At 34.8% G+C, this 61489-nt stretch overlaps 2 protein-coding genes and 1 long non-coding RNA gene across 5 annotated transcripts; 2 read left to right on the forward strand and 1 right to left on the reverse strand.

Moving 5' to 3' along the window:
- The first annotated feature begins 4191 nt into the window (after window positions 1-4191).
- Window positions 4192-50523, forward strand: CLPX (caseinolytic mitochondrial matrix peptidase chaperone subunit X). 2 transcript variants are annotated; one of them, XR_004232395.1, is made up of 14 exons: window positions 4192-4485; window positions 16201-16361; window positions 19970-20087; window positions 25267-25421; window positions 27125-27284; window positions 30294-30335; window positions 33580-33756; window positions 34299-34463; window positions 35356-35444; window positions 36907-37071; window positions 38313-38612; window positions 44645-44777; window positions 44890-44982; window positions 45394-45474. XR_004232395.1 is itself a non-coding variant. In XM_003755649.4 (14 exons), exons 1-14 carry the CDS (start codon window positions 4413-4415, stop codon window positions 48763-48765), a joined length of 1896 nt encoding a protein of 631 aa, XP_003755697.1. In that variant the 5' UTR covers window positions 4193-4412; the 3' UTR covers window positions 48766-50523. The 2 variants fall into 2 exon arrangements, 1 of the variants encoding a protein (XP_003755697.1); XM_003755649.4 differs by lacking the exon at window positions 44645-44777 and adding an exon at window positions 48675-50523 and having other exon boundaries at window positions 4193-4485; window positions 45394-45500.
- Window positions 49932-51704, reverse strand: LOC116421839. Its single transcript, XR_004232396.1, has 2 exons — window positions 51628-51704; window positions 49932-50789 (listed from the first exon to the last, which is right to left on the reverse strand). It is a non-coding gene; the product is annotated as an uncharacterized LOC116421839 (long non-coding RNA).
- Window positions 50860-60486, forward strand: PDCD7 (programmed cell death 7). Of its 2 annotated transcripts, XM_031955368.1 has the most exons (6): window positions 50860-51732; window positions 51775-51831; window positions 52974-53112; window positions 56775-57011; window positions 57402-57489; window positions 59116-60486. In XM_031955368.1, exons 1-6 carry the CDS (start codon window positions 50974-50976, stop codon window positions 59240-59242), a joined length of 1407 nt encoding a protein of 468 aa, XP_031811228.1. In that variant the 5' UTR covers window positions 50860-50973; the 3' UTR covers window positions 59243-60486. The 2 variants fall into 2 exon arrangements, with proteins under 2 accessions (XP_031811228.1, XP_031811227.1); XM_031955367.1 differs by having other exon boundaries at window positions 50860-51831.
- The last annotated feature ends 1003 nt before the right edge of the window (window positions 60487-61489 follow it).

A 61489-nucleotide genomic window follows, 5' to 3' on the forward strand; every position in this document is an offset into this window, starting at 1 on the left:
TGATTAATTCTTTTTTTTTAATGGCAAGAACATTTTTTTTTTACTTTTTTTTTTTTTAATTTAATAGCCTTTTATTTACAGGATATATACATGGGTAACTTTACAGCATTAACAATTGCCAAACCTCTTGTTCCAATTTTTCACCTCTTACCCCCCCCACCCCCTCCCCTAGATGGCAGGATGACCAGTAGATGTTAAATATATTAAAATATAAATTAGATACACAATAAGTATACCTGACCAAAACGTTATTTTGCTGTAGAAAAAGAATCAGACTCTGAAATATTGTACAATTAGCTTGTGAAGGAAATCAAAAATGCAGGTGTGCATAAATATAGGGATTGGGAATTCAATGTAATGGTTTTTAGTCATCTCCCAGAGTTCTTTGAGTGTAGCTGGTTCAGTTCATTACTGCTCCTTTGGAAATGATTTGGTTGATCTCATTGCTGAGGAGGACCTGATCCATCAGAACTGGTCATCATACAGTATTGTTGTTGAAGTATATAATGATCTCCTGGTCCTGCTCATTTCACTCAGCATCAGTTCGTGTAAGTCTCTCCAGGCCTTTCTGAAATTATCCTGTTGGTCATTTCTTACAGAACAGTAATATTCCATAATTTTCATATACCACAATTTATTCAGCCATTCTCCAACTGATGGGCATCCATTCAGTTTCCAGTTTTTAGCCACTACAAAAAGGGCTGCCACAAACATTCGTGCACATACAGGTCCCTTTCCCTTCTTTATAATCTCTTTGGGATATAATCCCAGTAGTAACACTGCTGGATCAAAGGGTATGCACAGTTTGATAACTTTTTGAGCATAGTTCCAAACTACTCTCCAAAATGGTTGGATTCGTTCACAACTCCACCAACAATGCATCAATGTCCCAGTTTTCCCGCATCCCCTCCAACAATCATCATTATTTTTTCCTGTCATCTTAGCCAATCTGACAGGTGTGTAGTGGTATCTTAGAGTTGTCTTAATTTTGCATTTCTCTGATTAATAATGACTTGGAGCATCTTTTCATATGACTAGAAATAGTTTCAATTTCTTCATCTGAGAATTGTCTGTTCATATCCTTTGACCATTTTTCAATTGGAGAATGGCTTGATTTTTTATAAATTAGAGTTAATTCTCTATATATTTTGGAAATGAGGCCTTTATCAATGGCAAGAACATTTAAGTAACTATTGGTTAAGCTGTCATTTTGCTAATGAGACCAAATAAATTTGAAGAAAAGCACACCATCTATCTCACTTATGAATGTATCATCATTTTTCCTTTATTTTTTCTCAATTACATACAAGTAAAATGTTAACATGTGTTTTTTTAAATTTTGAGTTTCAAATTCTCTACTGTCCTTACTTTCCTCCTCCTACCATTGAGAGAGAAGGCAAGAAATTTGATATAGATTATACATGTGTGGTCATATAAATCATTTCCATATTATGTTGCAAAAGACAATGCAGGTTAAAAAAAAAAAAAACTCCAAGAATAATAATAATAAAAAAAAAACATGCATTTAGAGTTCATCAATTCTTTCTCTGGTGGTGGATAGCATTTTTCATCAAGATCTTTTGGAATTATCTTGTATCATTGTATTGTCGAGAATAGCTAAGCCATTTGGTTGATTATCATACAATATTGCTAATATTGCTATTACTGTGTACAATGTTCTCTTGGTTCTGCTCACTTCACTTTGCATCAGTTAATATAAATCTTCCACAGGTTTTTCTAAAATCAGCTTGCTCATCATTTCTTATAGCACAATAATATTCCATCACAATCATAGGCCACAAGTTGTTCAGTCATTCCCCCATTTATGGGCATCCTTTCAATTTTCAATTCTTTGTTACCACAAAAGAAGCTACTACAAATATTTTTGTACATATAGGTCCATTTAATTTTCCTTTGTACTTTTTGGTTTACAGGCCTAGTAATAGTAGTAGTATTGCTGGATCAAAGGGTAGGCACAGTTGGATTACCTTTTGGTTCTAGTTCCAAATTGCTCTCCAGAATGATTGGATCAGTTCATAACTCTTTCAATTATTGTCTCAATTTCCCACATTCCCTCCAAGATTTATCATTTTCCTTTTCTGTCATATTAGTCAATCTGATGTGTGAGATTGTATCTCAGAGTTCTGTTAGTTTATACTTCTCTAATCAATAATGTTTTAGAGTATTTAAATAATATGACTAAAGATAGCTTCAATTTCTTCTTGTTACTATTCTTTGACCATTTATCAACTGGGGAATGACTCATATTCTTATAAAACTGACTCATTTCTCTTTATGTGAAAAATTAGACTTTTTACCAGAAAAACTTGCTCTATTTTTTTTTTTTTTTTTTTTTTTTTTTTTTTTTTGCAGTTTCCTGCTTTCCTTCTACTCTTGGCTGCTTTAGTTCTGCTTCTGCAAACCCTTTTTAATTTGATGTAATCAAAATTCCCCATTTTACATTCTGTAGTGCTCTGTCTTGATCGATCATAAATTCTCCCCTCACCCATAAATCTGACAGGTAATGCATTCTATGATCCACTAATATGCGTTTCTAAATCATGTACCCATTTTGACCTTTAAGACTTAAGAAGTCTGTAGGACCTCAATTCTTCAGGAATAATTCTTGGATCCCCGTCTCGGAGACTTAACGATTATTCCTCCAATTCACATAGTCTTTGTCTGCCTCTTTCCAGGGGAGTACAGTCTGACAGAAAGGACACCTGCTGCAACCATTGAGCCTTGAGGTTGCTGGCACACTATGGCTTTCAGTTTATCCTGGCCCGCTTTTTATTTTATTTTTTATGTTTATCATTTATCTATTGAACTCACAACTAAATTTAAATGAAAAAAATGCCAATATTATCCAATGAGAAAGTTTATTAAATCATAGTTTTCTCTTTAAAGTCTATTCTAATAGAGGCATTCCATTAGAGAAGTGGATACAAAGAATTTAATGCTTCAGGAAATATATGGAAAAGGGTTAAATTAACATTTCCGTGTGATTGGACTCAATTACACAGGAGCATTTCTTTTTTCAAAAATGCAACATGAAGCAACAGTTCCAAACTAATATAATGACATTACTCACTAATTAATTTATTTTAGAAAAATTAAAGTCTAGTAGCAGCTACCTCAGAGATCCATGGTTGTAACAGGTAACTTCCCCACAAACACCTCTTAGAGATAAAGGCCATTCTGAGGTTATTTGGCAGATAACTGTTGGTGAGATCTCTTGGACCCTGGATTTAAGAACTATTTAGGAAGGAACTGAAACCACAGGATTCCTTCACGGCCTAAATCAACATGGTTGAGCTTTGTATTTGGAATAACTGGACCTTGGTTGGAGGCCTAGTTCAGCACTTATTCAAGTCACTGAATTTTTAGGGCCTCACTCATCCATATAAATTGGATTATATAACCTATAAAAAAATACAGCTCTAAAGTTATGATCCTCCAAAATTCATTACAACACCAAATTGTACCATAACCTAGCAAGTTATCGATAGAAATAAACAGCAAGCGGCCACTGCTAGATGTAATATCTTAAAATGAACAGAAATCCTTAGTTATCTTTAACCGGACAACTCAAGCCTCAGAAAAAGCAAACTGAATGTCAAAAAAAAAAAAAAAATACATTCTAGAAAGCACCGAAAAGCCTATGGCTGCATTTTTCCTCCGAACTTTGTTAAGGGCTAAAATTAAACATCGACTTATCAGCAAGACAATTCCATCTCGCGGACCGCTCTAACGGATTCCCAGGCTGCCACCAGTTTGCCTATCTTTTTCCAACAGGAAAGGATTTCCATACAATACCCACCGGAAGCTTTCAACCTAAATCCGTAGTAAATGTCTACAACTACAACTCCCAGCAGGCGGACTGAGCTCTACGTCTCCTATCCGAAAGCCCAAGGATAGGGAAGGGCGCCCACCTCCCTGAATGGCCTGGCGGGATTTGTAGTCCCGAAAATAGAGTTTTGGATACGAGAGGTCGCGTGCGCAAACCTCCGCCCCCTTTTCTTCTCCTACTCCACCTCACGTTAATCTCACGTACCCCCGCCCTCTTCCCCAGCGCGTGCCCACGCCCCCTCCCCTCCCCCCCGGCGTCCCAGGGCGCAGGCGCGCGCACGCTCCCGGGCCCGGTGGGCGGGAGGGGGGTGGGGGGGTAGGAAGGGAAGAGTGGGGTGGGGGGGGTGTGGTTAGATATCTACCCGGCGGAGCCGGCAGCTGCGGGGGCGCGAAGAGCGGTGCGGCCTAGTGACTAGGCGAGCAGGCTCTGCACTGACCCCGGGGAGGGCGAGAGCGGCCGGAGCTGAGCCGGAGAGAACGGCCGGGCAGAGAAAGCGGCTAAGGCCGGGAAGCGGCAGCGGGAGGGCGGCCGGCGGGGCAGCCCCGGCCTAGGCCCGGCGGAGATGTCCGGCTGCTGCGCTTGTACCTGCGCGGCCGCGCGACTCATCACCTCCTCGCTCGGCTCCGCGCAGAGAGGTAACAAAGTAGTCCCTCTCCCTCCTTTCCCCAACCTTGCGGCGGGAGACGACTCGCTCGCTCCGGGACTAGTTTGTCCGCCTGACAGCGGGATCTTCCCCAGTAAGGGGACTAGGCCGCCCTCTTCCTCGGGCCGCGTCGCTTGTCCCCTCGTCTCCCAAGGCGATCCGCTCCTAGGTTCCCCCTCCTGACAAATGGGGAGCTCGGCTAGCCCCCCTCATCTGAAGTGAACCCTCTGGTTTTCCATCGCAGCCTCCGAGGGAAGACCCTTGGAGATGAGGCTCTTTGGGAGCGACAGAACAAACTCGGCTCTCCGTGTCACTGGGAGAAATCGGGGAGGCTGCAAACAGCTGCTCGAGTCCCTCGGGCCCCCCACCCCCACCCCCCTGTCACTTCCCCCAACGTCCCCACATCATCGGGATTTGTTAGCAAACTTCTCCGCGGGGGGGTGTGGGGCGGGGGGGCTGTGGGTGCGTGTTTGTGTACGTGAGAGCTTGGGTTATTTCTCGCGGGGGGTGGGGGGTGGGGATTATCTGTAAGCCCGAGGCTTTCTCCCGGTCCGGACTTGCTCCCGAGCCGTCACTTTGCAACCTCTGGGACATAGGCCTCTTTGAGAGCCTCCCGGGTCACGTCCCTGTCATTGTGTTGTATTGCTCACACACAAACATAAACAGGCCTCGCAAGACTTAATGAACCTCGTGATCCCTTTGGGAAACTGATCCAAAAGCAGTTCGGCCAACTTCAGGAATGAGTTGATCGAGATCAGGAAAGATTTCCCCTTGGAATTTTCTTTTGGGGGTGGGGAGGGCGGAGAGAAGGCGATGGGAAAAGGGGGAACAGACTGTCCCCTCTGTGAATATTGTCATAGGCGCCCCTATGCGTGTTTTTCTGTGCCCCACTAGGATTAGCATGGAATTGGTTGCTATCAGCAAGTGGTTCCCCTCCCCCCCCCATCCCAATTATTTGTCACTGAAAGAGATGGGCCAGCAACTAAAAAGCTCTTCCCAAACAAGCAGATGTACCTATCCCAAAAGTGTCACACACTTAAAATAAGTGTGGCCTAGACCTACCTAATCACTTCCTGCCTAGCAAGACAAATTTGTAATCGGAGGATTATGATATTAACCTTTCCTTTGTAAAAAAAAATAAAATAAAATTCTGGAAAAGTAAAATGATCCTCCTGCGTAAGGAGTTTTAATAGGAAATTTTAGTAACAATTTCTCAATCATAGTATTCACTTTGTTTTCGGCCTGTGTTTTGCTGTGTCTAACTTTGATTACATATTATTGATCTCAACAGGTAGAACTCCTTTTCCAAGAATCAGTTTTGTAACTACAAGTAATGGAGTCGCTGGGGTTTAGATTGTCTGATACAATTTAGGAAATTCTCTGGAAAAGAATATTACGCGATTTTAAAAGAGGATGATAATAGAGGAGAGTGGAGTTTTTATTCCTGGCGCTTTAAAATTTTTTCTGAAAAAAAAAAATAGAATATTAGGGTTGTCATCTGTAGGCATTACTGTTAGTGTGTATGATAACTAGCATTTACAGCATAATAACCAGAAATTTTACATATGTTTCTTTTGATCCTCAGAACAACTTTAGGTAGGAGGTGTAGGGAGTATTATTATCCCCATTTTACAGCTGAGGAAACTGAGACAAAACAGGTTAAGTGACTTGCTCATCACACATAGCTAGCTAATGAGTACGTGATTCCGGAATTCTATTCTGGTTTTCCTGATAATACAAACCCAGCACTCTGTACACTAGGATATTAGTATATACTACCAGTAGTTTTGTGAAATACAGAATCTTAAAAGTTGTATAGTAATATAATAAAACTTAAAAATGTTTATAGTGTCCATATTACATATTTTTCAGCTATATCTGATTCTTTACAGCTCTATTTGAATTTTTGTTTTTTGACAGAGATACTGAAGTGATTTTCCATTTCCTTCTCCAGTTTATTTTACAGATGTGGAAACTGAGGCAAAGAGGATTAAGTGATTTGCTCAGGATCACTATAGCTAATAAATGTCTAAAGCCAGATTTGAACTCATGAAGATGAGTTCCAGATTCCAAGCCCATTTCTCTATCCACTGTACCAACTAGATGCCCTTATGTTATGTGCAGACTTTTTAATTTCCTGATAAAACAAAGTCTGTATTCACATCCAATAAAATAATCTTTATAGGCTTGATGCTAACCTCATTTTTCTAAAATACTTTTGGAAAGTTCTTTTTAAAATAAGGTTTGTATCTTCAGTAACTAATAGAATTGAATTTCTTGTATAAAGTGTAGTTATTAATTTAAAAAGTATTACTTTTATTATTTTGGGAGGAAGCAAAGTGAATGTGAAGTAATAGACTCAGTGAAGTACCATACTTCATGGCAGATACCTGTTGATCATTTCAGGCCTTTTTTGTGATTTCTAAAAGAAATTTGAAAAGTTAGTTAATTGGCAAATGGTAATGGCTAATGATACCACATATATATCTCCTACCAGAAAAGAATAGGCTATGTCCACAAATGTATGGCATAGGCATGCCTGGTATAATGTTGCTAACACTAACATGGTTATGTTTATAACAACCATAATGTTTCATAATATTGCTATAATGTTATTTGACTGAACACTAATTTATATTGTTCCTATAGAAGTATATTCTTAAAATGTTTTGCCTAATGTCATGTTTTTGCAAAACCAATTAGGTCAGGTATGACTATTGTTTTTCCCCTCTCATATTTTAACTTCTACAGAATTAACTATAGCTAAGTGAGATTTATAAAATTTTATTTTTAGCTGAAATGATACATATAATTTTAATGTATATTTTTTAAAATTAGTTTCAACTCTTACAAGTTAATTTACTTTCTAAAATATAATTATCCCAAACCACAAAATTCCTGATCCTGAATGCCAGTAATTTAGATTTTTTTTATATTTCTGAGTTCATTTGTATAAGGAATCTTCTCCACCAATGTAAGATGGAGTTAAATGGTACCAGTCATTTGCTCAGGATCAGCCAATGTAGTTATATCAGGAAAGATTTAAAATGAACCCAGGTCTTTTAGATTCTAGGCTAAGCTTTTTCTTTTTTGTTTATTTTCTTTACAGTAGTATTTTCCCCCCAATTACATACAAAGAAAACAATTTTTAGTATTCATTTAGTCATAAAACATATTTCAATATTAGTCATTAGAAGAAACAGACCAAAAGGGAAAGAAAACGTGGAAAAAAAGTGAAAAATTGTATGCTTTGATGTGTTTTCAGACTCCCATCAGTCTGATTTTTCTGCAGGTGGATAACATTTCATCATCAGTCCTTTGGATTTGTCTTGGAGTATTATATTGGTGAGAACAGTAGTCATTCAAAATTGATTATCCTACAGTATTTCACTTTCTAAGCACAATGTTCTCCTGGTTCTGCTCACTTTTAAAGTAAGACTTATATCTTCAGTAACTAATAGAACTGGATTTCTTGTGTAAAGTGCAGTTATTAATTTAATAAGTATTAATTTTATTATTTGGGGAAAAGCAAAATGAATATGAAGTGATGGACTCAGTGAAGTACCATAATTCATGTCAGATGTTCTATTGGTCATTTCAGGCCTTTTTTGATTTCTAAAGGAAATGGTAATGGTTAATGCCACCAAACTGACGTATATATATATATCTCCTACCAGAAAAGGGAAGGTCTTGTCCACACATGTGTGGCATAGACACCTTGCTTTAGTTCATATTAAATCTTCCACAGGTTTTTCTGAAATCAGCCTGCTTATCATTTCTTATAGCACAATATCATTCCATCACAATTATATGACACAGCTTGTACAGCTATTCCCCAGTTCATGGGCTTCCCTTCAATTTCCAATTGTCATTACAAATCTGCTATGAATATTTTTGTACACAGTTTCTCCATCTCTCCTTTTAAAAATTTTCTTTATGATACAGACATTAGTATTGTTAGCTGAAAGGTTATATAAAATTTGATTGTCCTTTGGGCATAATTCCAAATTGCTTTCCAATGTTTAGATCGATTCACAACTCCACCAATAGTGCATCAGTGTCCCAATTTTCTCACATCTCTCAACGTTTTATCATTGTTCTTTTTTCTTGTATTGGTCAGTGTGTTGGTGCGTCAGAGTTGTTTTGATTTCTGGATCTCTGATCAATGATTTAGAACATTTTAATATTAATATAGTAGCTTTAATTTCTTCATCTGAAAACAGGTAGGGCAGGCTTTAAATGGTGATTGCCAAATTCAGATTTCCTGAAACTTCTGTTGCCCTTTGTTTCATAATCAAGGTCTGTGTAGCTTCTTGGGGATTAATGTGAAGATTTAAAGTTGTCCAGATGCTTTTGCTAACACAAATTTCACAGGGTTTATAAATTTAACAAAATGGATAAATGCTAAATCACAATTTCTGTTGTAGCAAACCCCGTTTTTCTTTTCTTGACATTTGCCTATTGAAACCATTGGGCTGGTTAGTTGTAAAACGACTAACTTTTCTGAAACTTTTATTATATCATCAAGCGTTTGGTTGCCAAATGTTGAATTTTGTGGCCTTGTCAGTTGGAGAAGAAATAAGAATGTGATCTCTGGTAATTGAGAGAACCCAACAAAATAGAAATCCCAGATCTTTCAGAGTGTTTAAATAGGGAAAGAAATCTTAAAAGTTGACAACTTTGTTATTCATATTTAATCTTATGAAGAGGAGGGAATCTTATGAATATAGAATCCTGTAAAAGTAGACCAAACTATTTTGTTATGGAAACAAGAAGCATACACTCATTTATAAAATTGAGAAAGTATTATTATTTATCCTTATTGAATTTTGTTTGCAAACAACATTTATATGGAAACCAACTGCATAATCGAGCAATGTATTGAACTGTTTATATATTTAAAAGTGTTGATCATAAAAGATCTTTGTCCAATTTTGGTTTTCAGTTTGGGAAATGAAATATTTAAAAGTTTTTTTGCTCAGTATTTTAACTCAGGAATTGTTAAAGATTAAAGATTGATTTATGTTGTAAGCTGAATAACCATTGTATTCATTATGTGAAAATTTTATAATTCAATTTAACAGGAAAACAAGTGTTAAAAATTTGATTAATTACTCTTAATTATTCTCATAACAGAAAAATACTTTATTGGAGTAATTTTAAAATTGGCTGATCTTTCTCTACAAAAACAAAAGTTACATAAAGAGTAAGGTTCTGAAATACAGTGATATGTAGCACTGAATGTTTCTTCATTTGGTCTGTTTTACAAAGCTATGATTGTTTATATTGTTAATATAAACTGATTTCTTAATTTCTTATAAAAACTTGTAATGTTTATGAGTGTGAGGTTGTGTAAGACTATTTGATTTCATTAATAGAGGCTCTATCAAATGAAATATAAGATTTAACTTCCCCTGACTTTAATGAATTGGGAGTTATTTATTAAGAACTAGTCACTTAGGTATAGCAATTTGGGTGTTGGTTACAATCCAAGTTTGACTCTGGATGTAAATAGTTCTGCTTGTTACTGTTTTAACAACATACTACTTATGTGAAGAGAATAAGAAGACTTCAGTTTTGAAATAACAAGAAAAATCATTTGGTTGGTTAATAGAGTTGAATTGGTCTTGAAGTAAATGCTTTATCCCAAAGGTTCGACTTTTCTATTTACAAAACAAAGTATTTCTACTTATCAGTATCATTAGTATGATTCTCATAGCATGAGATTCTCTTGAAGGGTTATATTATACTTTTTCTTTCCCTAGTAACAAAGTAATTTCACACTTTCTGAAATGCCTTAAAAAGTACCTGAGAAGGAAGATATATATGTGTGTACTTTTTACTGGGAAATAAAATTATTTATGTTCTACGTTAATAAGCTCTCAAAGATATGTTAATTCTGCTTTAGGAGTAATTGAAAATGTTTATATAAAAGTAGGTGAAATAAAACACTTGAAATTTTTCACAAAACCTCATTTACTATTAGTGATCTATAAATTAATTTTATATGAAGCTTTCTGAATTATACTGGTTCTTTTTAGCTTGCTTATTTATTTGACCTACTTTGCTAGACTTATTATGTACTTGGTGATGAAGGGGAACAGAGGGATAGAGATGTTAATGTTTAGCTTAAAGTTTATCCAGATTGTCTAAAGTTTTTGTACAACATTAGTAGAAGCATTTATAGAGTATTTGTTTTGAGGCAAATAGGAATATAATTACATTATAATGGAAGCTCTCTAAACTTACTTGTTTGACAAATTCTTAACACTCAAAAATGACTGAGGATCTAAAAGTTTTGTCTTTTTATTAAAAAAAAATAAATATATATAGGTTATATCTATTTATATTTACCCTATTAGAATTTTAAAATTGGCATAGTTAAGTGATGCAGCTTAGCTACCACTAAGGCCTAGAGTCAGGAAGACCTGATGCAAATTCAAGCTTAAATACTTTTCATTTTTGTGACCTTGGGCAAGCCGCTTAACCTCTGTCTGCCTCAGTTTCCTTAACTATATAATAGATATAATAATAACACCTACCTTCCAGGAATAATTGTAAAGTTCTTAGTAGTGCCTGAGACAGAGTAATACTATGTAAAAATGTAGCTATTAGTAAAACATCATTGTGTTATTTTGAAAATAGTTTTGGACACAAGGAATCCCAGAAAGGGTCTCAGTGACTGCAATGCTTTTTTGACCATAATTGGAGATTAATTGTATTAGAGAAAATGAAATTAATAGAAAAGGGAGCTCTTTTTAGTTGTAAATGATTATATTAGGCATAGGACAAATAGCTGAAAATCTCTCTCCCCTCCCCCCCTTTCCATCTGTTCATCGTAGAGTGAAAATAATTTGAGAGTATCTGGGTCCCAATCTTGTGTGTGCACCATTTGTTATGATTTATCTTGGGGGAAATCATTGACTCTTTCTGACTCTTAGATTTCTCATCTGTAAAGGAAGGGCTTCCTCTTCTAGCTCAGGGGTGTCAAACTCAAATAGAAACAGGGCCACTCATTGTCCACATGTTGACCTAGAAAACTACATGTTAACATTACCTATGTTCTGTTACATATCTATTGCATTAAATATTTCCCAGTTATGTTTTTAATTTTAATTTTAAAAAATTTATTCATTTAGGTTATCCATGTACATTAATTTTTAAAATAGCTTTTTACAAAATACAAAGATAATTTTCAGCATTCACCTCTGCAAAATCTTGTGTTCCAAATTTTTCTCCCTCCCTTTTTGTCTCTTCTCTCCCCTAGAAGCAAATAATTCAATATAGGTTGTACAGTTTTAAACATATTTCCACATTTATCATGCTGCACAAGAAAAATCTGATGAAAACGGGAAAAAAAACAAGCAAAGAACAAAAAAGGTGAAAATACTAAGTTATAATCTATATTCAATGTCCATAGTCTTTTTAGATGCAGATAGCTCTTTATCACAAATCTATTAAAACTGGCCTGAATTATTTCATTGTTGAAAAGAACCACTTTCATTACAGTTGGTGATTACATAATCTTGTTACTATGTATAATGTTCTCTTGGTTCTACTCACTTCACTTAGTGTCAATTCATGTCGATCTCTCCAGGCCTTTCTGAAATCATTCTGCTAATCATTTCGTATAGAACAATAATAATCTATTACATTCACATACCATAACTTTTTTCATTCATATATCATAATTTATTCAGCCATTCCTCAATTGATGAGCATCCATTCAGTTTCCAATTCTTTGCCACTACAAAAAGGGCTGCCACAAAAATTTTTGCACATGGGGTCCTTTTCCCTTTTTATGATCTCTTTGGGACAAGCCCAATAGAGATGATTGCTGGATCAAAAAGTATACACACTGTGACAGCCCTTTGGGCATAGTTCCAAATTGCTCTCCAGAATGATAGGATGAGTTCACAACTCCAGCAATGTATTAATGTCTCAGTTTTTCTACATTCCCTCCAACATTTATCATCTTTTTCTGTCATTTTGTCATTTTAGCCAATCTGTGAGGTGTGAAGTGGTGCCTCAGATTTGTCTTTGCATTTGAAAGTGATTTAGAGCATTTTGTCATATGACTAGAAATGGCTTTAATTTCTTCTGAAAATTGTTCATATCATATTACTGTTCTGTAAGAAATGACCAACAGGATGATTTCAGAAAGGCCTAGAGAGACTTACACGAACTGATGCTGAGTGAAATGAGCCAGGACCAGGAGATCATCATATAGTATTGTTGTTGAAGTATATAATGACCAGTTCTGATGGACCAGGCCATCCTCAGCAACGAGATCAACCAAATCATTTCTAATGGAGCAGTAATGAACTGAACCAGCTATGCCCAGAAAAAGAACTCTGGGAGATGACTAAAAACCATTACATTGAACTCCCAATCCCTATATTTATGCACACCTGCATTTTTGATTTCCTTCACAAGCTAATTGTACAATATTTCAGAGTCTGATTCTTTTTGTACAGCAAAATAACGTTTTGGTCATGTATACTTATTGTGTATCTAATTTATATTTTAATATATTTAACATCTGGTCATCCTGCTATCTAGGGGAGGGGGTGGGGGGGGTAAGAGGTGAAAAATTGGAACAAGAGGTTTGGCAATTGTTAATGCTGTAAAGTTACCCATGTATATATCCTGTAAATAAAAGGCTATTAAATAAAAAAAAAAAAAAAGTTAAAAAAAAAAACAAAATAATTTATGCAATATGAAGGTTAACTTTAAAAAAAAAAAAAGAAAATTGTTCATATCTTTTGACCATTTGTCAATTGGAGAATGGCTTATATTTTTGCAAATTTAAATCAGTTCTATATATTGAAAAGTGAGGCTTTTATCAGAAATCTTTGATGTAAAACTTTTTTTCTCAGTTTTACTTCGTTTCTAAATTGGTTTTTGTTTGTACATCATTTTCTTCCTTCCTTCCTTCCTTCCTTCCTTCCTTCCTTCCTTCCTTCCTTCCTTTCCTTCCCTTCCCTTCTCTTCCCTTCCCTTCCCTTCCTTCCCTTCATTCCCTTCCTTCCCTTTCTTTCCTTTCTTTCCTTTCTTTCTTAAACATCTTTCCATAAGAGCCCTATTGGGAGAGAAAAATTGAACAAATGGGGAAAAAAACATAAGAAAAAATAAGTGAAAATAATATGTGTAGGTCCACATTCAGTCTTCATAGTATTCTTTCTGAATGCAAATGGCAGTTAATGGGGATTGCCTTGGATCTCTGAATTCCTGAGAAAAATCAAATCATTTTTGATCAGCACACAATCTTGTTGCTATGTACACTGTGGTTCTGCTTGCTTTATTCAACATCAATTCGTGTTAAATCTTTCCAAGCTTTTCTAAAAATCGGTGCTTTCATCATTTTTTAAAGAACAATGATATTCCATTACTTTCATATACCATCATTTATTTAGTCATTCTCCAATTGATAGGCATCTACTCATTTTCCTATTCTTTGCCAGTAAGGCAGACATTTTTGCTACGAACATGTAGCTCTTTTTCCCTCTTTTTTGATTTCTTTGGGATACAGACCTAGTAATGACACTGCTGGATCAATGGGTATGCACAGTTTTACAACCCTTTGGGCATAGTTTCAAATAGTTCTCCAGAATATTTGGATCATTTCTTAACTGGGGAATGACTTGTAGTCTTATAAATTTGACCCTGTTCTCTATATATTTTAGAAATGAGGTCTTTTTCAGAAACACTGTAAAAATCTTTTCCCAGCTTTGTGTTTGCCTTCTGATCTTGGTTGCATTGGTTTTGTTTGTGCAAAACCTTTTTAATTTAATATTATAAAAATTACCCATTTTGCATTTTGTGATGCTCTTTAGTTCTTATTTGGTCATAAATTCTTCCCTTCTCCAAAGATCTGGTAACAGGTAAACTATCCCTTCTTCTCCTAATTTGTTTATAACATCAGCCTTTACATTTACATCATGTACCCATTTTGACCTTATTTTGATATATGGTGTGAGATGTAGGTTTATGCTGAGTTTGTGACATGCTATTTTCTAGTGTTTCCAGTAATTTTTGTGAAATAGTTCTTATCCCAGAAGCTGGAGTTTTTGACATTTATCAAACAGTAGATTACTAAAGTCATTATTTTGTCATTTGTATCTAAACGATTCCATTGATCCAATACTCTATTTCCTAGCTAGTACTAGATGGTTTTGATGGCTGCTGCTTTATAATAGAGTTATTACATTTTATTCTGGTTCAGGCCTCTCTTGGGAACCCTGTTTGACACCTCCACACTAGGTGGCCCATTAAGAGCCCTTCCAGCTCCAACTCTGTAATATTATGATCCACTGTTCATTTCAGCAGCTCCTCCTCTTTCTCATATAGATTTCAATCAAGCACCCCTCTTTCCCTCTCTTTCATACATATAACTATAGGTGTGTGTGTGTGTATGTGTGTGAGAGAGTGATAAGCCATGGTACTAAGTGATTCATTTGCATGCTATTAAGTACAAGTTTTTGGACATAGATCAGGTTGCTGGAATGGTATAAATCTTTAAAAACTTTTAAGGAAAGTTGTTTATAGATTTATACACACTGGTGAATGAATGTATTTCCCACTCAACTCTTCTCAGGAATAATTGAAGAAAATTATTTCCTAAAGTGCTTTGATGAGGAGATTTGGGTAGGGGGGAAAAAGAGAAAAATAAAGAAGGAAACTAAGCTTGGCATTTTTAGGAAAATATGGACAAGAATTGCATATGATGAAAAGTTATGGAAGAGTAGTCCTACCTGTATGATCTCATGGATCCATAAAAATATATAATCTCTAGCCCTTAATGGGTTACAAAGTACTTTCTTCCTGGTATGCTCATTTCAGAGTAACAGACATCTTTGAAAAAATAAGTTATTTTGATTAAAACTTGTTAATAATTCAGTCAGTTTCAGACCACCAATCTTTAAAAAAAAATTAATTTGCTAGTTTTGAGTATGGTTGTAGCCTGAATACATTTTGCTTATATATCAAAAATCCATCTGTTGTAAGAAATAAATTCAAACATCCATTTTTGTATTTTGGAGGGAAAAAAGGAATCATTTGCAGGGTTTAGATCTTGGTTTGTCAAAGATGTTATCCTCTGGATTTTAGTTCTGTTTCAATATGAACTTTTAGTTATGTCCTTATATAGTTGGAAAATGAAAATTTTTATTCAATTAGCTTAAGTATAATAACAAACTATTTTAATAAATTGAGGCTTAATGTCTTAACAGGTTGTAGATTGAGTTTTCTAGATTGTGAGGAGTTGCTTCTGTTAAAAAATTATAGGAAGAGGATGTGCTGCAAAGATAGTCTTCCTTTTCAGAAATGTCATTTTTGGTGGTAGACATAATATAGGAAGCATTTTACTACATTTCAGGATTATGGCTGGCCTCTCCCTCTGCTTCCAAGTGCTGATGCCATGCTAGGTCTGGGACTTGTCAATCAGGCTGAATCCTAGCCCATTTTCTACAATAGGTCTTAACCTGAATGATGCCTATATCTCCTCCTCAGCCTCCTGTTTCAATGACTGAACACCAAGTTGATTACAGTATCCTGTACTCCCTTTAAATCCAGGCTGGCTTTGTTTTTAAAAAAAAAAAAAAAAAAAATTAATTATCTTTAGGTGATTTGTCAACTTGACGTACCACATGATACCACATGATTAACCAGTTTTTTTGTAGACTAACCAGTATATTTTTTCCCTCAGGTATTTCTTGTGGACGAAGTCACTTCCCAGTTTTAGGAAGGCTGGGGACCTTTGAAACACAGATTCTTCGAAGAACTCCTTTTAGGACTTTTTCAGAAACACCAGCATACTTTGCTTCAAAAGATGGGACTGGCAAGGATGGTTCTGGAGATGGAAATAAGGTAGTCATTGTACCTTTTTTTTTTTTTTCCCCCTGAGGCAATTGGGGTTTAAGTGACTTGCCCAGGGACCCATAGTTAGGAATGCAGATCCTCACTTAAGTGTCTGAGATTAGATTTGAACTCAGGTCCTCCTGACTTCAGGGCAGGGCTCTATCCACTGCACCACTAGCTGCCCCTATCATGGTACCTTTAATAGTGTATTTAAAATACCTCTTTTAAACATGTGAGACAATATATAGCAGTCTGGTTCCTTAGTCAGTTTTGGTTTTGTTGGTTTCTGAAACTAAATGTGATTTGCTGATAAGAAAGTAGTTTGCAAATACTCAGTATGATGTTTTATAAATATATAGTATCATCCTTTATAAGTATGAATTTATTAAAACATAACACCCCAGAATGGTACAGAATTTGAGAGCTAGGTGAAATCTGCTTGTCAGCCAGTCAGCTGTGCTATTTGCAATATTCTCGTTCTTAACATGATGTGATATCTATGCTAAAAAGCCATCTTTTAGCCTAATGCAGATACTCACTTAAGTTCATTCTATTTCCTATTTTCCAGTTATTAAGTATTCTCTAATTTGTTTATATGATATTGTATAACTTTTTACCCAGCAAACAGGATGATAACATTTCCCCCTTCATCTGGGAATATTTTTTTGCCCATGAGCATGCTTGTTTTGGGAGGAGGGAAGAATGTTTTATCAGCTTTTTTAAAAAATCACTACCACTTCTCAATACTGCCCCTAATCTTTTTTGTAACAAAGATACACAGTTAAACAGAACAAACTAATACATCTGTAATGTATGATAAACATGTGCAGCATTCTCCATCCCTAGTCTGTTATAGTCTTTGCTGAGAGAGAGTCTGAGTGTGAGAGTATGGATTAATCATCTTTTTTCCTGTACTCTAGAATGGTCATTTTGGTCTTTAGAATCCTGCTATCTTTTAATTTTTTTTTCATATTTTTGTCATTATTATGTATGTACATGTCTTTCCAAGTTTTCTTTGAATTTCTCATGTGTTTTTTCTTATGGTTCAGTAGTGTTTCCTGACCATTGTATACATAATTAGTTCAGCTTTTCCTAAATGGTGAATATCTACTTTGTTGCCTGTTTTTGTCATCACAGAGTCTTATTAATAGAACTCTTAAAATTTATTGGTATCCTTTGGTTTTTTTAACATTACCAGAATTTTCCCATTATTCATTCCTACTCTGTGTCTTCCCAAAGAATCAACCCATATAGCACTATTTTTTAGAGACCAAAAAAGAGAAAAATAATCAATAAAGTTAATCAATGAGTCAGAAAGTCTGAAAATATGTGCAATTTAACAGAATTGTGGGCTTTTTATCTCTGCAAGGGGGAGGGGTGCATAGCTTCTTGCATCTTATGTAATGTAATTCTAATTCTTTGTAATTTTGCAACCCACAATTTTATTTTTTAAATTAATGTAGTCATCACGTGTGATTTTGCTTTCTTTCAGTTCATAGATCTTTTCATTTTATATATATATATATATATATACATATATATATACATACACACATATGTATTCCATGTATTCTAATATTATTCTATTCCACAGCTTGTTTAACCATTCCTCAGTTCACAGATATCTACTTCATTTGCAATTATTTGCCATTTTTAAAAGTACTGCTATAACTATTTTGGTATATATGGTCACTTTATTCTTGTCAGTGGTGGTCTTAGGATATAAACCTAATTGTAGAATCTCTGGGTCAAAGGGTACTGACTTTGTAGGCACTTTATTTATAAAATTCCAAATTACCTTTTTTTCCCTAAAATAGTTGTACTTATAGCTCCCCTAATAACATGTGTTTAATTTTCCATAACTAATTGTACTTTTCGCAGATTGCATTTTTCCCACATGTAGCATTGTGGTAAAATACTATATTCTGTGATGCCATGTGGGGAATCAATTTGCATTCCATAAGGTATTGGCATTATCAAAGATTTAAAAAAAAAAACCTTCCATCTACCATCATAACACTTTTGGCTCAAATACACGAATCTGTAATTGCTTACCACTAGTAACTACCTCTTTCTCATGTTTATTGATCTTTTCAAAAAAAATTAATTATTTTAATTTAACAGAAGTTGATTTTCTTTTTCTTTTCCCATTCCTAACCTAGGACAGGGGAAAGAAAAACAAAACCGTTGTAACATTTACATTGGCAAAACAAATTCCCACATTGGCCTTTGTCCAAAAAAAAAAAATTTATTTTGCACCCTGAGTCTATCACTTTTCTGTCAGAGGGTAAATAATAATACATGCACTGTTTTAGTTCATATAGATTTTCCCAAGTTTCTCTGAAAACATCCCTTTAATAATTTTGAATGATTTAATAATATTCTATTAATGCATTCATATGCATATGTAGTTTTAAGCCATTCTCTCATAGTTTCTAGTTTGTCATCATAAAAAAGTGTCTTAAAATATTTTTGTATTTACATGTGTCTTTTTCTTATTTCTTTGATATGTTTGGGTTGTTATAAGCCTAGTATTCAGCTAGATGATTTGCACAGTTTAGAACAATGGAGACAAAGTTCTAAATTCTTTCCCAATGTTTATTGAATGCAATGACATACATTACATACCACAGATAGATTATACAAAATATTCACAAACTTGCTTTTTAGACAATTGGAACTTTATTTCATGACTTGTAGATGGAAAAATATTTGATATTTACAAATACAGTAATTAGAAATTATTAAAAGTAGTAGCTAAAATGTCCATATTTTTGAACCTAAGATACCACTAGTAGGCTGATATACCTCAACTTGAAGATCAAAAAGGAAAACGTGTGTGTGTGTGTGTGTGTGTGTGTATGTACACAGTTATAGATATAGATATATACACACGCATACACATTTATATCTACATCACAAAATAATAATAATGTGAATTGGAAACTTTGGGATATATAAGTAAATTGTGGTACATTACTATAATGAAATATTAGATGATATAAGAAACACTAAATACATGGTGAAAAGAAGCATGAAAAGACATGAATTGATGCAGAATATTGAAGATAAGAACCAGGAAAACAATATATACCATGAGTGCAACATAACCAAGAAGAAGGAAATGAAACAAAACACAATGTAATTATAATGACCAAGAAGTATTAAGAAATTGTACTGCTTCCTTTCTTTTAGTGGAGGGGGGTAAGGGATTCTGGATATGGAATGTTTGCACATACTGTCAAGCATAATTGGTATGATGGTAGGTTTTGCAGAGTTTTTCTTTTCTTTTCTTTTCTTTTCTTTTTTTTTTTTTTTTTAACTTTTATCACAAGGAAAGGCTTACTTGATTGAGGAGAAATATATAAAGAAATGAATGTAATTGTCAAAAATAAATGTAAATGAAATTAATTTGACCAGGCCTAATGAATAAGTCAAATTGTAAAAAACTTCATAAGTCAGGTATGTTGATAACATTCAAGAACTAGAAGTTGGGATAAAAATTATAGTTGATCTTACAATATTATTAGTATAAACATACACTATCAAGCTGTATATAAAATAATTGCGTGAAACTAACACATTCCTGTTTTTTTTTTTTTTCCCACAAACATTAGAAACCAGTGAGTGAAGGAGGCAGTAAAAAATCAGGCTCTGGGAGTTCTGGGAAAGGAGGAAACCAGTTGAGATGTCCAAAATGTGGTGATCTGTGTACACATGTGGAGACTTTTGTATGTAAGTGTTAACATAATGTTGCTTTTTAGTGTTCTTTGCTCATTTCTTCTTTTTCTCTCTTTCCTCTTAACATTTTTAAAAATTAATTGTAGTAATTTAGAAAGTAGAATTGTTTTATTCCTTATTACAGATATTATGATATTTATATTTGTCATAATAGTGGAGAGCAGAGCTGTCAAAAAAATTTCTCCTAGTTGCTCCATGCTAAATTGTAATTGGCAAAAGTTTAACAAAATAAAAAAACAACCAACTTCAATAATGTTATTTTTAAAATTTTCTCATTTAATATGTGGTCGGGAGGGAGCTGATTCTATTTGGATTTAACACCACTGATTTAAGAGAAGAAATTTTAGACCGTGATTACTAATTATTTTTGTATTTAGTATTTTTGATGTGTGGCATAAGACTTGCCTTTAAGTCAAAGATGCATTTACATAACTTCTTTCATTAAAAATTTAATTAATTAAACAAGCATTGTTGAATTCTTCCTATGTACAAGGAAGGCACTGATACATTCTGGAAAATAGAGGGGAAAAACAAAGAATAAGATACTGATTGAAGCCCTCAAGGAATTTTAATACTAATACATGAGATATAAAGCACATCTGAAATATAAAGTACTTTGTAATAAGTGACAAAAAAGTGATATAGAGAGTAGGAAAATGAAGACTTATTGAATCCATATTGTACATATCTTTTTAAACGATGTTAATTTTCCAAATCTAGAGGTGCTATTACTAATGTTATTTTCTGAAGGAAATGTCACATTTACTATCACTGCTTAAGCAAATGACAGTAATTCAAAAAGTGATTCAGTTGACACCACCCTTTGAACCACCTTCTCCCTTTAATTGTTCCAGATATAAGAAGGTTGAAGGACAGGCTTGTCAAGCTTTTGTGTCTGACTTTATTAGAATCCCACCCACCACACCATATTAAAATATACCTAGTTGCAGCATTCACTTTTTGCAATTAGTTCACCTTGCATTTTGAGACATTTAAAAACATAAAATTCTCACTTAAAGAAAAAAAAAACTATTATAATTTTACAATCTCAAAAAAACACAGGTAATAAAAAACCTCAACCTATGTATTGATGCTCCCCTTTTTCTAAACCCATGAAGGAAAAGAGACTCACAATTCATTTTTAAGGTAGTGTGATGTCAGCACAGAATGGAGTTAAAAGTCATACTCTTCATCAGTGCCCATGGATAATTTACTTAAGGTTCTTGGACTCTCTTCACCTGGATAGTGAGATGGGAAAAGTTTAGATGATCTCTAAGATCATTTAGATGACTCTTCTAGAATTAATATTACATAATTTTTCTTTTTGAGATCAGTATAAGAAGTTTTTGCTTTTGAGATGAGTGAATGAGTAACAGGAGTCTTATGATTTTAGAAGTATATTGTTATGCCCTGAAGAGACATAGAAAAGAGTCAGTATGAGTGAATTAAAAATAAGATTATTAGATTATAAATTATTCAGTTTTACTGGCATTAGTCTATGACTTTTTAGTCTTATGGTTTAACACAAACATCCTTGTCTTAAGACAAATTTCTAAACCTTACAGACCTAGCAAATAACTCTTTACTTTTAAAGAAGAAATTTGTACAAATGAATGGATATTGAATATTAAATTAGATATTTAAAAAAACTGTATTCCTAGATTTTTCCTTGACTTTTTAAAAATTGGATTCTGGACATTTCACCTACTTTTCCTTCCAGACAGCAGCTATTTATTTTTTGCTAAGTCCTGTAGAATTTACCATCTTTTAAAAAGATAGTGTTTACTTACATATTATTTAAACAAAATGTATTCCATGGATATGTATTTACCCTTTGGTAGACTAGTCAAAGGAAAAACTGGTATTTTGTGAGTGGCTGGCTTTAAAGAATGAAAGTAAATAATTGCCATAAGAATCCCTTGCTCAAAACTAGCCCCCTTTACATCTCTACCAGTTAGACTGTATTTGGTTAGTAATAGATGTAGGATAATTGTTGCCTTTCACAGCTTAGTAAGGTATTCTTGAGAGACCTCTAAAATTCATGCCTGTGAATGAATCCATAATACCTCACATATCGTTATTCTAAATTGGAAATAAGATAATATAGGAATGGGCAACAGCATGGAAAACACAGAAAGGGGAATTGAGTTAAAATAAAGAATATTTAATACATAAAATATGTAATTTCAATCTATGAAATTGTGTAGCTGTTTCAGTTATGTAGAATGTTGTTTAAATTTCTAAGTGTTCTTTAATTATCATTGAAAATCTGTTAAGTATTTTTAAAAAGTCTGCAAAAACTTGAATTTTAGACATTCCTTTTAAATTGTTTTACTATAGGAAATTTCAGTCTTCTGAATTAAAGAAATAATTATTTTTTCTTATTCCCTCAGAAGATATTTTCTGTTCCTACCTTCCCTTTTCATCTGGTGGGAAAAAAAAAAAAAAAGCAATCCTTTTAACAGATATGCTTAGTCAATCCAAAGAAATTCGTCATTGACCATGTCTAAAAATATGGATTTCTGTCTGTACCCTGAATCTGTCACCTTTCCAGAAATTGACATAATATAGGTTATCTGCCTAATTTAACCCAGAAAATGACCTGTTGAGTTAATACTTTTTGATTCAGGTCAATTCAGTCTATTAAATGCCTGCTCTCTGGTCTCTGCAAGACATTGCTCTATTGAATCACAGAGATGAACAACAAAATCCTTGGATTCTAAGGGTTTTTATAAAATAATTTCATGGAAGGTGAAAACAAGGTGTAACTTCCTGAAAGAGTTTTTCTTTCCCTCCCTTCCTTCCTTCCTTCCTTCTTTCCTTTTCTCCTTCCTTCTCTTTCTCTCTCTCTCTCTCACTCTATGCGCACTCTCTCTCTCTTTTTCTTTCAAAACTTTTGGTTAATTTGGAACTTTTCCTAGTGGCCTTTGAAAGCAAGGTCATAACTGTTGGGAATCTGACAAGCATGTGCATGCAGTCTTATTCTATCTTTGATGATCACTGGTTTTTGGAGAAAAAGGGGCTTCTGAATAGGCAAGAAATTTGAGGTTTTCATAGTGTTACATATTCTTATATAAGAAAATTAGGAAATCATTTCAAGGAAATTTTAAATTTTACAAAATCTTTGAAATTCTAATTCAAAATTTTAATAAATACAAATATTTATGAAATGTTAAAACTTCACTACCACCATCCTTTAAGTATTATGGGAGTTAAAGAAAAAAAAATTTCATTTTGATATGTAAAAGTTTCAAGGATTTAGTTCTATGATGTGTAAGTACTTAGTAATGGGATACTAGGAAAACAGATCCAAGTGAAACATACAAAATCTGTTCTTTCTCTGTAATATGTGAATATATTTTAAAATCCAGTTCAGTGTCAAATTCTAGTTCAGGTAAAAATCAAGTAATCTCTTGACAGTAAACAAGAGTTGTGTCATACCGGGCATGCTTGCCCTTTGACCTAGTTTTCCATTGGGAGGGATATTTTACTCTTGTATTCTTGGGCAGGCAGGATTTTTTGGTCACATCTGAAAGTAGGAGAAACTCTAGAAGTTTTTAGTTTTTGACATTGGTTACTTCTAAACCCATTGTAAATAAGTGCTTCATTACAATCTGGCCTTTGGGAAAGCAGTTAGAAATTTGGAAAAGGATTATGTGCAGAGGGTTATATGCAAATTTGGTTGGCTTTCTTTTATTAAATGCTTACTGTGTTCTTGCCGTGGGTTTTAAAAAAGAAAAAAAGATGAATAATCCATTTTTCTAATTTGCCATTTAAAATTTATCAAATAAATAAAAAATAAGTTTTGAAAATTATCTTGAATCTAAGAATGAAAACAAATCAAAATTGCATTACAACAAACATTTGTTTTCTAAATTTGAAAGGTTTACCTTTCTCATATTTTCCTTTGAATTATTATGTGAATATTTAGGTGTATTTGCATTTTTTCACAAAATAAGCAATATAAATATTAATTTAATTTTGTGTTTGTATAGCTTTCTCAAAAGAACAATTCCTTGTAGTTTGGTTAGTATTGGAAATTGTTACATGTTATACAAAAATAGTGAAAGTAAAATTGTTGACTATCCAAGTGCCAGTGACATTGGTGAACTTTCGGCCCTAAACTACCAAAACAAGAGTTGAATGGAGAGAGAAGAGGGCAAGGAAAGAGATAAAATTATGTGGGCTTCTGAACACATTCTGAAATCATGTGGACAGATGTTGATTTAGTTATTGTTTTAGATTGATCATCTATTCCTGTTTTCCTTTAGTATAAACATAATTGTCAGGTGATTTTTGTTTTCCCAAAGTACTGTAGCCCACAGCAGAGAGCACTGTATATAAATGGCTTATAGTTTAGAACTAAGAAATCTTTTCTAGCTTTTCAGGTTTGTCTTTGTTGGATTGTAAAGCTTGATTTTTTTTTTTTTTTAAATCACATACATATAAGTTAAATACTTTGCCTAGATATCATATTGTCTTAGTCATATTTGGTATTTACATTCATATTTTTTGTTGTTACTCTATTTTATTTCATAAGTTCTCCCTCCTGTATACAAAGTGATTTTAGGTCAAAAGAATAAGAACTTTAGTAATTAAATAGTGAAATAATTGGGAATATTTAAAGTTAAATGATTTATCAATATTCATTTGACTTCTTATGCCTTTTACATATATGCCTTTTGCATTTTTACAGGTGAAATGAGCTTTATCTATATTTTTCTTCTTTCGAAATCTGACAGCTTCAGAATTTCAACAGCACCTGCAGAGTTGTAGTTTGTTATTTGTCAAAATGCCTGGTCCTAGTGACTTATTTTCAGCTTTTTATAAACTACCACCACCACAATGTGTTACATTATTCAAGCACAAATCTGTCTTCTTTTTGTTTCCTCTTAAGTGATTATATTAATTTAACCTAACATAATTCTTGGAGAAAAGATTTGCAGAGCTTTAACAAAGCTTCATATTTACTAAACCCATCTATTTTTATAGTTCATTTAGTATGTTATTTTGAACTAATAATTCTAAGCTTTTTTGCTGCTAGTGAGTGGGCTATCAGGGCACTTTTGCTCAGGGGTACAGCTTTCATTTATATTAAATCCATAAGGTAAAATAATTGCTACTTGAATAATTTCTCTTTTATTTGCCCCTGTTCACCTTTTTTCTTTCACAGCTTCCACCCGATTTGTGAAGTGTGAAAAATGTCATCATTTTTTTGTTGTGCTATCTGAAGCCGACTCAAAGAAAAGCATAATTAAAGAGCCTGAATCAGCAGCAGAAGCTGTAAAATTGGCATTCCAACAGAAACCACCTCCTCCCCCCAAAAAGGTATAGGTTTTAGTTTAATCTTTTGTAAGCATTCTTTCCTTAAAATATTCCATCCCCTCTCCCCAATAAATTCTAAGGCCATAGTGAATTCTAATCTTTAATAATGATAAAACATAGGTAAGCCTCAAAACTTTGGCATAATGATCTGAATTATTGTAAATATTTAATATTTAAATAGAGAAATTAATTGCTTTTTGTGATCATATCCGAGCTGCATTCATTTGTTACAATTTGAGTGTTTTTTGTATTTTAAAATACCAATTTAAAAAAGTATTCAAATGATTATTAAAGTAGCTTTATATCAAAAATAAATTGCATGATCCTTAATGAGCAGCAGCTATGTTTTTTGCATTGATTTTAGCCTATTGTACCTAAGTATCCTAGTATACTATGGTTATTCCCTTTTGAAACAGTGTGAATGAAATATTATATTTCACATGTCTACAAATCTGCATTTTAAACTATGTACTGAAACTACTTGTTGATCAAGGTGCCCAGGCAACCTGGTGTTCCACTTTATTTTCTTGTAGTTCTTATAGATGGTTTTGGCCATGGAATGACCTGGCTCTTTCATGGAGAGCTCAAAGCCTTTCTCGTTGACTGGGTATCTCCTACCAGATCTTAGTGGGCAGCATCCCTATTAAGAAATCTCCCTTTCTTCTTTCCACCTTTTCATTTGTAACTTTTTTTCTTAGTATGCTTCCCCTTCTACATCCTCTCCCCTTTCCCCCTTTTTTAATCTTCCACCCTCATCAGTTTTCATTAGTGAGCCTAGGGATTCCCCTATTCAGGTATGTCCTGACATATTTTCTGGATTTATAGTTGTGATGATGTGTATGAAATATGGAAAAGAATTGTATTAAATGTATATTGTAAACTTGAACTGTCCATGTAAAATAACAAAATAGGAAAAAATAACCCTTAAGATTATCTTGTGCTAATGTATGTGTAATCTAGACATTTGTTTTCAAATGAAACTTCAGAAAATATGTAGATGATCATTTTTAAAGATCCTGCTCAAAAGGCTGAAGAAATTTGCCTCTATGCCCTAAATTATTGGTATGAAAATAGAATTGAATCTTACTGTTGTCATTCCACAGAATCATAACATCTAGCTAAGTTTTTCTTCATATCTGTCAAATTCTAAATGTCTCTGATTACTAAATATGTGTAAATGGTAATTTTTTGATAGTTATAAAATTCCTTTTTATGAAAAAGTAAACCTTGGTTCCAGTCTTGTCTGTATCCTTTTGAAGAAGGTAAGAAAAGAGTTGATGTGATTAAGTTGGAAAAAGTCTTAATTAACCAACAGTGACAAAAACCTTTTTAATGCTCATTTGTGTTGTCATTAAATGTTTTTGTTTGTATTCTTCTTTGTTTCCTGTACTAAACATTGACAAAAAAACAAGTAGTAAAAGTACAAAGTACTTTTAAAAACAAAAGTTGAGCTTCTCTTCATTAAGAATTTTTGTGCCTCTGAATTAGTCAGCTTAGTCAGTATCAATTGTCTATTCTTTGCCAGGCTCTATAGTCTGTTAAGAATATAAACACAAAGAAGGATATCATTCCTACTCAATTTTATTTCTTAGCATTTTAATTCAGATTTATTTTAAATAAAATATGCTTGATACTTTATATTTATGCTGTGACTTGGTTAAATAAATTTTGATCATTTTTCATTTCTAATCATTTCTGTTCCCCAGATTTATAACTACCTCGACAAATATGTTGTTGGTCAGTCATTTGCCAAGAAGGTGCTTTCAGTTGCTGTCTACAATCATTACAAGAGAATTTATAATAATATCCCAGCCAACTTGAGGCAGCAGGCAGAAGTTGAAAAGCAGACATCATTAACTCCTAGAGGTTAGTGTTATTATTGGTAATTTTTGTAATTTAATTTCACTATATTTAGAAGATAGTAACTGGTTTTCCCTTTTATCTTTTTAAAGTGCTGTTGCTTTAGAGGCATAGAATTTTTTTGAAATTCAACTTTATGACAGCTAGTTCCTAGTTATTTTGGAAAAATTTGCATCCATGGGTCACTCAGTTGTCATTGTAAATGGTAGATTGTGATTCTTCAATAAGCTATCTTGATATTATGGACTGTAGTAGTAAAAAAAAAAAAGCTTAATATAGTAATTTTAAGTAGCAAAAAATAGTGACTGCTACAACTTTTTATTAAATTTTATTAAGTTTTTATGGATATAGTATCTGAGGATGATTTACAGAGACCAAATAAGTAACTGATTAAATGAGGCTGCATCTTGAATGTACTACGAACAAGTTCTGTATTTTAGTTAAAACTAGCGTTCTCATATATCCTGTAATTTAACTTTTGCGTCTTTAAAAAATACAAATTTTTGCAGTGGTTTTGCCAATTTTATCATTCTAATTTTTTAAATAAGGTTTTTTATTTTTTTTTATTTTTTTTACTGAGGAGGCATTTGGAGTTAAATGTCTTATGTAGGGTCACACAGCTAGGAAGTGTTAAGTGTCTGAGACCAAATTTGAACTCAGGTCCTCCTGACTGGTGCTCTAACCACTGCACCACCTACTGCCCCTAAATAAGATTTTTTTAAAATTATCAAACTAACCATCAATAAACTCAGCATACAATAATAAGAATTTTAAAAGATGGTACATCAAACAATAAATTTTTATGAATTATAGTTTGTTTAAAAACAGTATTTTATTTAATTTTATTTATGGTAATGAATGCCCTTTTTTCATGTTCCCTTTGAAGTTTTTATTTTGTGGGTCTTTTCAGATTTTTGTTCCTGTTATTCAAATAATTATAGTCATTTTTTTTTTTTTGGCTCTGTTTTTTTTTTTTCTTTTTTTTATTCTGCATCACTTCATCTTTTTTGTTTCTTTTGTTTTTATATTTGTCATATATAGTAGAAGAGATTAAGTTTACATGGCATCTCAATAAACATTTATTAAACTCCCAACTGCATAATAAATACTGGATTATATCCTGTGAATAGAGAGACAAAAATTATATAGTCCCTCTCAATCTCTTTTTATTTTGTATGCACATTGCTTTCTGTTGTAGAAAATCTCATATATAAAAGTCGTCTATTTTTTTGCTACCTATAATTCTATTTGGGGGATAGCTAAGAATTTTCTGCCTCTCTGCAATTGTCATTATTTCTCTCTTTTTTTAAACAAAATAGGCTATATCATGTAAATGTGACCCTATTTTCTGTTATCACTATCTAGTTTTCCCAGAATTTTATTGGAAAATTTTTCCTTTCCCAGTGTTTTTGTGTAAGATTTAGTAAAAATTAGTTTGTTTATAAATATTTGATTCTAGTTCAGGATTACGTAATCTATTTCATCAATTTTTCCAGATAATTTTAATAATTATTTAAATATATATGTATACTATGATGTATTTTATATAATAAATATAATATATAATAATTTCCCTTAATATTCTTCTTTTATTCCAAATAATTTATCGTCCCTTTTCTGATTCTGTGAAACAGTCCATTGGCATTATGATTACTATTCCATTAATCCACAGATTCATTTGGGTAATATTGTTCAAACAGTATACATTTAGTAACTCCCTAGTTATTTGTTTTTGCTCTATATCTCTAAAAGTTGTTTTCTAGTTGTTTTTTGTACAGATCTTTGTATATGACCTGATAGACTAATCTACCTGTCTTACCTACATATTTTATCATGAAATTTTTAAAAATGAAGCACTTAAATTTTTTTGAAGGTGAAAACTTGAAAGAAATTTTATAAATAAGCAGTTTTCTTTTAATATATTAGAAGAGGCAAGGAGGTAGGTTTTTCCCTCTTTTTCTTCCTCTTTTTTTCTTACATTATCCTGAAAAAACAACTACATACTATTTTTATGTCAAATCAGATAACATTAATTGAGCATCTATTGTATGCTAAGTTTTGGGATACAAAAGAAAACCAAAGTCCCTGCCCTCAAGGAGCTCATGCTATAATATGGGAGGTAGCATGCAAGCAGCTAAAGATAAACAAGTTATATGCAGGATAAGTGAGAATGGTCTCATAGAGAAGGCACTAAAATTAAGAAGGGCTGGGAATGGTTTCTTGCAGAAAGGGGCACTTTAGCTAAAACTTGAAAGAAGGTAAGATGTGGAGAGTGTTTCTGGCATGAGAGAGCTAGTGAGAATGTATTTTGCATGGCAGAGTGAGTATCATGTGTCAGGAACAATAAGACCCAGTGTGTTACCAGATGTGTGTGCATGGGGGTGAGTAATGTATAAGAAGTATGGAAAGGTCGGAAGGATAAGTTTATGAAGGGCTGTAGTTTATATTTGATCCTTTGAGGACATAGAGAGCCACTGGAGTTTATAGAATGGAGGAGGTGGGATGATATAGTCACACCTGAATTTAAAGATGATCAATATGTCTGCTGAGTATGGAAAGACCTGAGGCAGGGAGACCTTGTAGCAGATTGGCGCAATAATCTAGGGAGGCAGTGAGTGTCTGTAGCAAGTTTTAGAGTCACGGAAGAGAAGGGGGTACATGTGAGAGATGTTACAAGGAAAGAAATGCAGGACTTAATAACTGACAGATCCAAAGTATCAGGTCAAAAGTTTAAGGAATCAACAAGTGCAAAGTTTGCCAAATTACATCAGTGGAATAAATTTTTTGTGAGGTTACACACTGGGGAAAAAAAATCAACTGGTTAGTTAGAGGGTTGTTTTTTGTTTGTTTGGGTTTTTTGCCAGTTTGACTAGGATCACTAACTCTATGTCCAGAATTTAACGTCCTGGTCAGGGAATTTCTCTGGGGGTCCCCACAAAAGCAAGGGGTCTATTTTTATACCTAACAAGGGACCATATGTAACAGTGATTATTTGGCTCTTTATTTCTCTTTTAGAATTAGAAATAAGAAGACGGGAGGATGAGTACAGATTTACAAGTAAGTGATTTCTCAGGTCTCTGCCTTTTAAATTTTGTTTTAGTCAAATATCTCAATAGTAATGATAGCAATGTATCTGTTTGCATGTATATCATTGGGAAAACATTGCCTTCTAAATATGTTTATCTAAACATGTATGAAATATAAAAGTCTCAGGGAGTTTTTTCAGCATTATTTGTGTAGTTTGCTGTGTCTGGTGTTCGTAGCTCATTTCTATTGTGACCTTATTAGCCTGCAGAATAATGTTCTGTAGTATTTTTATGTCAGTAATTATGTCATTGCATATTAATAACTTTATTTTTGAAGTTTGTGGATTTCCTATTTGTCAGATTATAAAAAATGAAATTACTAGCTTACAGATATCTTAACTATTAATAATGATAAAAGAGCACTGTGGGGCCAGTTATGTTACTTTTTGTCAGCTCTATTCATTTTAATATATTTGCAAAACATTCTGTTTAAGGGCACTTTGGAAATTAATAGTGACCACTCCAATCAATTTCTGTTCAGTAAACATTAAATATTTACTGTTGGATTTTTAAGGTGTACAAAACTATTTTTATTCATTATCACATGATCTCATAGTAACCCCATTGGGGTTACTATGTTATCCCCATTTTAGATGATAGGAACCAAAGGCCAGAGAGATTTTGTGACTTTTCCATTTTTATATGTTTCCTCATTCTAGTCACTCTTCCGTTGGGAGTTCCCCAATTTGTCATTGTTCTTCTTAAAATGTTACTTCTAGAAATAAGCATTCTTCTTGAGTAGTTTGATTAGAAGAGTATAGTATGGTGAGATTATGGCCTTCCTTGTTCTGAAATTTCTACTGCCTATGTTAATGGAACCTTAAACATTAAACTTTTTGACTGCCATATCTCATGGTTGACTCATTTTGATCAAAAACTAGAGTAAGCTTTTTCTATCCCTTACTTGAGAAGCTGATTTTTTTTTTAAGAAGCTGATTTTTTTGAAACTCCATATGTAAGACTTTAGACTATTAAATGTCATTTTATTAGATCCTTACCATTGTTTTGGCTTTACTAGTGTTCTAGATGTATTTAGATCCCATTTTTTTTTTTTTTACCTAATAGTTAATTACCCCTTCTGTCTGGAAAAACTTCTAGATATTAGAGATTGAAGCTAAAGTTCAAATCTAGCTCTATCACTAATAACTATGACTCATTCCTCATCTGAAAAATTGATAATATTTATCCCATCTACTTCACAAGTCTGTTGTAAGGAACAAATAAAGTAATGGATACAAAGTGATTTGTAAGTTACTGTGTAAATGTCAGTTATTATTATCAGAAAGTGGCTTAAAAATCCACCTATTCCTAACCTTTCATTTTACAGATGAAAAAATTGAAATCCAGAAAAATTAATTCACTTAACTCAGGGTCACACAAGTAGTTTAGTTGTAAAGCTGGGATTAGAACTCATTTCAACTACAATGATTTCAACTCTACAATATTCTTTTTTATTACATCATGTTACTTCTAGTCATCTTAGCTTCCAAAATACCTTACCCCAGCATATTTTACTTTTCAAAGTATTTCCATTCCAAATCTATCCCATTTTAGTATTAAAATAGGCAGAATAGGCATTATTTTGCTTTTAAGATGAGTGAGCCATGATGGATTTAGATGGCATATATGCATAGTCACTTGCAGAATTGTGTGGCTGACAGTAATTAAGGTCAGGAAGTCAGGAAGCTCTGTCTGGGTTTCTGTCTTGCCTTGGACATATAGTGTCTGTATGATTCTGAACTTCCAGGGATCCAGACAAATTATATGACAGTTGGTTTTATGGAGAATTTTTTTTTAATTTTTCTTTTCTTTTTTTTTATTTTAGCTTTTTATTTACAAATATATGCATAGGTAATTTTTCAGCATTGACAGGTTGCAAATCCTTTTGTTCCAACTTTTTCTCTCCTTCCCCCCACCTCTTTTCCCAGATGGCAGGTTGACCAATACATGTTAAAAATGTTAAAGTATAAGTTAAATACAATATATGTATTCATGTATAAGCAGTTATTATGCTGTATAAAAAGAGTTGGACTTTGAAATGGTGTACAATTAGCCTGTGAAGGAAATCATAAATGCAGGTGGACAAAAATAGAAGGATTGGGAATTCTTTGTAGTGGTTCATAGTCATCTCCCAGAGTTCTTTCCCTGGGTGTAGCTGGTTCAATTCATTACTGCTCTATTGGAACTGATTTGGTTCATCTCATTGCTGAAGATGGCCAGGTCCATCAGAATTGATCATCATATAGTATTGTTGTTGAAGTATATAATGATCTCCTGGTCCTGCTCATTTCACTCAGCATCAGTTCATGTAGGTCTCTCCAGGCCTTTCTGAAATCATCCTGTTGATCATTTCTTACAGAATAATAATTCCATAACATTCATATACCACAATTTATTCAGCCATTCTCCAATTGATGGGCATCCAACTCAATTTCCAGTTTCTGGTCACTACAAAGAGGGCTGCCACAAACATTCGTGCACATACAGATCCCTTTCCCTCCTTTAAGATCTCTTTGGGATATGATCCCAGTAGAAACATTGCTGGATCAAAGGGTATGCATAGTTTGATAACTTTTTGAACATAGTTCCAAATTGCTCTCCAGAATGGCTGCATGTGTTCACAGTTCCACCAACAATGTATAGCAGTATCACAGTTTTCCCATATCCCCTCCAACATTCTGCATTATCTTTCCCTGTCATTCTAGCCAATCTGACAGGTGTGTAATGGTATATCAGAGTTGTCTTAATTTGCATTTCTCTGATTAATAATGACTTGGAGCATCTTTTCATATGGCTAGAAATAGTGTCAATTTATTCATCTAAGAATTGTATGTTCATATCCTTTGATTGTGGAGAATTCTGATCATTGAAAGAGGATCTTATCCCATATATAGGAGCAGACCCACCTCAAATCCTGAAGCTCTGTGCTCTTTGTGCAAGGCCATTTATTTGTATTTTAGTTTTTTAGTTTTTTCAATGAACCTCTAATTTTTTACTTCATTATTTAAATAGGTGTAATAGGCAAATTCAAGTGCTTCTAAAGTGCTTTCTAAAAAAGTTTAGTAGCATTAGCTGTGCTGTCTTAATGTAGCACAAAGCATTGGTGCCTGTTAGGTAAAATATCATAAGATATTTGACTTTAGATAGGTGGATGTGGATGTGTGTAACAATTTAAGTGAAATTGTCTTTGGTATTTTCAATATTTCAATTTTCAGAATTACTTCAGATTGCTGGAATTAGTCCACATGGCAATGCTCTAGGAGCATCAATGCAGCAGCAAGTGAATCAACAAATACCTCAGGAGAAAAGGGGAGGTGAAGTGCTAGATTCTGCCCATGATGACATAAAGCTTGAAAAAAGTAATATTTTGTTGCTGGGACCAACTGGGTCAGGTAAATAATGTAAATATTTTCTTACTTTTTGAAAAAACATTGCTATTATAGAGAAAAGGTTGATTTAGGATTCTTCAACACCATTTATTATATGGCTGTGGTTTTTTGGAAGTCCAAAACTTCAGTCTTATCATAAGTTATTAACTCTTCATTGGCTTCATGTGCTTGATGTTGGTCCCTTATGAGCCAGCACCTTTTCTTTGTGAGGTGATTTATAAAACAACCCAAATCTGAGAAATTAAAGGAGCTAGGAAAGGGATTGGAGAAGAGTTTGGGACTTGAACAGCAGGACCACCTGCCTCAGTGATCTGATAAGTGCTGTCAATCATTGGCATTTATAAAGCTGCTATGCACTGGACTAAGCCCTAGGAATAAAAACAGAGGTAAGAGACAGATATTGCCCTCAGAGAGCTCACAGACTAAGACTGGAGAAGCAGCATAATGACTATATTCAAAGATGAATTCACTTTTTAGTTTTGTGGTACTTCCAAAGCACGGCCGATAGGCCCAGCAGAACTCTTGGTTATTGTTTCTATTTGTAGGTAAAACGTTGCTGGCCCAAACTTTAGCTAAATGCCTTGATGTACCTTTCGCTATCTGTGACTGCACTACCTTGACTCAAGCGGGATATGTAGGTGAAGATATTGAATCTGTGATTGCCAAATTGCTACAGGATGCCAATTATAATGTAGAAAAAGCACAACAAGGTAATTTCTCTCTAGATTTCTCATATGTCCCCTAATTGGTATAATTTAGAAATAAAGTTGCTGAAGTAATTGTGTTGGGGTATTAGAATGCTGGTTTTTATTTTGGATAGAGAAATAAAGTCCTCTTAAGTGTGCTTCTTTAAGAAGTACTTTAAGTACTTTTTAAAATGCATATTTTTCACATACTCTACCATATTTAGTGCACTGCATAGAAGTTCTTCCCTAAAAGGAATTTGGTGAGGGTGACACACAGGGAGGCTGGAAGACCCAGTCACCTAGGAGCCCTTGCTCATTATTGCCACCCTCACATCCATGCCAGTGTCATAGAGCTAAAGTGGATAGTAATTTAAGAACATAAATGCTCATTGATTGATTTGTAGGTTTTTATTCTAATTAGAGACAAAAGAGAAACAGAAGCAACCTTTTGTACAAGAGCCTGTATGAACCTGCTGCTTCATGGCCCATTTTTCCTCTGTCATCATACTTCCTGTTTCCAGCCTTAAAGACAGATATAAGCAGATTACTCCTGCCTCCCCTACCTCCATTTCTCTGGAACAAGTAGATAATCCCCCTAGAAGTAAGAAAGGGCCTTTTTTTTAAAGATTCTTCTCAGGAAAAAGAACTAGAAACCTCCAGCATGAAGTACAGTTCTAGGAGGAAACGTCAATAGGGTACAGGGATCTTACATCTTAGTAAACTGTGTAAATCATAATAGCACACATGAAAAAAGATGAATGGGGTAATTAAGCAAGTATGTTTGTATCATGGGAAACAAATGCATATGTTGTGTAACAATTTTAAAACTTACTTTTGCTACTTAATATTTTAAAGATAAGGTTATTGTATGTATTTCATATTTCATATTATAAATAGAATCCTCCTTAAATTATAGGAATTGTCTTTCTGGATGAAGTAGATAAGATTGGCAGTGTGCCAGGCATTCATCAGTTACGGGATGTAGGTGGAGAAGGCGTTCAGCAAGTAAGCAGTTGAATATTTTGTTCAAGCCTACTAAAAAGGAGGGAATACATCAACTTCCTAGATATTGTACGTTTGGTTTGACATTCAGTTAGAGTCTGTATTATTCATACTATCTCCACAGTAAACTTTGTGTCACCTTGCCAAATCCCAGAGTTTATAAAGAAAGATATTTCTGAGTGCTTTTATCATATTACTTGAAAGTCTGAGTTATTTCGAAAGATAAAAAGATTAAATTTTGTTTTCTGAGTCATTTTTCCAGAGCCCTTAAATTAAGTTTCAGTGGCATTTGAAAAAGGACTTTCTCACAAATATTTCTTAGTGTTCTGATTATTATGTTTACACATGAATAAATTTCTTTTCCCTTTATGCTTAGACATGTTTTAAATAGTTTCATTTATTTTAAAGAGTTGTGTATGGTATCTTAAATGTTCCAGGGGAAAAGGGCCTTAGAAATTCTTTAATCCCACTTTCTCATGTTACAGAAAAAGGACATTGAGCCCCAATGAAGTTAACTATTTGCCCAAGTGACTCTGGTTAATGGCAGAGTCAAGTTTGGAACCCAAGTCTTTTAACTCCTGGTTCTGTGTTCCTTGCATTATCATTGCTATAATAATCAGTTTATTCAGTTTATGATTTTAGTAAAGGAATAAATGCATAAATAATAAAAATACAAAAGATACTTTTCCAGCATCCAATTTTTAATAAGACTAGTCTGAAATTTTAATGTAGGTGAGTTGCATTTTTGTTCTTATACATTGAAACAATCTAGCCAATATTTGGAAAATAGAGGCCCTTTGAAAATAATTAAAGGACATTGGAATTTTTTTCTTCCTCCGAAAGAAAATATAAAAACAAAATACTTGTAATAAGCACATAGACAAGCAGAAATTCCCATGTTCTTCATGTCTAAAAATGTCTATCTCATTATGCATATTAGTGTATCATTTTTTTAACAGGAGGTGGGAGACATTCTAATCTTCAATCTTTTGGAATTATAATTGATTATTACTTTGAACAGAGTTCTTAAGTTAAAAAAAAACTTCTTAATTATAAAGTTCCCCCTTAAGAACTGGGGAAAGGTTTAGAAGCTGTAAGCACTTCAGATACTTTATAAATTCTGGGTTGAGTAAGTAGTTCCTGTTTCCTAGTCTGAGGCAAAGAGAGAGATTTTACTTTTTAAAAAGTATTTACTAATACTAATTTTGAAGAACCTAATCACATAAGCCAAGAAATTCAAATTGGTGATTTCTTGAATAACAGGGTCTTGAATTAACTTCAGAAGAAATTAACAACAGAATGTTATCTGAATTTTACTTTGTTATGTGGCGTGAAAGTTGGGAATTTTGTTTTATCATCTCTCTGCTTTTCCTCTTTGAGAAAAGCAGTTTCAGTTTTTTCTTTTTTGCTATTCAGTGTTGTACTTTTATATGATGTCATAAACTTTTCATTTTTTTTTTTTTAGGGTTTGTTAAAACTTTTAGAAGGTACAATAGTCAATGTTCCAGAAAAGAATTCCCGAAAACTTCGTGGAGAAACAGTGCAAGTTGATACAACAAACATACTGTTTGTTGCATCTGGTGCTTTTAATGGTTTAGACAGAATAATCAGCAGGAGGAAAAATGAGAAGGTGAGCTTTCCAAAGACATAATAAGATGAGATCATTAATGTTATTAGTAAAATGAGATCTTATTTTAAACTTACTTTGCTAATTAAGCATGGCCAAAACAGAACTCATTGTTTTCTCTCCCAAAAAATCTACCCCTTCACAACTTTTCTGTTAATAGAATTACTCAATGTGTTTAAAAAAAAAAAAAAAAGTACTTTAAAAAATTGCTTTTACACGTAATTGAGGAAAATTTAAAAAAAACTTTTTTTTTGATTGCTCAAGTTCCCAGCCTCAGAGTTATCTTTGTCACTTTGACCTTCCTCATTTCATATATACAGTCAGTTGCCACATCTTGTCAGCATTATCACTAACATAGATCTTACATCCACTTAGTTATCAATTAGTTCAAGCCCTCATCCACTTTTACAGGATCGTTCTCACTGATCTCAGTTCCTTCATTCCAGTCTCCATTTCCTCATTTGTTAAGGGAGTTAATAATAACTATCTCCCAGGTTTTTTCAAATGCCTTTTCTGTATTCTTATAATAAAAAGCATATTTGTTAATTCTATAGATAATTATTATTTATATATATATATATATATATATATATATATATATATATATATATATATATATCTTTTCCTTAGCTGTTTTTCAAATAAAACCTTAAAATAAAATAAAACTTTTTAAAAATAATATCAGAAATAAAGCCATAGATCTCATTAACAACATGCAAAAATACTTTTTTGCTGCCATTATATTTTATTAGACTTTACCTTTTTAATAAATTCAGTTTAAAGGCAACATGTAAATATAAAATTATATCTCCTTACCTTCTCATGGTTTAATTCATTCATATCATTCATACAGATTATCTTTTTGCATTCAAAAACCCTTTCCCCTTTTCTAATCATTCTAATGGAATACTGTGTATGTATGGGTGAATAGGTGGGTGCTTATTTATATCATGATCTTTTTATAATTGAACTGATGCTAATTACTATTTTCCCTTTTTTTTTTAATTCGTGCATGTAAAGTAAGAAAACTTACAATTTTCTGGTGTGTTTTGTCTGGAAAAAAATGTTTTTTAAAAAAGATTTTCAGAAAGTTCTGTAATTATAACCTTGAAGAGGAATGGACACATTTCTTGTGCTGTAATATTTATCATTTTGATTTTTATCCATAACACAGAACCCTGCTGAACATATGTACTTTTTTATTCTTAGAACTTCTCTTAACCAAATATTTTTTTCTTTGGCAGTATCTTGGATTTGGAACACCAGCTAATTTAGGAAAAGGCAGGAGAGCTGCAGCAGCAGCAGATCTTGCCAACCGAAGTGGGGAATCAAATGCCCATCAAGACATTGAAGAAAAAGATCGTTTATTACGCCATGTGGAAGCCAGAGATCTCATTGAATTTGGCATGATTCCAGAGTTTGTGGGACGGTTACCTGTGGTGGTTCCCTTGCATAGCCTAGATGAAAAAACTCTTGTACAGATTCTTACTGAACCACGTAATGCAGTTGTTCCTCAGTACCAGGCATTATTCAGCATGGACAAGGTTTGATCATTTTTCCTCTTATTCAGTGTCATTATTTTAAAAATTCCCTCATGCAATTCTCTAAACTTCAAATAAATGGCACTTCCACGATTGTCAGTACCCACTAATAGATAACCGAAGGTAGAATGAAGTGAGATTCAAAAAGTTGAGTGAAAGGCACTCACAGTTGGAGATATGAAGGTAATGTTGTGCTTCTTCCTTGTTATAGAGTGATAATGGTGATAACAAATTCCAGAAATATGAAGAGGTAACTCACATCACAGTTCTCCTGGAAATATAAATGCCCATTCTAGCATGTCAGCTTTTCATCATGGGGTTATATATCCATTACTTTAAAAATAATAGTTAATAAAGAGAAGATGGTAAATAGTTAACAAACTACAGAATCCTTGTTCAAGGAAGAATAGCAGACCAAAGATCTATAGTTCTGATTTCTCCCTATGCTTATTTTAGTTCTTGTTTGAAAGGAGGTTTTATGAGTAATATTAACTGTAGTACCTATTTGTTTAAAAAGCTAAATTAAAATTTGTCAGCAGAAGGAAATTATTGAAGATAATACTAGGAATTCTTTACATTTCAAAGAACTTTTGAATTCTTTGATAAAGTAAAATCTCCTTTTTTTAGATACTACTCATTTGGAATTTGTGTTTATTAAAGGATAACTGGGCTGAAGTTTACTTTAATACTATTTCTGAAAGAAAAAATTTACTAAGCAATAAAGTAATATTTTAATGGAATGACTTTAATAAAGTGGGCGAAATCATTTCATGATTCTTTGAAATGAGGGAGTTCAAATCATTTAAGTTACTTCCTTCTTGTAAGGTGCTTTGTAAGCACTAGGGCCACAAAACTAAATAGTAATAGTCTGTCTTTACAAACAACTTATATTCTACTATGGAATTACAGCAGATAAACAGGTAAGAAAATACAAGCTACAAGATAATTTTAGGAGGAAGAGCATACCAAGAACTTGGGGAAGTGAGGGAAAATTCATGTAGGAGGTGGTATCTGACTAATTTGAAGGAAACCAAGGATTGTAAGAGATGGAGATGAGAAATAAATTCATTTATGGACAGGGCACAAGGCTATATAGAAGCAAAGAACTTGAAATATTGATTTCAGAGAACAACTTTTATAGGCAAGTTTGGAGCATAGTGTATGCAAAGGGGTAAGTAACATGAAATCTGGAAAGGCGAGTGAGAAATTAAGCTTTAAATGCTAGGGTTAAACTTTTTTTTTTAGTTCAAAACAAAGACATTTATTGAAATACTTCAGTAAAATTATTTGCAATAGAATTTTCTCTCCATAAATTTGAGCATACTCCCACAAATATATACATTGTTAATGTGGAGAGTGAGCAGGCATAGAGGTAACACTATGAAAAGGTCCACACGTGGAAAATACATGTGGAAGGATCTTCTGAATTCATCTTCTTTATGTTCCTCACTGAGCAGTATTGTTTTTTTTTGTTTTTAATATTCAGTATTTTATCATTTATTTTTGTACTTTATGTTCCAAATTTTTCTTCCTCCCTCCCTGACCTCCCCACTCTCCAAGATAGCAACTAATCTGATATAGGTTAAATAATGTGCAATTCTTGTAAATGTATTTCCATATTTGTCAAGTTGTGCAAGAAAAATCAGACCATGAGAAAAACATAAGAAAGAAAAAAAAAGTGAAAATACTATGTTTTGATCCATATTCAGTCTTTATAGTTCTCTTTCTGGATGCAGATGGCCTTTTCCATCCCAAGTATATTGTATTGTTAGAAATTTGTATTTGATCCTAGAAGCAACAATGCAGTCAGAACTGTTGCTTAAAATTATTTTCACAGCTGTGTGGAAAATAGATTGGTAAGGAAAGCAATTAGAACCGTGGACACTGATTAGGTTGTTACAGTGACTTCTCTTCTAAATCATCTTCTAGATGAAATGTTTAGCAAGATTCCCATGTGAGAGAAGAGAAAGGGACAGATGTGAGAGATGTTTTGGAGGTAGAATCGATGTCATGGCAAATTCTCAGTGGATATCAGAGAGTAAAAGAAAGGATGGCTCCAAGTTTGGAAACCTAGGTGATTGGTAAAATGGTGTTACTATCAAAAGAGATTGAGAAGTTGTGGGATTAGGGGAGAAGATGAGATCCATTTTAAGCATAATGAGTTTGAGATAATAAAGATATTCATCAGGAAATTGGTGAAGTGAGTCTGGAGTGCAGGAGAAAGATTAGGGCTAGATATACAGATTTGGTGGTCATCTATAGAAAGATGGTAATTGAAGACATGGGAGTTGAGGAATCTTCAAGAGAAAGAGTATAAAGATAGAAGATACTGATGGGATCATTACTGATAGATAGGAAATGGCTAATCTACCAAAGATGTCTGAGAATTGATCAGACAGGTAGAGAGAACCATAAGAGAGCAATGTCATGTAAGCAAAGGGGAGAAGTATGTAGGAGGAATTGGTTATCTGCGTCAAAACCTAGAACTCCAGTAGGCTGAAGATGGAGAAAAAAATCATTAGATTTAGTAATTAAAGAGAATATTGGTAACTTTAGGGACAGCTGGTTCAATCTAATGATGGATTCAGAAGCCAAATTGCAAGAGATTGAGAAGTAAATAGAAGTAAAGAAGGTAGATGACTTTTTCTAGTTTGTGGAAGGATGAAGAGACACAGGACAGCATTCAGGATGAAGGAAACTTGGATGAATTATAGAGAGCAAAGAAGACTGAAGATGAGGGAATAATTTAAAAAACAGACTGTTCAAGGAGAATGCTAGATGATGAACCAAGGCTGTGGCCTTGGGTAGAGGGTCTTGGCAATGTAGGCCACATTTTCAAGAGACTGGAACAAAGAAGGAATGATCTAAAGGTATTTTGAGCTGCAGAGGAATTAAAAAAAAAAGAAAGGAAAACAAATAAGAGGGAATTCACATCAGATGTTTTGTATTTTCCTAATAAAATACTTAGTAGGGACAGCTAGGTGGCACAGTGATTAGAGCACCAGCACTGATGTCAGGAGGACCTGAGTTCAAATCTGGGCTCAGACACTTAACATGTCCTAGCTGTGTGACCCTGGGCAAGCCAATTAAACCAATTGCTTCAGGAAAAACAAACAAACAAATAAATGAAATACTTAGTACTTTGCTGAGAGGAAAAAAATGTTGGGGATCTTTGGAACAGTTGCTGGGGAAAATATGGTAATAGAAGAATAGGATTGCCCAGTTAAGATGAAATAACAAATGTTTTGAGGTCTTCATCATCATAGTTTCCCTGGAAAATTAAGTAAACTGTGGGAAAAAATAGAAGGTATGTGGGGATGACACAAGGTTGAGGTTTGGTAACTCCTGGAACACAAAGGTAAGGTGGGAGATTCATGAATAAGGCATAATATAGAATTGAGGCTGAAGGGAGACACTGAACCCAAAACAGAGGTTATAGGCTAGGAAGATCAGGGAGGAATAGAGTGACTGTAGGTTAAAATAAAGACTAAGGATTTATGTAGAATAAGACAATATACGAGTAATTTCAAGAGTTTCAGATCATGGTAACAGAATAGTTATGGGTAATGGTGAGAATAAGAGTATGATAATCCCTGCTTGTGTCCAAGGGTAGAATAAAGGTGCAATAGTGACAGTAAAGGTTGAACTAGGGGGGTAAAGTGTTTAAGGAAACATCAGATTTTGAAGGGAGTAGAATTTGATGTGAATTTGCTAGCCATAGAGTAGCAGAAGAATCAGTTGATTAGGTTCCTACTTCTTAGGGATGCTTTTAAGGGGGTGTTATTTTTATTTTATTTTGTGGATTTTTTTTTAAATTCTAATTTTGTGTGTGTATGTGTATGTCAAATTTTCAAATACTAAGGAAGCAACCAAAGAGATTGGATTAGACATTTGAATTGGCAGATAGATACCTTAGCCCTTGCCTCATATCAAAATGATGAGATTTGATGCAACATTTGGAAAATACTCTGCATTTGGCATGTACACTTTGTCCCTCATTAGTCCTACTATCTTATCTTGAATCTAATCCTGAGCAGGTTCCTAGCTGTGAGAAACTGCATGAATTACTGATAACTGGGGCATTATTGTTTTTATCTCCTGGTAGTTTGATGGAAAATCTTAAGATAAGTAGTGCCTTCAAATATAGTTGTAAAATTTAGGACTAGAGACCTCCAAATTCAGTCTCTCAGAGAGACTGGGACCACATTTTTATTCTCTATTGTCCAGTGATTAAAAAAAAAATTAAGGAAGCAGTAAGTTAGGGACAAGTTTTGGTATCAACCTGTTTCCCTTTTTATATTAGTTGGACTAGATAATCTTTGAGGATTTTCTCATTTTTGGTAGTCTATAATTATATAATTCAGAAATATTTCATTGTGTTAGATATATTTGTTATACTAAAAATTAAAGCATGTTACAATTCATTTATAGCTATTCAGTAAAAACAAACACCCTTGAGGACTTTCCTTTTGTAAAGTTTGTCAGCCTTTAGTTAGGCTCTCCTACTACATGGAACTTAACAAAATTTAGTTCTTTTCCAAGGATGCATAAAATGACACCTTGTATTTAATTTCTAATCATAATTGTAATTACATTTCTAAAAACTGCAGAGGTGATCATTGTTCTTCTATTTGGAATTCTTATTTGAAATATTTCTTTTAACTAAATGAAGTAAGATTTTATGCAGTTAGCTTCTTTTTCTTTGACTGAGTTTCCTGTGACTGATGAGTATATTCTACATTTCACCACTTAGAGTGATTTAGAATTTTCAATTTTTATACAAGTTTGTAAAAAATGTTTCCCTTTTCTGGGATCTGATCTTCATGCCTCTGTACACCAGTATTGAGCCAGAGACCTTTGTATCTCAGTGAGGCATGACAGCCACCCATGTTCCTGTTTCTCTGAAGTCCAGAAGAGACATCAAACCCTCAGCATAACATTCTTATATGAGAATAAGATTTTCCATGTATAAAAAGTGATAAGTAAGAGGATTTCTTTTCCCTGCTTACTTTCTTACTTATAGTCCAGCCTGGCTCTACTCAAAATGTAAAGTTATTGACAAAGGCAAATTAGTTTTTTTCATAGAGTAATAAGAATATAGTTAGCTGTGTGGGTTTTTTTTAGTTACCTTGTTTTATATCAAATTGTAATGTTCCTGGAGAAGAGAAATTTCTGTCAGACCACACTAGAGATCTTTTTTTTGGGTACATGTTTAAGCTTTAAGCTTGTACATTTTTAATGATTCTAAATGATATGCTATATATCATAATAAGATAATATCTAAAGTCAGTATTTAAGTGTACATGAGGTCTACATTAAAATTTTTATGTTGCAAATAAATGTAGTGGCTAGGTTGCGGGAACTGGAGTACAACGTCAAGACATTTTACTCAAGCCGGATCCTGAGCAAGTCACTTAATCTGTACTACCTCAGTTTCTCTGATGCACTTATTTCTCAGAATTTATGTGAGGATAAAATGAAATATTTGTAAAGTTCCTCAAAAACTTTGAAGTCCTGTATAAATGCTGGTTGTTTTTTCATTCAGCAACTATTTTAATGCCTGCTTTTTTTTTTTATTTTGTAAGACTCTATGTGTTAGTGTGTTGGATACACATATGGCCTAACCCTAGGATGCATATGTGCATAAGAAAATCAAAAAGCATTTATTGAATACTTCTGTGTCAATCATTCTGCTGTGTGGGTATATGTAACAAGTACTATAAGAGTAATACCACCAAAATTGCTGTAGCATTTTAGAGAAAGGAGAAATTGCTTCTGGGGAGGATGATCGAAGAATGCTTCAATGGAAGGAATATGTGAAATGGAGATTGAATGATGGATAAAAATTTGATAGATGGGGAGGGGCCTTTTCTCATAAGGGAAAACTATCTGAGCAAAACAGGAAAGTATGTTCAGAGATTTGGTCAAAGCTTAAGAGTATGTAGAAGAGTAGTAGGAGACTAGAAAGGTAGCTTGTGGGCCAGATCACAGACAGCCTTGATTGCCCACTGAGGAGTATGTACTTTATTTCCTAGGCAATGGGGACCCATTGAAGATTTTTCAGGAGGGGAATGACATGATCAAAATGGTGTGCAGGATGGATTGCAGGGAGGAGAGACTGGAGGCAAAGAAACCAGTTTTAGGCTATTGCAGTAGTCCAGGCATAAGGTAATAAAGGCCTGGACTAGGGCGGTGGTAGTATTGGTTAAAGGGTAAAGCATCCTATGGCCACTTAGGAAAGCTTTATTGAATTATCTAATCATACATCTCTTTCTTGTAGTGTGAACTTAATGTTACTGAAGATGCTTTGAAGGCCATAGCTAGATTGGCACTAGATAGGAAGACTGGTGCAAGGGGCCTTCGATCTATCATGGTAAGTTTGCATTGCCTTACAAGAATTATATAGTTTCTGCTTTTCAAGTGTCAAAAGAAAAAATGTGTATGTGTGTATGCATGCATACATATATGTGTTTTACACAGAAGTCGATGCACCGAAATATTCAGCATATCAAACAGTGATTTAGTTTAGAAAAAGATCATTCACAAGGAGAGGGAAAGAGAAAGAATGCCTTTAGCTATAAATATGCAAGTGAGATGCCTAATGAGAGGAAACAGTAGTAATCTAAAACTAGTAGACTAACCTACTACTGAGATATTTTTTTGTGTGCTGAAAATAAAACATGAGCCTGTCCATTGGATATTTTGATCATTCAGTGTCTATACACAAAGTGTAAGAATTTAAGGTAGAACTTTTTTCTATGTAATCTTTTTCTTATTGCCTTAGGAAAAGCTGTTACTAGAACCAATGTTTGAAGTACCAAATTCTGACATCGTATGTGTGGAAGTTGACAAAGAAGTTGTAGAAGGAAAGAAGGAACCAGGATACATAAGGTAATATAAATCATGCCAAAACAAATTGATTACTTGAAGCAAAGCCTTACTATGTACATAAATATAGCATTAATATCTCTTGTTATTATTAATGCATGACCTAAAGTGTAAGAATTTTTCTCAAAAATAATTTATTAAATATAGTATTTATGAACCTGTAACAAAAGACTTAAGATTTGATTTTTAACTTAAAAGAAAAAACAGATAAAAGTTACATGTGAAATGTTTGTGTGGTGTATGTGAATTGACAACACACAGTCTTTACCCTTATCTCAGAGAAATTCTTCCACTTGTATTCTGTGTATTATATCTTGTTTTCATTTCTGAGATTTACTTTTTCAATTTTCTCTTTTTCTTGCATCTTCAATTTTTCTCATTTCCTTTGGCACCTGATCTACCTTCTTGCAAAACAATGATATTTCCTCTATCTTGGGGGTTAGGGGAAATTTCCTTGAAGTAGCTGCCTTATCATTGCTCCTTATCTCACCCAGACTTCTTGAAAGAATAGGCTATAGTCGTTGGCTCTACTTTGTTACCACCCATTCACTCTCCAGTTTCCCCAATATGATTCATGTTACCCCAGCAACTCTATTGAGACTGTGCTCTCAGAAGTCATCAGTAATTTCTAATTACCAATTCCAGTTTTTATCTTTGTCTTTTCAGCAGTAATCAGTCTCTTCAGCCATTCTTTCCTCCTTTTACTTTTCTAATCTTTTGACTTCAGGAAAACTGTACTGCAGTTTGATCTCTAGCTGTTCCTCAGTCTCCCTTTTTCTTTCTCCTATTCCCCCATCATTCTGTCTTTGATTTTCTTTCTCCTCTCTCTTGGCATTGATATCCATCTCCACACTTTATACTGATATTTCAGTGCTAATACTACTAAGTATATTTCTCCTGAAATACAGACTCACTTTTCCAGTATCTTGCTGGATAGATTTACCACATGAATGTTCCACTAGGACCTGCAATTCAATACATCAGCCTCTTATGTGACCTCAGGTTGTTTATCCTGCTGGCTTTGCTATGTCTGTTATGTGATACCACTACCAGTCACCCAGACTGCAAACCAGTGTGTTGGTTTTTTTATGTTTTTAGCCTTTTTTCCTTATACTCAATATCTGATTAATCATCAGTCCTATTATTTCTACTTCTTTGATATTTTTCACGTCTTCTCTATTCTCATAACTTCCAGCCTTTTTGTACTTAAGTTTACAAGAAGGGTAGCAGGAGATTAATGGTAAGCATTTAAAAAATGAAATGGAAGGAAGACGACAAAAAAATCATTAGTAGAAAAGTCATTAAAGAAAATAATATGGGAAAAGCAAACCAGACCAATCAAGTACACAGTTCGTCAACAAATATTTATTAAGGTGCAGGCACTGTGCTGAGTGTTGGAGATACAAAGAAATGGTCAAAAAAGAAAATGATGCTTCCTCTCAAGGAACATCTGATCTAATAATAGGAGAGACAATATGCAAACAACTCTATACAAATAAAGATATAAACAGAGACCATGCTGTAGGTAATCTACCACTTTTTTTTGATGGCATTGATTGGTTCCTTGAGATATTAATATTGACAGACATACAGGAGGAAAACAAATGCATGCAAGAAATATTTGCCATTGTCATAAATATCTAGTGCAATTTGCAAATGAAAGAAAATTCTGTATAGTTAATGAAGGCTTCTGGATGCTTCTGTTTATGGATTGCATGTAATGACTGACAGAAACATTGCATAGCCTCCTAAAGAGGTCTGTAATCAGAATTTCCATCTAGGATGTGCAGTTGGATGGACAACCCACAGGAGGGAGAGAGAGGGGAAGAAATGTGTGTATTTTGAACACATTTGTGTTCAATATCCATTGATTCATTCAGTGTCAATCTATCCACAATAAGCCCAGAAATGAATAGAAGAAAAAGAGCGATATAGATTGTATTGGGGAATTTGAACAATAATTTTTAATGATTCCAAATTCCTTCATGAATCAAAGCCTTTCTTTTTTAATATTTTTCTTGGAATATCATATGGCTAAAAATCATGGAATACAGTAGTATATTGCCAAAAAGCAGCCTCAAACATATCAAGATATTTGATCAGAAAAGGTGGGCTAGCCATACAGAATGGTAGAGCTAAACAAGTTGGATTCAAAGAACCTTTTATTTTAAAATCAACGGGTTGGACTAGGTATTCTGTAAAGTTGCTTTCACCTCTTAAATCTAATACAGCAATGCTATAAGTAGAGCAAAAGATAAACAACATTCTTCATGGGTAGAGAGATCTAAAGAAAAAGCACTGGCACCTTGGGTGGATCTTTGTGGAGGACTTAGAGGTGGTTTATGGACTAGAGATGCATAGGCTGAGGTGACACAGGCTGGTTGACAATCTGCACTATTCATTCAACAAGCATTTTTAAGCAATTTTTGTGTGGAAAGCACTGGAGAGATAGAAAGACAAAAATGAATATGTTCTTGTAAGAATTTAACTTACATTCTATTGGGTTGGAATTTGGAAAGATGGAACATATACATAGATAATTAAATACAAAATATACACAAAATAAAGTGTTTTCTCAGGGGAGGGTATTACTATCTAAGGAGTCTAGGGCTCTTGTAGGAGAGGTTTTTTGAAGTCAACTCATGGTTCCAAGAGGCAGAAGTGAGGAGAGAGCCCATGCAAAGATCAAGAGTTGGGGGATAAAGGTTTGAGTATGGAAATCTGTAAGTGGGCCAGTTTGTTTGTAATGTGAAGGAATGAGGAATTAGCCTGGAAAAATAACTTGGAAGCCACACTAGAAAGGGCTTTAATTACCATATAAAAGAGTTTATGCTCAGCAGCAAACACTTCTTGAATAAATTACATTGCCAGACTCATGCTTTAGGATAGTACTTAAGCAGTTGCCTAGAAAATGGATTAGAAAGAACTAGAGCACAATTTGGAAACTCTTCCACTAGTTTCAGGCCAGAGAGAAACATCAAAAATGAACATTTCAGTTTAGCATTCACTTGTTAAGAATTTTGAAAGTGTTGGGAGCAATGTTTCATAAATTGTTAAAAGTTGTTTTTTCAGCTATGAAACACTGATGTACTGATTTGAATTTTCTTTTATTTTCATTTAGAAAAAATAAATATATAGACTTTTCATTTGTTTAAAAATGATTGCTTTTCATCATAGGGCTCCAACTAAAGATTCAAATGAAGAGGAGTATGACTCTGGAGTTGAAGAGGAAGGGTGGCCTCGGCAAGCAGATGCTGCAAACAGTTAAACACTGTTAAACCTTTATCCCATAGAAATTTCTCCCTTTTGTTTTAAGATCGTAACTGGCTTTACAGTCTGACATTAAAGGCATTGGATCTATCCTGGATATTATACATGGTCAGAAGCCTTTAGGATAAGAATCAGATCATGTATGTTATTGTAACATCACATTGATTTTATGCAGTGGACATTATGTGGACTTCAGTGGCACAATGTTCAAAAATAAAATGTACATTTTTTGGTTCAGTTTTTAAAAATATGCTTTAACAAAATTCTGAAGTTATATTAAGCAATGCAGGTGTTGCCAGCAACTAATGAAATTACAATAATGTTACTCTACAAATGGGAAAATAAATTTCCTTAAAAAAATGAATATTGATATCCCATTAGTTCAACTTTTTTCATCCATATTTGTTTCCTGAAGAGATCAGATTTTTATTCACATTTGAAATTGAAAAATACACTGATGGTCACATTAGTAATGGAAAAGTGCCCAAGATTATTTTGATTTTTAAGTTATGTTCTTAGGCTACTTTGTTAATTCATGACACCAACTTAACAAATGATTTCAATATAAAATGCAATTTGCTTATTGGCCAGTCTAATTTATTGGCCAATTTAGTTGCACTTCAGTGCAGTGGAAAAGCAGATGGAATTGGAATCTCAGTAAATTTCTCACAGGAAAAACAAATGAGGAATACAGCATGTAGGTATATTTAAATTTTAAGTAAAATACTTTTAATATCGTGAAATTACCTAAAAGCTAGTGTGCATCAGTTTTTTGGTGCTGGATATTTGTCCAACCTCCTATTTCCTATAAAATTACAACATCAAAGAAAAAAATTCTTTTTCTGTAATCAGTAGTGAATTTGTTAATACAAAAATGACTTCTAAATTATTTGCTCTCATTTGTTGTACATCTTTTTCTTGGTCGTCATTAATTTGGACTTATAGCAAAACAAAGAGGAACAAAACTGAAGCCCTTGGAGGACTTTTTTTTTTTTTTTTTTTTTAATGATCCTTTAGTAGAAAACTAAGGAAACTAGTAAAGGATTTTCGACTTAAAAAAAAAAATTTAATAACAAAAATCTTCAGACACCTTTTCAGTTTTTTGCTTTACTGCAAAGAGGTTGCAGATTGTTATTCATCTAGTTTCAACTTTTTAAAAAATTCAATTTAACACTGATTTAAATCTTTATTTTCAACCTTCAGCCTGCTTTCTAAAAATAAGGATTTTCCTCATGCACTTTGTCAGGAAGAAAAAACATTAAGCCCTTAACAAGTTTAAGTCCTCGTCTTGTACTGAAGTGGTGACTTAATTAGGGCTTTACATGACTTAGATAATAGGAGAGTTGTGAAATATTTATCTATGAATGGGATAGGTACAGAGATGCACAAGTCAGGTTTATGTAGCAATGAGCAGGAACAAGAATCCTACAAGTCTCCTCAGTAATGGTTAAAGTTACTTTCAAGAAGTCCTTGATACTGCGTTGTAACTTCATTCATTACTTTCCTTTTATTGTATAATTTTCCTTTTTGTAGAGTGGGGAAAATCGAAGTAGATTTTAATTCTTTTGAGGATAATCCTCCAGAAATGGACGGGGAGACAATAAGTGACAACAGAAAACAACTTGCATTTAGTTTTTGGAAGTTGTTTATAACATTGTGATCGATGTTTTTAAATCAAACACAAATGCAGTGTAACTACAATTTGTACCTTGGAACTTTGTTTTGGCATTTGAATAAAACGAAGCTATTAATGAAAGTTATCTTGTCCTCCATGAAATAGTCACCACCACCACCTAGTCCTAGTTGGGGGCGGGGTGGGTGTGGGGGAGAGGTTGGCCCTAGGAGGGAACAGCCCAGGACTTGAGAATCTGGGGTACTTTAAAGAAATATGAACGGTCATTTACTGCCGAACCAACCCGGGCCTCCAGGCATCCAGGGCAAACTCCTGCGGGGGACCTGTTCGCCTTCGGAAGCTTCTCTCTTCTTTTGCTGTCTCGGACCGGAGAATAAACTCCCCAGCACCTGGGGCGAAAGGACAGCGTTTGTGAGGCGGGGCCAAGCGGAAACGGGATCTTATTGGCTCGCAGGCTATAGAAGGCGGAGTTTTCAGGTTAACGTCACATCCTGAAGAGTTTCTCTGGGAACCTCCCGGAGCCGTCTCAGAGGTTGCTTCCGGGCCCGATTGGGCGGTAGGACTAACGCTTTCATGGCTCTGCCGCCTTTCCCCGGCCGCTTCGCCCCCGTCTGCCCGGTCCCGCCGCCGCCGCCGCCGCCGCCGCCGCCTCCCCCTCCCCCTCCCACTCCGTTCCGATGTCTTCCCTTTGGGCCGCCCCCACCTCCCCAAGCCTTTCCGCCTCCACCGCTCCCTCCGCGGCTGGGCCCCTTCCTGGGGACCCCAGGCCCTAATGCGGGCCCCTTCCTACCACCCCCGATCCCGCCGCCCCCGATCCCGCCACCGCCGCCTCCACCCCAGTGTAGGCCTTTTCCGGGGCTCGAGGGTGGGGAACGGCTTCCGCCGCCCTCCCCAACACCTCCGTGGGCCCAGCGTTGGCCAGAGGCCCCCCCGCCCGACGGGCTCGGGGACTCGGCCCTGCAGCGCCAACGTGACCGGCAGTGGCTGGAGGCCGTCTTCGCAGCCCCACGGCGTGCAAACGGCCCGCCGGCCTCTGGGGCAGCGGCGGCGAGCTCTCCGCCGGCCCCCAGCCTCGGAGAGCTCCGGGGCCGGCTGCGCGGAGCTCTGCGTTTGGTGAGCCAGCTGCGCGGCCTGTGCCGGGCGCTGCGAGAAGCCGAGGCCGACGGCGAGGCCTGGGCACGCCTACACCAGCAGGCGGCCCCGTTGCGGGAGCAGCTGCGCGGGCACCTGGAGCTCCTGAAGCAGCCTGCCTACGTGGGCGCGGCGCGGAGGAAGCTGGAGCGCGTCCGGCGGCGGCGTCAGCGGCTCCGGGAGAGGGCCCGCGAGCGCGAGGCCGAGCGCGAGGCTGCCCAAGCCCGGGCGGCCGAGCGCGAGGAGGAGATCGACCGCTGGAGGAACAAGTGTGTGCAGGAGGTGGAGGAGAAGGCCCGGGTAAGGCTGGTCCAAGTCGGGGGCCGGGCCCCGCCCCCCCCCCCCCCCCCCCCCCCCCCCCCTTCCCCTGCCCCTTCCCCTGCCCCTGCCCCTTCCCGGACCCTGGAACCTGAGATTCCATCCTCTGGGCCTCAGTACAGCTGCCCTTTGAGAATAAATATTAGAAACAGGCCTACGTGCAGGGCAAGCGCATGCTTCAGAAATTCTTAGCGACACCCTAGGTGGATTTAGCTGCCTAGGCAAGATTGGAGGCTTTTCGTTAAAAAAGAATTGGCCTTTGGCCCATTTTTTCCCCTGTGATCCATGGTCACGTCCTCATCTCTGCATCCTGTAATAAGTATTATTATCTAAATAGCTTCCCGTATGCCGGGCGAATTTGATCTAATCTCATTTGATCCTCAAAATAATCTGCTGTTATTGTCCCCATTTTGCAGATGAAGAAACTGAGGCGAACAGCTTGAGTGCCTTGCTCAGAATCCCCCAGCTAGTAAATAAATGTCTGAGTCTGAATTTGAGCTCAGCTCTCCCCAACTGCGGGCCAGTGCTCTATCCATTGCCCAGCTGAGTTTCCTGCACAACGTTTATTAGTGTCCATATGCTCCCTGGTTGCCCAGGCACTGACCACCCACTCCTCTTCAAACATTTCTGTGCAGTGCCTGGACAGTTATCCCTTCTTCCCACCGTCGCGCGGTCAAAATGCCCTTTTCCTCGGTGCCACATAATGCAAAGAAGATAAATCTAGAGCCGGGAGGGACTTAGAATTCATTTTAACCCAGCTTCCTCATTTCACAGACTTCACTTCATTTCACTCAGGGAAGAAGTTACATTCAATCAGGGCAGACAGCACAAACATACATAAGTAGACACAAAACATGCAATATAAATTCAAAGCAATTTAATTTGGAGGCTCAGTCAAATTAAATGAAGGATGCATAGTAGTACTAATTGATAATTGATATCTTCTCCCAATAGTCCAAAGAGTATTATTACCTATGCTATTTCAGTTTTGTTTAACAAAATGGACAAAATTTGGGGGGTAGGAAGATTTTCTTGCTACTTTTAAAGTTATACTTTTGTAGGCAACTACTTACTATAAGATTGGTTTTGAAGATAAAGCTTGATAATTTGTGTTTTGCCACCAGGAACAAGAACTCAAAGTTGCTGCTGATGGTGTTTTATCAGAAGTGAGGAAAAAGCAAGCAGATACCAAAAGAATGGTAGATATTCTTCGAGCCTTAGAGAAACTGAGGAAACTGAGAAAAGAGGCTGCCGCTAGGAAAGGTAACTTTTAATATACCTATATCTGGGGGTGTGCTGGAGCCAGCTGGCTCAGCTTAAGTCAGATGACTTAAATTTTCAGTGACAATATTTATATTGTAAATCAACAAATTCTGCACACTGAGTTTGATTTGTTGTGTTAATTGAACTTAAGAAATGATGGGGGAAGATTTAAATAATAGAAATGAAACTTTAGTGTGCCCAATATAATTTTATCCCCAAGATCCTGTTGTTTATGGTCATACCCACTACCAAAATTATTTCCTTAAATCTTAACTCTGATAGCCTTTTCATTTCCCCGTTAGATAAATTGGTAGTTCTTCATCTAGGATCAAATATAAGATCCTCTGTTCAGCATTTTAAATCCTTTACATGCTAGCTCCATTCCACCTTTCTAACTGTATCTATTATTCCTCCTTCTAAGCCAGACTCACCTCTCTCCCCACCCCACCCCACCCTTTTTTTTTCTTACCTTCTGCTGTGTCCATACCTTTTCTTACCTAACCTTAATCACTGGTTGAGTGTTGCCTCAGTCAGACTGAGACTTGGTAAAAGCCTTAGCTTTAAAAGACCAGGGTCTGACCAGGGCCATCTCTGGTCCTGTTCTGTATCTTGCCACTGGCCTCTGATGGTTCCAGAGGAGAGAGTGAATCTGACTTTGCAAAGCCTTCCCTCACTTAAATCCAATTCACTTGCATATCCTGACATCCCTTCCCTGATGTCATGGGCCTCTTTGAGACTGAAGTGAAACAACAAACACTTTTGCATAGATTGTTCCCCATGCATCTACATCTCCCTGATTTCTTATGTGTGGCCTTTCTTGAGTCCAGGGGTTTTGCAAGTGCATTCTTCCTCCCTGCCCCCCAAATTAAGTTGCCTTGTAATTTATATTGCATATATTTTGTGTCTACTTACATGTTGTGTTATCTGCCCTGAGAGAATATAACTTCCTCCTTGAGGATAAGAACTATTTTTCTGACTTTGTAACACCAATAGTGTTGGTGTTCCTGGCCCGTAGCAATCATTCATTCATTAAATGCTGAGTGGTTTGGTTAGCAAAGAAATGATGTGTTGGAGGTAGACAAGAACTGAGTTCAAATGTGGCTCTGACATTTGTTAGACATGTCTCAGGTCTTTTCTGTAAAACAGACTTCATAGGGTTATTGGGAGCAACAGTTAGGGGCTGTTTAATGCACAGGGGGCTGAGCCTGGAGTCAGGAAGCACTCAGTTCAAATCTCACCTCAAATACTTATCTGTTGTGGGACTCTGTGCAAATCACTTTTTCATTCTTTACCATCATTTCCTCATCTGTAAAATGGGGATGAGAATAGCATTTATCCAGAAGGGTTGTGATGAGGATCAAGGGATATGATCATTGTGAAGCATTTAGCACATTTGCTAAGTACTTTGTACCTAGTAAGAACTATCTAAGTATTTTGTTGTTGAATTGTTTTGCTGGGCCTGACTTTTCATGACCCCATTTGGGATTTTTTTGACAGACACTGGAGTGATTTGTCATTTCTTTCTCTTTTAGTCTGAATTGACAGATGATGAAACTGAGAGTTAAGTGACTTCTTCCAGGTCACACAGCTAATAACTGTCTGAGGCTGGATTTGAATTCATGAAGATGAGTCTTTCTGACCCAGTACTCTATCCATACCACACCTAATTGCCTATATAAATGTTAGCTGTTATTATTATACCTTAAAACATATATAAATTGTTTTTATTACTATGATTAAGAATCCAAACACCTGAGTTCTGATTCTGACTATCCCACTAACCAACTAGTAATGTGATTCTGGACATATTACTTAGTAGACACCATGTTGTCCTTAATTAATCTTAGAGCCTAGCTCAGAAAGAGTTAACTAATCTGAAGTCACACAGTTGATCAAGATTCATTCCTAGATCTCTCCAGCCTCTCACACTCCAACAATTATGATATATGTAATGTATTAAACTTAGTATCCATTGTTTTTGAAGTGTCATGCTAAATGCTACGTATGAAAAAGAAAGAATTAATCCCAGATGAAGCCTTGCATGAAAAACAAGTAAATTATAAAACAACAGATTAGTAGTTTAAAATGAATACAAATGAGTTTATAAAAGTTTGGCCTGGGGGGGAAATACAGTTTGTGACTTATAACCTTCTATCTAGGATGTAAACCCATTTAGGCTCTAATTCCCTATTTCTTCTGAAGATAGACATCTTTACAACCTTCAGATGGTCTTGGTGAAAAGCCTAGCAGCTTTCATTGTCTTCTCATAGAACAAAAATTTGGAGTTGTGTTTTGTGTGTGTGTGAGAGTTGTGTGTGTGTGTGTGTGTATGTGTGTTTGTGTGTTTCTTTTGCTGAGGCAATTGGGGTTAAGTGACCTCCCTAGGGTCACACAGCCAGGAAGTATCTGAGGTCATATTTGAACTCAGGTCCTCCTGACTTCAGGGCTGGTGCTCTATCCACTGTGCCATTTAGCTGCCTCTTGAAATAAATGTTAAAGATCATGAAATCTTGCTTCTTCATTATCCTAGCTCTAAGGTTGGATTTAGAATTCCCTTTTTAGAAGAATTCTCTATATCTCATGTATAGGAGTCTAATGTATACTTTTTGGGTACATATAATTTACTTTAGTAGTTTTTTAAACCCTAAAAGCCCTATCATTAAGTTCTCATATTTATCTTTTTAAAAAACTTATTCTTTCAAACAAAAAATATTTGACCAGAAGCTTAATGGTGAGAGAAATTAGGTTGAAGACTATCTGAGATAAAGGTGAGACCTGTCAGCAGACAGTTACAGAAAACCAACTAATGATTTAACATGGAGCTTAATATATAGCTACAAACAAAATAAGGAATTTTGTAGTTCAGCAAAAGAACTAACAGGTCAAGCAAGTCCAGCATTTTATTTAATGACATGTACAGTTTAAAAAATTTATTATGGAGCTTAATAATCTTCAAAAGAGAAGCAATCAGTATTAAACTTGTATAAAAATGTGTTGGCAATGTCCTTTGTCAAAACCACTTGGAATTCCATTATCTTTACCTTGGCACTCATTTAAGTTCTCTGTGTGTGGGTGTGTATGTATGCACACATTACATGTATACATATGTGCATATGTCTGTATACATGTGTGTACATGCATACACATAGTTGTCAACATACATATAGTTCTAATTTTTCTATTCTTTTGCATCATTCCATGGATCTGTCCTTTCCTTGTATTCATCCTTTTAATAGCACCTTAATATCATTACATTAAATATTATAATTGTCATTCTTCAGTCATTTAAAGTAAAAGTTGTTTTTTGTTTCTTGCTGTTGCAGTTACAAATGCTTTTGTACTAAGAAATCCTTTCTTCCCATTTTAATGATTTCTTTTTTTAAGGAATAAAGATGTAGCATTTTAATCTCTGTTTAAAAATTATGATCATTTTTTTGATTTTCTCTTTGATTTGATTTTGATTTGCCATCAGTCCTCTCCATAGTGTTTGTTTTGTGCCACATTTTGGTGGTGAAAACTTTAAAGGATGCTATCAGTTAAGCTGCAGATATTTTCATATTGTAGCTGGGATCTTACAGTAATTTATAAATCATGGGGTTTGCTTCTTAAATCAGATATTTAAATGCAGATATCTAAATTGTTCTTTGGCACTTTCTTTGCAGGTGTTTGTCCTCCTGCCTCAGCAGATGAAGCTTTTGAACATCATGTAGAGAGACTGAGAAAATTAATCAAAAAACGCACAGAACTGTATGAAGCTGAAGAAAGGGCCCTGCGAGTTATGTTGGAAGGAGAACAAGAGGAAGAAAGAAAAAGAGAATTAGAAAGGAAACAGAAAAAAGAAAAAGAGAAGATCTTACATCAAAAAAAAGAAATTAATTCCAAATTATTTGGGGATCCAGGTATGCTCTGTGACTGTAAAGGAAATGGTTGGAATTCAAAAGTCTCTAGAGACTAATTGAACCTTCGTATTTTATGCAATTATGAATTAAAAAACCAAAACTATTCTGAGCAGGTTTTACCCAACTGCCAATAGGGTTCTAGGACACAAAAACAGATGAAGAAATTTGATAATGGATAATCTGAAATTGAGTTTAAAAGCTGGTAAAAAAAACTATTTATTTCTTCAGGGTCTTAAATAATGAGAATTAGAATGAGATGATTAACCATATAAGAATCTGTTAAATCATTACAGTAATACATTAAGTCAAGTACTTTACTAAACAGGTTTATAAATTAAGGTGAAAATAAGAAATGCTAAGTTGTGATTCTGTGTGGCTTTTCTTTTTTAGATGAATTTCCACTTAGTCATCTCCTACAGCCCTTTAGACAGTATTATCTACAAGCAGAACATTCTTTACCAGCTCTCATTCAGATCAGGTAAGAGTATTAGTTATTTGTAATCATGATAAATTTCCTTTCCATTAAATAAATAAATTGTTAATGTGAAAGTACAATTGTTAATTTGTCAGGTTTTTCATGTACAATCCTGTCATACTACTTATAAATGTTAGTGCTATTATTTTTGTAAGGTTTAAGAGCTAAGAAAGGACTTGAAAATAACATTGTCCAACTTTTTAATTATATAGATGACAAAATAGGTCCAGTGGGGTTTAATTAACTCTCCTTGAGACACATAGGTAGGTAGTGGCAAAGCCTGATTCTAGAATCATGGGTCTTCTGACTTTGATCACAGTTGTTCAGAGGTGGAAGGTATCCCACAGGCCATCTGATACAGCCTATTTCTGAACAGGAATCCCCTGTGTAATGACAAGATACCTTCTAACTTCCACTCAGAGACTTCGATTGAAGGGAAACTCATCACCCAAAAGCAGCCTATTCCACTTTTGGACAACTCTATATTAAGAAGTTTTTCTTGACACCAAACCAGATCTGCCTCTGTGATTTCTATCTGGTGCTTCAAGCCCTGCTTTCTGGAAATAAAAATTTTAAAAATCTACTCCCCCTTCCACATGATAGCCTGTAAAATAGTAGAAGACCATTGCCATTTCTCTCTGTCCACATTCCCTGCATCTTTTCTTCTTTAGATTAAACAATCCTTGTTTCTTTAGTCCATCTTCTTGTGGCATGGTGGTCTCTGACCTGACTCTGAATGTACGCCACCTTATGCCTGTAATTAAAATGTGTTACCTCCATACTAGTTCTGGTCGGATAAAGGACCATGACCTTATTTGGGCACTTGTTCTTGTAACTGGGGTCTTGGATTACATTTGCTGAAAAAAAGGAAAGTTATTCCTTTTTATCATGCCGATCCTCAGATGATACATATCTGAAGCATCGTTTTTCCAATTCTTCATGCTCCTGCAAAATAAAATTGCTAACACAACAAGGTAGGATTCTTTGTGGAACTGATGATAATAATCTTTCAAAATCTGTTCTGAATTTAGGTCTTTGTTTGAAACTTAAGACCTGAAAGCAGTTTTACTCTGTCCTGTCTGTGTGATCTCGGACAAATCACTGAATCCATTTTCCTCATCCCTGAAATGGACTTCAATTGTGACTTGCAGGACAGGATCCAGTAGGCAGATCTCTGCTGATTCTATTATTTGCTATTATTGCCCCACATAACTGAGGGCAAGTCAGTTAGACTTCCTGAGTCACAGGGTTTTGATCTATAAAATGATGGAGTTGGATTGTAGATAACGTTCAGAGATATTTTCCATTCCTTATGTTTTGTGATCAGAGTAGTCTAAGAAAGTAGTGTTTTCCATACTAGGGAGAGTTACCTACTTTATTCTGGTGAAGGACAAAAAAAATTTGTTGTATACAATTCTGAATCCAGTAATAACTTACCATATTTTAGTCAGGAGTTTAATCAATTAACAGCATTTGTAAATGAAAAAAAAAGAATAAAAATGTTTTTCTCTCTTTGTTTACATTTAAGAAACTACTCATTTTAGCACAATATAGATTCTATAATATTGTAACAAAAATATATTTAAGTAAAATTGAAGCAAACTTTTGTTTTGAAATGTTCTTCTAAAGGCATGAATGGGATCAGTATTTGGTACCAGCCGATCATCCTGATGCAACCTCGGTCCCTCAAGGATGGGTCATTCCTACTCTCCCCAGCAGTGACACCTGGGCAGCTGCACTCAGACTAAATCAATGAAGATGATCTCAGGAACATTCTTGTGTCTCTCTTCAGACCAAGTTTGGACAGAATCTCTGCTCTCTTTGGCAGCACTGAGTGAAAATTATATTTTCATGATGCAGATTCTTGTGCTACAGGAACCTTTTGAATCAGTAAATTAATACTATTCTTCAGGAAAGGATAAAGGGCAAGAAGGAAAGGATGTAAATTGTGCTCTTACTGTATAAAATGTTTTTTGTTGTTGCACTTTTAAATTAAGATTTGCTCTTATTTTGAGGGGGTTGATCATATGTAACTTCTCTTTATGCAATGTGTGTGAGGATGTTCATGTGTACAAACAAAAAATCCAGGTATGCTCTGTTGGACTTTGCTGAAAGATCAGGGGGAAAAAAACAGCTGATCTTTCTTGAAAATGGAGGGTTTTGAATGAGGGTTAAAGCTAAATCTCTTATTCTCTTCATCTAAAGTCATAAGGCCTACGTTGGTACTTTCTTTATAAAGCAAAAATGACACAATCTGCACAGTGCACATGAAGACTGCACATTGAAAAACAGATCAAAATACTGGTGAGAACAATCCTTAAGTCTCTCTCTTGCCAGCTCTTCCCAACTATAATTTTGTAGCTTCATTATCAATGAATACTACTTGTATTCAAATAAGAAAAAATATATTGGTGCTTGGGGACAGGTCACCTATGTCTTTCGTATATTGGATCTTTTGACCTGGGCTTTGTTCTTCAGGAAACTTGAACAAAGTGTTGAATACCTCTTTCTACAGATTGTATGGATCTGCCTTAATTGTAGAGTCATGTTTCTTTTGCAAATTGAAAGAACTAATGTAAATACATTTCTATAGAGAGGTTGAAGGCTCAGCATAGCATCTTCATCGATAAAAATACTAGTTTGCTTCTGGGCGCAGACTTCCTAACCTAAAACTGTTATACATTGGAGGAAATATACAACTATTTATAAAGTAGATTTTACATTGTTTACTTTTTGCTAGCTCATCAATTGTAGATGAGACATTTGTTGAAATGTTGCTTATGTTCCATAGGGAACTGTTAAGGAAACTATATATGGAATAGAACAGAGGACAGATTTTCACACAGAGTAAAATTTGTTTTTATCAGTGAAATGTTTTTCTTCTAGATATTCAGTACTGTAAAATGAAAGTTTATACATGCTTTATGCCAGATGGTCTAAAATTAATTTATATTTTTATAAAGCTAAATAAACATCATTTTATTTTTTAAATTGATTTTTCTCATTTGGTTGAAATACAAAATTGATGTACAAAGTACATAGTTCCCCAGTGCAAAAGATATCTAAATTTGTTTTTAAATTGCAAAAGCAACAGTAATTGTTCAAAAAGATTGGTCCTTCTAGGTGAAATCTTTATCCTTTGACGAGTGAAATAGAACCATTTCTACATTTTACTTCTCTAATTTAATTCAATAAATGTTTGTAAGAATCTGCCAGTAGGACACAAGTTCTGTCAGGTCCAACTAAACAGTTTGAGCTACATAACAGGCTTCATATCTGTCATTCAAGGATCAGCCTTGTCCAATTTTAGAAATATTTGTCACCAGATTAGCTGCAGGATGATGAAAATTTAAAATGACAGAAAATTGGAGACAGGATAAATGGTAGAAGAATTGTGATTTTTATCAATGGAGGCAGTGTCTCTGTGGATGAAATCTTTGACCTATAAAATGCTGAAGTTTTAAGAATTATGTCCCACAGCACTGTATTAGGCACTGGGGGGAATAGAAAATTAAGGACAACAAACTTCATTAAGCTCTTTTGCTGAGCTTAATCTGAGAGGACAATGACACAGAGAACCAGTCATTGTATCAGGGGATGGCAAATTATGGCCTGAGGGCCAAATCCTGCTCTATGTTAGGCTTTTTGTAAGGTCAGTCAGTGAGTTAAGTATGGTTTTCTCATTTTTCTAAAAACAGCAGGCTGCCCGATATATCTTTATCTATATATCTTTTTCCTGAGACAATTGGGGTTAAGTGACTTACCCAGGGTCAACACAGCCAGGAAGTGTCTGAGGCCAGATTTGAACTCTGATCCTCCTGGCTTCAGGGCTAGTGCTTTATCTGCTGTGCCACCTAGCTAGCTGCCCCCTGCCTGCTATATTTTTGCCAATGCCTGCTTTATATGGTGAATACATTAGGATTATAGATTTTTGGTCATGAGGAATCACAAAGGCTGCTTAGTGCAACCCATTTTACAGATGAGGGTACAGGCTTTGGGAAGA

Source organism: Sarcophilus harrisii, chromosome 2 (assembly GCF_902635505.1).
Source record: "Sarcophilus harrisii chromosome 2, mSarHar1.11, whole genome shotgun sequence".
Classification (NCBI taxonomy): Eukaryota; Metazoa; Chordata; class Mammalia; order Dasyuromorphia; family Dasyuridae; genus Sarcophilus; species Sarcophilus harrisii.

Coding starts and splice junctions, on each gene's coding strand:
- CLPX (XM_003755649.4), top strand. CDS start 4,413: ATGTCCGGCTGCTGCGCTTGTACCTGCGCGGCCGCGCGACTCATCACC. Junction 33,757..34,298: donor GCTGGGACCAACTGGGTCAG/GTAAATAATGTA, acceptor TTCTATTTGTAG/GTAAAACGTTGCTGGCCCAA. Junction 45,501..48,674: donor AAGGAACCAGGATACATAAG/GTAATATAAATC, acceptor TTTTCATCATAG/GGCTCCAACTAAAGATTCAA.
- PDCD7 (XM_031955367.1), top strand. CDS start 50,974: ATGGCTCTGCCGCCTTTCCCCGGCCGCTTCGCCCCCGTCTGCCCGGTC. Junction 53,113..56,774: donor AGAGGCTGCCGCTAGGAAAG/GTAACTTTTAAT, acceptor CTTTCTTTGCAG/GTGTTTGTCCTCCTGCCTCA. Junction 57,012..57,401: donor CAAATTATTTGGGGATCCAG/GTATGCTCTGTG, acceptor TTTCTTTTTTAG/ATGAATTTCCACTTAGTCAT.